Genomic DNA, 60,948 nt, shown 5'->3' with positions numbered 1-60,948 from the left:
GTTTTACCAGAACTGCCAGACTTTAACAAAGCAGCGGCACGATTTTACGGTCCCCACCAACCGTACATAAGGGTTCCAGTTTCTCCACATCCCTACCAACACTTGCTATCATTTGTCTTTTTAATTATAGCCTCCCTACTGGGTGTAAAGTGACATTTCATTATGGTTTTGGTTTGCATAAGGCACGTATTTTTGCTTGCTTGCTTTTCCTTTTTGAAGTTATTTTTAGAAATCCTAAGGAGCTCGGGAACAAAGGAATTGATCTGAGTTTTCCTTCTTTCGTAACTTATTGCCCAGAATTAGCCAGATTGCAAGATTTGAGGTCACAGTCCCCAAGACTTCTGACATCAATTTCAAGTTTGGAGGAGGGGCTCCCAAGCCACCCTCAGGTTTGATAATTTGCTAGAAGGACTCAGAGAGCTCACTGAGAGCTGTTTTACTCATGGTTATGGTTTACGAGTGTCAGCCAAGGGACGAAGTGCACAGGGCAAAGTCTGGAGAGCTCCAGCTGTGAGCCTCCCAGTACTGGGGTGTGGCAGGATCCATGGAGTGGTGCCAACCAGGGCAGCTCACCAGGGCAGCTTCTCTGGCATTCAGAGTTTATACTGGGGCTTCATTATTAGGCATGATTGATTGATTGCCCATGTGGCTAAAGGCAGAGTCCAGGTCAGTTGATAATGCATGACAGGAGACTTCCACCTAAATCACATGACCAGTCTTTCTGGCATGACCACCCTAAAATCCAGTTTGGCCAGCCCTCATCTAAACAAGGACACTTATAGCAGGTCTGAGATGGAATACCTCCAAGAAGCCAACGGCAAAGGCCAGACCTTCTCCTGGGGCAAGGCCATCCATCCAAAGCTCTTCTACCACAAAACAAATATATGCCTAACATTTGAAGGAGGCAGTGTGGAGTAGGAGGTTCTTAATTCAATTTCCCAACAGATTTGACCATCAATATCAGTATTGCAATCTTGCTGCTAAGACGATGCCAGTGTTAGCATCTTATCGAGGTGTGAGTAGTAGACAGAACCTGAAAAATAAGAGTCAAAAGGTAGCAGCACATTTGCTAGAGTTCCACTCAGTCATCAACAACTGGTCAAGCTTAGCCTGTCATTCAACCAAAATGTCTCCCAAAGCAATGCCACTCAGGTTTACAGGTTTCCATTAGACTCTATGCATTTCCCAAAACAGGAGTGATCGTCACCCATCCAGACATCTTCTAATTGAGCTCTCTTCAGAGACTGTATCATCTCCTGCTCTGAGCCTCCTTCAAGGCGTTTACGTAGCATTGGATTTTCCTTGTCACATAATCTGTTTATTCATTCCTTTCCCCCTTGGCTACGATTTCTCCTTCTATTTGTGATTTACTTTTACTCAAACTTCTCCCCATTGGAAAGGATGTTATGCGCAGCCTAGCACTCTGCTGTTCTGGATTGCTGGCACGAACACTAGTCTAGAAAAATCCTCCTCTCAGTCCACTCCTACTCATGATATAGGGCAGGGTGACACAGGCACACAGCTAGTGGGCTTTGCCAACTGCTAGGCAATACAACTGCATTCATGATCAATCCCAACTGTGTCAGGTAGAGTGAAGGCATAATTCACTCATCAACCTCTTAGGAATTCTGGTGTAAAGGTTTAGAAGTATAGTTACAATTTCTTGCTTGGGGCTCATCCCTGATTCCAGCATCTACAGTTGGAGCCCTGGTCCTTGGGACCACTGCATCAGGCACAAAAATAAGAAAGTTGAGGCAATGTGGAGAAAAAAGAGAAAAGTGTAGTCGTACCACCATCTTGTTTCCATGGAAAGAACTGCAGAGGCATAGCAGCATTCTCCCCCACCCCTTCTCCTCTGGAACCCCCAGAAAAGTGGAGAAATCTACCTACTGGGGACCCTTTCTTGGTTTTCCTCGTGGTAAGTGTCAGCACACACTCATGAAGGCATGTAAATCTGCCCCTCCGCCCGCATTTGAGACTACAAACGTTTCAATTGCCTGTTCCAGTTCTCTATTAGACCTTTACTCTGAGGATGGTACGCAGCATGGTACATCCGTCTGATGTGATAGCTCCTTGCCCATCGTTGGACATTATGGGCTTATTTTTACTTTTTTTTCCATTAAAAATTTTTTTTAATTTATTTTATTTTATTGGACACTATGGGTTTAGTATAAAGTGTGTTCTTTGATCTGAAGAAATGTAACTTGGAAGTCCAAATTCATGCAATATCTTCTGGTCCAGTCCTTTTATAGTATTTTGAGCATTTGCATCTACCTCTGGGCATGCAAAGCCCAGTCCAGAGTATGTCTATTCCTGCCAAGACCCATTTGTAGCCTTCCAGGGCTACCAGCATCAGTCCAAACACCAGCTCTGTGTTGAGCCTTCCCCCCTGGGGAATCTGCCCCATGGCCATCTGCGGCCCCTGCCATTCTTGTTGGCAGATAAAAAAAAAAAGTTCTTATTGGGATTTTGTGCCCCAGAGGGTACAAGAGGACAATGTCAGATTCATCCCATCTCTGAGCTGCTGCCCCCCAATACCCACTCATTTCAGGTACCCAGGTGGTCACCTCAAGTGGGCACACCAGGATATCCACTTGCTGGTTCCAATCACCTTCTGATCCTAGAAGGAGGTTCTTCTAATGAACAGTGACATGCTCTACTTTAACGTACCCCTGAAACTCCCACAGTGATTTCCCCAGGGCCATGCCCCCTACAGGCATCTCTTTAATGGGCCAGTTTTCTGTTGCCTTTCTACCCAGCCACATGGATAGGATGTTAGCCGCTGCCTATGAGTTGGTTTCAAAACCCAAATCTAGGGACTCACAGCAGGTAACTCAGCCCACCAAGCTGATGTTTTCATCTTTTTCAATCAGAGTTGTAGCCTTTCCAACGCGATGCTGTCTACTCACCTCGAAACTGCCATCCATAAACCAAACAGCTCCTTTTTGGTCAATAGAGAGCTACTCAGACGGCACTGCCCAGGTAACTACAGGTTCAGCCATTCCTCAAGTGGTTCCAAAGTCAGTCCTAGGGCAAAAGAGTCTACCTGCTTGTGAACACATGTGCACCTCTTTGCATTCCCCTGGTCCGTATGCCTGCAAAACCAGTTCCATTTTCTTATGGAACCCTTCTGGGCACTGCCTTCTCCATTAGAGTGTTTCTTTAACATCACCCAAGACAGCATGTGTATTTCAGGTTTCAAGATTATTTTATGTACTTCTGTCATTGGGGCAGTTTCCATTAATGTCCAATAGCAAGCTAGTAATTGCCCCTTAAATGGCAATTCTCTGGTCTAAAATCTCAGCAGCCATTGAAAGGTGGTGCTCACAGCCTTTTGCCATAAGCCCCAGTCTGAGTAAAGATTCCAGGATTTCTTTCAAATGGTTTTATGGATAAGATCTAGCAATATTTCCAGATGAGGAATATATGCACCTCCAAAATTCAAATAAACCAAGTAGACAGCAGTCTTACAACATGTTTTGTCAACCAGGTATCCCATACTGGTTTTTTTTTTTTTTTTTTTGAGGGGGGGGGGTGCCCCGCGTGGCTTGTAGAATCTTAGTTCCCAGACCAGGGATCGAACCTGGGCCACCAGCAGTAGAAGCATGGAGTCCTAAACACTGGACCGCCAAGGAATTCCTTCCCATACTGTTTAAAATTAACAGCCTGTGTGGGCTCAGGCAATGGTATTGGTTCCCATTTAGCCTGGTCAATCAATATTGAAGGGCAGATTTACCTGCCTTCTGATTTATAGTACGAGGTAGGGGAAGCTTTCCCCAATCAGACACAAAATCCATCCCCATAGTACATTCACGTAAAGGAGACACAACCACTTTACATAGAGTCTGCCCCAACATTCCAATTTTCATCCAACCTTTCACCTTAATTCTGTCAACCTCTGCAGCCCCATCGCCTCTCACCCGAACTGTAGAACTGTAGTCTGTGTTGGGACTTCACCAACAGGTTTTAGAACCACCTAAATGTCCATCAGTGAATGAACGGATAAAGAAAATGTGGTAAATGTATAAAATGGAATATTAGTCAGTCTTAAAAAATAAGGACATCCTGCCAGTTGTGATAACATGAATGAACCTGGAGGACATTACACTAAGTGATATATGAAAAGATTTCACAGAAACTTTGCGACGCAGAAAGACAAATATTACATGGTCTCACGTATACATGGAATCTAAAAGAAAAAAAAAATCCAAACTCAGAGTAACAGAGAGCAAAATGGTGGTTACCAGAGTCTGGATGTGGGGGAAAGGGGAGATGAAAATTTTTAAAAAAAGAAAAAGAAAAGAGAGACAGTAGAATGGTGGTTTCCAGGGGCTGGGGGAGGAGGTCATGGAGAGTCACGGTTTCATGGGTACAGAGTTTCAATTGTGCAAGATTAAAAGAATTCTGGAAATGAAGATGGTGATGGTTGCACAACAATATGAATGTACTTCATACCACCAAACTGTTCACTTAAAAATGATTGGTAGTAAATTTCATGTTATGTGTTTTTTATCACCTTAAAAAAATTTGGAAAAAGTCAGTTCTCCCCAAACTGATGTACTGTCTCAATGTACTTCCTATCAAAATCCCAGCAAGATTTTTTTTTTGTAGCTATAGACAAGATTATTCTAAAATTTATATAAAAAGGCAAAGAAACTGGAATAGCTAAAGCATAAAAAAAAAAAAAGTGGGAGGAATCAGTCTACCTGATTTCAAGACTTATTATTTAGCTACAGTAATAAAGACAGTGTGGTATTGGCAGAGGGAGATGTACATAGGTCAATGGAAGCCAGAAACAGACCCACACTAATACACCCAACTGGTTTTTGACAAAGGTGCAAAAGCAGTTTGATGGAGGAAAGGTAGCCTTTTCAAGAAATAGTGCTGGCAGGGAGATCAGCTCAGTGTTTTGTGACCACCTAGAGGGGTGGGATAGGGAGGGTGGGAGGGAGATGCAAGAGGGAGGGGATATGGGGATATATGTATATGTATAGCTGATTCACTTTGTTATACAGCAGCAACTAACACAACAATGTAAAGCAATTATACTCCAATAAAGATGTTAAAAAAAAAAAAAGGAATGGTGCTGGGAAAATTGGACATCCATCGACAAAGAAAGGAAACTCGACCTCAACTTTACACCTTCTGCAAAAATTAACTCAGGTGGTGTGATGGTTAATTTTATGTGTTGGCTTGATTGGACCACCAGGTGCCCAGATATTTGGTCAAAAGTTATTCTGGGAACTTCTGGGAGAGTGTATTTAATGAGACAAACATTTAAATCAGTAAACTGAGTAAAGCAGATGGCCTTCCCCAATGGGGGTGGGTCTCATCCAATCCGTTGAAGGCCTAGGTAGAACCAAAAGGCTGACCCTCCCCCAAGGAAGAGATCATTAATCCTGTCTGATGACCTTCGAACTGGAACATTGCCTATTTTTCTTGCCTTTGGACTTGAGTTGAAACACTGGCTCTTCTTAGGTCTCCAGCGTGCCAACTCACCCTGAAGATCTTGGGATGTGCCAGCCTCCATAATCACGGGAGCCAACTTCTTATATTTTATATACATGTACATGTATATACATATCTTCTATCTGTTCTGTTTCTCTGGAGAGCCCTAATACAGAAGGGATCATGAACTTAAATGTAGAACTATAGAAAAAAAACATTGGATTTAAAAGAATGAAGACTTTGGTCAATCAGGAAAAAAAAAAAATCAGGTCATTTGTTTAAAAAGGAAATCAGGCTAGTCTCAGATTTCTCCACAGTGACACTGAACATGAGAGAACAATAATACATCTATAAGATCCTCAAGGAAGGAATGTTGAGCCAAGGTTTTCTATCCAGCTAATCTGTATTTCACCCGTTGAACATGTAATAATTAAGGAAATATTTTTCCCATGAGTGCTTCTTGAGAAAAGTGTTAAGGCTATTATCTTAGTCTGTTTGGGCAGCTATAACAGAATACCATAGGCTGGGTGGCTTATAAACAACAGAAATCTATTTCTCACATTTCTAGAGGCTGGCAAGTCCAAGATCAAGGCACTGGCAGATTGAGTGTTTGATAAGAGCTCACTTCCTGGTTCACAGATGTGTCTTTTCACCGTGTCCTCACCTGGAGGAAAGGGGAAGGGAGCTCTCTAGGGTGTCTTCAGTGAGGGCCCTTATCCCGTTCATGAGGCCAAAATCACCTCTCAAAAACCCCACCTTCAAATCCCATCATGTTGGGCCTTAGGATTTAACACATGAGTTTGGGAGACACAAACTTTCAGCTTATAGCAGGAACTTCAACTGGTCAAAAGATGACTGAGAAAAGTATAGTAAAAGGACTGTCTTTTGAGAATTTGGCAAATGAATATGTTTAACTGTAGAACGAAGACTAAAACAAATGTAGGGTCTAGGGTAAAGATGGTATATAAATGTTATACAACTTAACAATGTAGAAATAATAAAAGAAACATGTTTTGGGAGGGGAAGGAGGAAACAAGTGGAAGGTAGGGTGACTTTACTAATTGCCTCATTTATACCTGATGTCCAAATATACTGGTTAAAATTGACAAATCAAGTAATAGAAGTATAAATATTTACCACTATAAAGGTAAACATTAAGAAATATATTATTGACTCAAATCAGGTGAGTTGGGAAGGAAGAAGTATATAAATTTTATCGTTGCTTATGGTGAAGGATTAACAGATCCTATCAAAGGAAGCAGATATGGGGCTAAATAAGGTCTAATTATAGAGGCAAACAACTATACTACAAACTATCCTAATGAGAGGTTATTTAAAAAGGCAGAGGGAAAATAACACTACCACTCTTTACGGATGATGATTACGTTCTCTGCTGCCTTCCACAGCAAGTGCTGTTTCCGAGTCTCGAGAATTCCCCATGTTATGCAGGACCGATTGGCAACCATCAGGCAATACTGCCCTTTTCACTCTTAGTTGAGACCAGTGCTTCTCAAATTGTGTTGAATGTCCAGGTTCCTTTTTTATTTCCTTTCCGTTGCAGACCAGTTAGAAAAATGAAATGAAAACAAACCAAAACAAAGACATGCAAAATATAACCTTTAACGATTTACTATTAAAGTCAACAGACTTAAAAATACATTAAATAAATATTATCTGAACAAACATAGAGAAAAAGAATGACACAACTGTATAGGCTGTTCATAGAAAGTATGCATAGGGACTTTCCCGGGTTGAGAATCCACCTGCCAATGCAGGGGACACGGGTTCAAGCCCTGGTCAAGGAAGACCCCACATGCCGCGGAGCAACAAAGCCCGTGCGCCATGACTACTGAGCCTGGGCTCTAGAGCCCGTGAGCCACAACTACTGAAGCCCGTGTGCCTAGAGTCCATGCTCCCCAACAATGAGAAGCACGCGCACCGCATGGAAGAGTAGCCCCCGCTCGCCACAACTAGAGAAAGCCTGCGAGCAGCAACGAAGACCCAATGCAGCCACAAATAAATAAATAAAAATAAATAAATCTATAAAAATTATTTAAAAAAAGAAAGTATGCATAAAAGTGGTTAATATAGAGAATTATTTTTGCAACAAACTGTATTTTCCAAAGATGGCTGCCATGATATCTCCAATCCGTATGTTCTTTTATAATGTGACCTTGATGCTCATTCCACTGAGTGGTGGGGTCTATGTCCCCTTCCCTTGAACCTGGGTGGCCCTTTGCGACCGCCTTGACCAATGGACTGTGGCAGAGGTGACACTGCGGGCCTTATAATTACAGCTTTGAAAAGGCCATGTAGCTTCTCCCTGGTTTTCTTGGGACAGTCGCCCTTGCTTTTGATCCATTGTCCTTGAGTAAGCTCAAGCAGTCTGTGGATAGGTCCATGTAAACAAGAACTGAGGCCTCCGGCCCACAGTCCAGTTGACTCCCAGCCAGTAGCTGACGCCAACTTGACAGCCATGTGAATAAGCCATTTTCAAAGTGTATCCTCCATCCCCCAGTGACAATGCATGGAACCCTATCCGTATGGCAGATTCATGAGCAAAATAAATGGTTGCGGTTGTTTTGAACCACTGAGTTGTGGAGTTATAACTGGTAACAGAAGTAACAGATAACTGAAACACTATTACACTGGCAGCTTTCTATTATTTTGCTTTCATAACAAAATTGAGTGAAATAGCAGTGACTCATATTACATGCCTATAATCACACTATGTAGCATTTTTATCATGAGAAATGAGCTTTCTTCTTTCTTGTTAACTTATCTAATGTATTATAGGTTGAGTTATCAACAATGCAACTCATAAGGGATAATGTTTACCAAAGCTATTTGAAGGTTTTGTTTTAATACATGCTGCATTAATAAGCTAGATACTAAAGGGCAAATGTTGTAGATTCCATTTATATGAGATACTTAGAATAGGCAAATTCACAGAGAAAGAAAATAGAATAGTGGTTATCAGGGGCTGGAGGGAGGAGAGAATGGGGAGTTATTATTTAATGGGCAGAGAGTCTGGGTGGAAAGTTCTGGAAATAATGTTGGTGGTTCTGCAACATTGTGAATGTACTTAATGCCACTGAATTGTACACCTAAAAATATTAAAAAATGGTAAATTTTATGTTATGTATATTTTACCACAATAAAAAAAACGCTCACTTCATAAAACTTAGAAAATAAGAAAATAAAGAAAAAATGTTTAATTAGTAATTCTACAACTCAGAGAGAGTTGTTCTTAGCTCTAGACTTTCCTCAAGACACCTTCTTGGGATGACCTCACAATATGTGGCAGGGTTATTAAGATAATTTTTTCTATTTTCTCTTCCCTTGTTCGAAGATAGCGGGCTTTCTTTGTATTTTGTAAACAGGCAAAAACATAATCTCCTGTACAATATTTTCCTTTCTTCTGGCTCCCCCTACCAACAAATCCTAATCTCTCATGTCACTAAAGAGATTAAGCTAAATACCTTTGAGAGCAACGGGAGAAAAAGGAGATTTTGCAGGCTACCGGCAGGAATGGGGACAGATTTTTCACCTCACATCTGAGGGTTGGAGTGACTGGCTCCCCCCAGTGGCCAAACTTCAAACAGGGTGGCACTAAGATTTTCAGCTTCAGCGAAGATTATCTCCTGCGTCACTGGTGCGGAAGGGGATGGCAGTGGGACGTCTATGGACTTGAATAATAAAAATGTCAGCAACACTGTTGGACTGGAGATTTATCTCCTGTTCTGAGCACTATGTAAGCCTTTTGGACTTTAGAACAAGCCTTGGAGGAAGAGGTCTAATAAAGACTAACAGTGATTTTCCTGACAGCACAGTAGATTTAGGTTTGATTTAATGATAATGTAGAAATATGATATTTTAGTCTACTGGAGTTTGTGAACGGAAATTTAGACTCGCCATTAGCGAGTTCCCATAATTTCAACATCCCCTAAAGTAACAGGAAAATTTGTCAACGTGTTTTCTCTACTTTGTAGCCAAACGTATAGCAGAAAGAATCTGTGAGAACTAATGTTCTGCCTCTTAGAGGAAAGGGGTGTGTGTGTGTGTGTACTTTTATTTAGATTCTAGACATATCGCCTTGGAGATTAACGGCTGTTGAGAGCAGACAGCCATACTCATTGGCCAGGGCTGTGCCCACAATATACCCGTTGTTAGCCATTTTTATCATCGTCCTTCCCACTTTCATGTGGCTGCTACCAGTTTCTTCCATTTTCAGTTTTAAAGTTTTTATTTCGTAACCTAGAGTTCCTTTGATACTTTGTAATCACTTTTTAATATGGAATGTTTAAAGGCTTCTATAAAATTGTCAGTGGATTCTTAAAGGAATTATTTATGGTCTAAGACATCATGCATTGCAATTAAGTACACGAAAGCCTTTTAATGTTGCAACGTATGATGTCTTAGGCCATAAATAATTCTTTTAAGAATCCACTGACAATTTTATAGAAGTCTTTGGGAAAATAGGATATAAGGCTTAAGAGTTTTGGCAACTTTCCAAGATACATCTATTCCCATATCAAGAATACCTACATTCAAATGCTTTGTCATTTCAGCCAGAATGGTGATCACTTGTATACAATAAGCACGGTTCCATGACCTTGTTCATAGATAATTCGTGGGTCTGTGTTAAGTGCTTGGGAAATATCAAGATCAGTCAGTGATGGATTCTACCATTACATGTTTTTAAAGTTGGCTCTTAAATTTCATCTCCTCCAGAAATGATCTTTAATCCTTCAGTCCTAGTTATTTACTTAGTCACATTTGCTTTTTGTGGGGCTGTGAATGTGTGTATGTGCAATTTCAAAATAAGTTGCAGACATCATGGGACTCTTGTCTCTCATCCCTGTATGTCCGTAATTCAGGACGTATCACCTGAAAATAAGGGCCCCAGAAACACCAGTATAACCACAATACCATTATCACACCCAAGACAATAGCAATTCCATATTGTCTGATATCTAGTTTGTATTCATATTTCTTCAATTATATCCAAATTGTTTTTTTACAGCTGTTTTTTCCTCAAATCAGGATCCAAATCAAGGTTCTCATATTGCATTAAGTTATCGGGTTATGTGTCTTCAGTTTCTTTTAATCCAGGAAAGTCCTTCAACCTTTTATTTATTTTTTGTTTAATGACATTGACTTTTTGGAGAGACAGGCCAGTTGTCTAGCAGATGTTCACATTCTCTTTGGACTGATTGGTCCCTCATATGTTATTTATTTCCCTCTCCCCTGAACTTTCTGTAACCAGCAGTTGTTAGTTCTATGGTTTGATTGGATTCAGATTACATATTTTTGGTAGGAACACTTCCTAAGTGTATTTGGTATTGCATCCCACCAGGCAGTGCAGTCAGGTTGCCCACGCTCAATTTGATTTCTTGGGTAAGATGGTGACAACCATATATCTCCTGGTAAAGATCATGTTCCCCTCTGCAATGAGCAAGTACTCTGGGAGGGACACTTGGAAATGTTGGTAGATTGCCACCACCAACTCCTCCCATTCCTATTTGCAATTCCTCTACCCCCGACAAGAGGTAGAATCTATTTCTCATCCCTTGAAGCTGGATTGGCCTTGTAACTTGGTTTGACCAATATAATGTGATAGAAGAGGTATTTCTTTATTTCTGGTCCTAGGCTTTAAGAGGCCTTGAAGCTTCTTTTTTCCCTCTCGGGATTAAGCCACCAAGTAAAGGAACTCAGGGTAGACTCTGAATGATGAAGGACCACATGAAGGGGAGAGGCCCAGCCAGCCCAGCTGGAGGCACCAGACGTGAGTGGAGCCATCTGGATTCCTCCGCCTTGGTCAAGCCGCCCTCGCCAAACGCCACGTACAGCAGAGGCAAGCCCTCTCCAGGGAGCTCTGCTAAACTGCAGTCATGAGAAATAATAGATGGTGTTTTAAGGCACTGTGATTTTGAATGATTTGTCTTATAGGCAACAGATCTCATGTAAATATTCTTTCATTCAATAGTTTTAGCATCATCAATGATCCTTGCCTGGATCAACTATGTCATTGGGGTTGCCAGAGGATAGTTTAAAATCTGTTATTCTCTCTACATTCATTAGCTGGCTTGTTTTATTGAGAGAGTGAGTGAGCAGGGCGAGAGGGGAGAACACCAGCTTTCTCTCATTGACTAGGTATAAACTAACTGTACTGTGCCTTCTAAAAATGAGGGTAAATGCTTACTCTTTCCCATTAGTTATTAGTTTCAGAATAAAAAGTTGATGTAATATTTACCTCCAAGGATGATAAATCAGGTTCTCTCCAATTCTTTTCCTCTGGTCTTCTTTAGATGTCGCTCCTCCATAGTCACATGGCACCCTATGTACAGCTCTGTCACTGAACTCCAAGTGTTGCACTGTATTCATCTGTCTATCCTGTTAACTGGACTGCAAGTTTCATTTTTTTTCTTTTCTGGCTGCACCATGTGGCATGTGGGATCTTAGTTCCCCGACCGGGGATCGAACCCAGGCCCCCTGAAGTGGAAGCGGGGAGTCCTAACCACTGGACTGCCAGGGAATTCCCTGGACTGTAAATTTCTTGAGGGCAGGAACATTGGAGACTCAGACTCAAATACACACAAAGTTCTCAGTGAAACTAGATTTCTGCCGTACTTCTACTATCAGTTTTTTCTTCATGCATATATCTTGCATAGTTTAGATAATAATTTATAATTTTTTTATCTTGCAACTGTTTTTGTCTTGGTTATCTTGATTTATTGACCTTAGACATGATTCTGTTTCCCATTTGATAGATGAGCCCTTAGCTCACTTACATTAACCCTTCTCTTCTCCCTCCCAATTTTTGATAGTAAATATCACCATTTAGAATTCTTTTATTGGTTACATTTGAAACTTTTAATATTTTAAAACCACTATTTCTTCATCAATTTTTGAAACCTTGCATTACTACCCATTTTTTAAGATTAAGCTTATATAATGTCTGCATCCTTTTTTAAAAAAGGATTTAAGATATGAGGATATATGTATATGTATAGCTGATTCACTTTGTTATAAAGCAGAAACTAATACACCATTGTAAAGCAATTATACTCCAATAAAGATGTTAAAAAGAAAAGGATTTAACTTTTATTTTTTTTAAATATTTTATTGTTATTTTTTTGGCCACCCTGCGCAGCTTGTGGGATCTTAGCTCCTCACCACAGATTGAACCCGGGCCCTCAGCAGTGAAAGTGCGGAGTCCTAACCAGTGGATCACCAGGGAATTCCTGTCTATATCCTTTTTAACACACCTCTTTCAATACTCAACGATCTCAGATGTATCTTAATGAAATATTAGGCAAACAGAAGAACATATAAAATGTAGGCCCCGATACTCTCTAAAACTCACTTTTCTGCACTGTCCATCCTGAGGAGTTAAATGGGTCCCTGGTAGATAACACCACACAGCATCTTCCATGTTCTGAATAATGGCACGAATTGGTGTGATTTCTCCTAGGTTTGTAAATACTGCTTTACTGTTTTTTCAGGAGAGGGGAGTTCCAGGGGCCCTTCTTTTCCTATTAACCTTCACTCCTCGGGCCAGGGAACTGCTGTGGTGACTCTGACCACTGCTGAGGATACTTGTGCAGAGTGCCACTGGGCCTGCTGTGGTGCAGACTCCAGTCAAAGCTCCACCCCACTTATCAGTGGCCTCCCGTAAATGCTCTCTTGAATAGTGGACCACAATGACTTTCTGATTCTCTGGTAAAGAATATTAGCTCAGGGACTTCCCTGGCGGTCCAGTGGTTAAGACTCCGTGCTTCCAATGCAGGGGGCATGGGTTTGATCCCTGGTCGGGGAACTAAGATCCCACATGCCGCATGGCACATCCAAGAAAAAAAAAAAAAAAAAGACCACAAAAAACAAAGAATATTAGTTCAGTGCCAGTGTCCAGTAATGCTGTATTCCCTTTCTTTATTTCACGGTAGCCTTAAGCAGCGTCAGACCCTTTGGGGAAAGCTGAAGGGAAGCTCCCAGCGCACCTGAGATGTTCCTGTAGGATCCTTCCTCAACAATACAGAGTCTCCACTTCTTTCAAGTGGTGTAGAGTCTATGACCAGATTGTGGTCTGGAAATTGAGTGGGGTGCGCCATCATGATGGGCAGACCTCTGCTTACCAGCTTTTTGGTTATACCAACACAGCAGCCCTTAGTGATGATCCTAAGGACCCTGCCACCCTTGAATCACTGGTCAAGATCTCTGCAGGAAAGACCACCCTGATTATCACGCCAGCCCTGCAGCCTAATGTGGTGACCAAGTCCACCTGGCTTGTGCTGGCTAATTGCCACTACTTGGCTTCTGCAACCGAAAGATTGTTTCCAGCTCCAATGAAATCAAGGACCCAAAAAACACTCTGGAATGCATTCCTTTCATCTATCAGTGCCTTGGTTAAGGGGCTGGGTTGTGGGTCTTCTCCAGGAACTTGTGGCTTTGTGAGTGACTCTCATGTGATAAATCCACTCCAGCATTTCTCCTCCTAGATATTGGATTCTTTCTTTCACATCACCTTAACTGGAGTTCAGAGTGGTCGACTGTCAAGTTCAGTTTCTTCAACCAGTAAAGCAAACAATTAAAATCACTCTTGGCTGCTCAAACCAAAATTCTAAATTCAGAATCTGTTGACTGAACCCATACTGATAGATTCAATCATATCTGAAATCAGACTCTTTTCTTGGATGATCACCGACATAATCCATTCCCACACATAGCTCTCGAGATACTGCCTGATACTCAGAATCCTCCAAGCTCTCACAAATATACATATTTCGATAGTATGGATCCTACTCTACTAAATTTCCTTACCTTCACATAAAAAAAAATCTTAGTGAGTCTGTGAATTCCACTGATATAATTTGGCAACCTACAGGATCAAATACTGAGTTTTGCTTTTGATTACTTTAGTACGGTGAATACAACAAATGTTTCTTTTAGCACAGTCATGGCAGACCCCTGGGTTTCCAATTAGCAGTCCTTGAAGTTCTCATGCCTTCATTTTGTTGTACAGCAGCTGCAAAGTAGTTCCCCTATGTCTTGTCCTCACTGGACACTTCATTCCATGAGACCATAGACAATAATGTAATTAGCCGTGTCACCATCCAGTAGATGCTATTGATGCTGCTGCGATCCTGTTTTTAATGTCCTGCCATCTTTGTGGTGCTCAAGATTGAAGGACCTGGGTGGCAGCACCTGATAAACCAAGGACCCACATGACGTCTGCCACCTAATGAAGAAAAGCAGGATCTCCCCACTTTGGTTCCTATAGCAGGAAGCCAGGGCCAGTCCCAAAACCAGGTAGGCGATTTAGATGAACATTCCTCCAAAGAACATTTGTTTGATGAATATCTTTTCTGTTCTTCTTTTTGACAGGAAAATAGGATTTACCGGCGGGCAGGAGTAAGGAGGGGACGGCGCCAAGGCGCTCAGGAGTGCAGGGCCCGCCATGTGTCCAGGGCCACGACTAGGGCTGTGTTCGACCCCACAGTCTTCCGGGGTCATGAGCTGCTTTTCGGCAACCATGTTTTCAAATTCATCCACATTAAACTTAGTATGTGCCCGCTTCCTGGAGATGTGGATCTTCTGGCGGCCGGGGAACTTGAACTTGGCCCTGCGGGGGGCCTCAGTCACATGCTCCTTGCTCTGCAGCTTGGGGCCGATGGACATTATGACTTGGCCAGTGTGGACCCTGGCCCCTGTGCCCTGGGGCTTTCCGAAGGCCCCGTGCATACCTGTCCAGTGCCTAGATTGGGGACAGCGTGTCAGTCATGAATGTCCACTGGAAAGGGCTGTCTTCAAGGTACCTTAGGGTAACCTGTACAGGCAACAGGCTGCTGTTTGCAACTACTGCACACTGGGCCCCCAAGGGGAAAAGAGCACAGCTGGCTGAATTGGCTGCAAATGCTGTCCTTTTTTCTTCTCTCTCTTTTTAAAACCTTTTCTGTTATTTCATAGAGTTCCAGAGGAGACAAATTCCTGTGATCAGCTGTCAAGCTGACTGCAATTCTTACTTAAAAACTTTTACTTTAATTTTTGGAAATTAAAGTATTTAAAGATAAAAACAAAGAAAAAAAATAAGTATCCATATTTCTATCACGCAGATTTAGCCACTGTTAATTGCTTGATGTATTTGTCTTCATTCCTAATTTTCTTCTCTTTTAAAAGAAATAAAAATTGCAGGGTAACAGGGAGAGAGGCAAAAACTATACATGCTCATTGTAAAGTATTCAGACTTAGAAAAAATACAAAGACTCATTCACTCAATACATATTTATTGAGCACCCATCAGGCACCAATACTGTTCCAGACACTGAAGGTACAGGAGACAATAAAACAGACAAGAAAATCCCAGCTTTCATGGAATATACATGTTAGGAGGGAAAATTACAAATAAGAAAAGTAGTAAATTATATAGTATGTTGGATGATGATAAGTGCTACAGAGAAAAATAAAGCAGGGATTGGGGTATAAGGAGAGTCGGGACGAATTGCAATTTTAAATAGGATGCCCAGGGACGGTCTCAGTGGAATCTGAAAATAAACTTAAAGGACCTGAAAGAGGTGAAGAAAGGAAAAAAATCAAGCCAAATCTCACTACCCATAAATAACATAATGAACGTAAGGTGAAAGTAATTCCAGATACCTTTCTATGTATATGTACAGATATCTGGATGAATAGTTATGATGAATGTACAGAAAGATACAGCTGGGAGAAGTATCCTGTTATAAAAAATGAATTCACACTATAAAAGATTTCTTTTCAATCATCAATAATCTGTTTATTAAGCACCTATTTTTGTTTCTGGAGACATACATATATACATACATATATCTCTATCACCCAGATGTGGGTTTGGGATTGCATTAAATCTAGAATCAATTTGGTTAGAAATGATATATGTATTTTAAAATTTATTTATTTATTTATGGCCTGCGGGACCTTAGTTCCCCAACCAGGGACTGAACCCAGGCCCCTGGCAGTGGAAGCACGGAGTCTTAACCACTGGACCACCAGGGAAGTCCCAGAAATGATATTTTTCATAAGAGCCTTCCAACTCATGAATGGGTCCCACCACTCCATTTATTCAGGTCTTCTTTAGTTTCTTGTGGTAATGTTTCATAATTTTCTATGCTGAGGTCTTACACATCTTTCAGATTTATTTGAAGCTATTTGATGCTTTCTGATGTTACTGCAATCAGTACTGTTTTAATTTCAATTTCTAATTGTTGCTAGAATATAGAAATACAATTATTTTTATTTATTAGCCTGTATCCTGTAATCTTCTTATATTCAGATTCTTTCTAAGTTTATTAATTTGGATTTTCTACATACACAATCATGTCACCTGAGAATGACAATTCTGTTTCTTCCTTTTTAACACTGGCTAGAATCTCCTGCACAAAACTGAAAAGGAGTGGTGACAGCAGGCACCTTTGTCTTCTTCCTGATCTCTGGGGAGTTAAAGTTTTCAATAATTCACAACTAAGTATGATGTTTGTTAGAACTTGTTTGTTTCTTTAGTGGATGCTCTTTATTAAATTCAGAAGCTCTCTTCAATTCCTAGTTTGAGTTAAAAAAAGAAAAATCACAAACGGGTGCTGGATTTTATTAAATGCTTTTTATGACTCTATGAAGATAACTTTTTCCCTTTATTCCTGTAAATGTGGTAAATACTAATTTTTCAATGTTAAACTACAGTCCTTGCTTTGCATTGCAGCATGTAAACGGAAACTTGCTGGTTTCTGTGGCATAAATCACTTCCACCATGGCAGGTTTCAAGCTACCAATGAGCTGACTGAACAGGTGGGCAGAAATGTGTAAAAATGGTTCTTGTGAGCCAGTATGAGCCAGCTCTGGCACACCTCTGATTTCAGTTCCCAGTAACGAAAATGTACCGCAACTTCACTAGACCAGCAGGAACAAAGCAACTTCAAATTACCTATTTTATTAAAAGTCTCACAGACAATCTAGGAAGTAGATAAAATACGGATATAACTCCCTTAATTTTTTCAAGCCTTTATTAAGTACCTAATAAACAGTGTCTAGCACTATGCTAATGCAAAGGAAAACATAACTGTTTGAAGAGCTTACAATCTAAACGATCTAAACAAAATTAACAGAGTGTGCCTGACACTTGGAGAAAAATCTTAAGATAGTCGCAAGAACTCGGGGCTAAAGAAATCCAAAGGTTGGATGGGGTAGTTTAGGAATTCTTCCTGGAAGAGCTTCTACGGGTCATGAGCTAGGTCTTAATGGAAATCACGGGATTTGGACCAGCAGAGGAAAGAAGAAAGGAGGCAGGAAAGCAGCCGGTACCCGTGAGAGCTCACAAAGCTGGGCAACATTTCCAGCACTGTGTTGGGGAGGTGTGCCTCCATTTCCTACCTGTGCCGCTGCAAGTGGCTAAATGATACTTCACATTAGTAATCAAATACACTCATTCTGTCTTTCTGCAGGTTGATGACAGTAAACTCAAAAACCAATTTCCTACTGAAATACTTTTATAATTAAGGTCCCTATAGAGTTTTCAGACTGAGACAAAAAAATGTTCTTAAACATCCAGGGAACAGCTAGCTCATAGAGTTGCTCAAGTAGGGTTTACTTGGTGGCTCAGAAAACATCTACCCAAAATCATAATGGCCAAGGTCCAGACAGAGCCTGAACATTGTTTCCTCTTGAGTATTTATCTGCCCATAAAGAACACATGGAAATGACTTATGCTCTACACCACTCTAAAATAAGTCTAAAATTATTAGATTCTAGAAACAGTTTTAAAACCAGAAATGTGGAAAATGGAGCTATGGCTAGAAGTGACATGGATACTGAGGCACGGTTCTCAGAGCACATGTAAGAATTGAGGGATCAAGTATCCACTTATCATCAACACTGGACTTACACACTACTTGGCCAATTTAAGTAAAATACTTCCTCAAAACAAATTTTGGATTCACAAAAAAATCTGGATTTCAGCTATTACGTAGTTATAATAATATAGTTATGTTAATTCTCCTAATGATATGATTAATAGCAATACTGTATGATTCTGAGGTGGATAAAGTGAAATGTCTCGTAAGACATCCGCAAAGACCTCAGCGTTGGTGTGCCAAGTTAATTCCCAACCCGCACACAGAAGTTACTGAAAAATAGAATTTTCATGCATACATCCTTAATTAATAATTTTTAATGATTTCTTTGTATCTAATCAATTTAGATAATATTTTCTCCTATACGGAAGATCCCAAGATAAAGAAGCACACACAGAATATAGCCGATAGTAGGTTGTATCAATTTACTTCACGTAAGAACAGCATATTTCAGGCCTACGACTTCCATTTAATATCAACGAAAACAATCTGTACAGAAAACCCAAAGGCAACCATATAGCACAATATGTAAAATGTGCAAATATACTTTAAAAGGCAAGTTATTCTATAGCATTTTCAAGGCAGAACTTTATAGTAAGTTAAGGAATCAACCTCATTCTAGCTGACTTAATAATCCTTTGCACGTAGAGCCAATGCAAATGTACAAGGCACAACTTAGTGTTGGTGCTCAAGTATATAACACACACCCTCAGATTATTTATTTGAAGATATTAAAATAACACAATATCATGTTTGTATTTTATTATTTAAGGAGACATCAGCTCATTTCTAAAGCTTCATGAAACATTACACTGATAACATACGTGTGGCCAGGACGAGCTGTTCCCTGAACTTAAAAGGTAAAAGACAAGACTCTAGCTAACCTACATTAAAAAAAATTTGTATGTATGTACTCACACACACCCTCCCCACCACACACAAGAAACTTCCCATAATCCAAAGGGAGGCTGTTCCTTTCAGCAAAGGTTCCCATTACAGTATTTCATGGCAGAATTATTTAAAAAGTACACATTTATTAACCACCTGTTTTGGTCAATCTTGCTACAAAAAGACACTGAAATAGACAATTTTCTTCTTCAAGATAGAGACAATGCCTAATTTAGAGAGTCTTTCTCTTGAGATTGCACAGTAAAAGGTATTATTTAGTTAAATATAAAAAAGCTTGCTGCTTTTATAGAAATTATTTAAATCTACATGGAGAAAAAAGCCAACCTATCAAAAAACCAATGAGAGCCTTGGCTAGAACACAATTCAAAATCTTTCAAACCCAATCAGTGCTCTTTGCTGTTTTACTGCCCATCCCTGAGAGTAAATCATTTTTAATTTTTTTAATAAAGTAAATAAATTTTACACTGATGAGAATGATGCTTAAGTTTTTTTTCAAAATATGAAATAAGCCCCATTTCATTTTAGTTAAAAAAAAAAATGAATGCTCTTTGCAAAGACCACTGTTTATAACAATTTAAAATACTTGTATCTCAATCAATTTTAATCTTCTTTTTACTAGGTAATTTCTATGTTTTTGCTATTTATGTCACTCATTTGCTTATAACCCATTATTTTATAATTTTCGTTAACAGGAGGATTTAATCGGTAATGGAGCAAAAGTACATATAAAACTTAAAAGAATGCTGAAGTGAGACCTCTATTTTCCTGCAGTAAGAGAGTTTTACTGGAAATAATCTGACTGCCATCCAAGAAAGGCAAAAATACCTATGAAAGAGAGAACACACATGGTAAACGTCTTCCTTGTTGTCTTTGGTCTAGCCTTCTTGGCCAAAATCTTCTGTAAACTTCTTTAATTTCAACAAGTCGTGTTCATTGACTGTGGGCTTTGTGCTAGATAGCGACCGTAACATATCCGACTGTCAGGAAAAAGAAGGGGGGGAGTATTTGTAATAGATTTAACGGAATAAAAAACATTTCATTATCAACATTCCTAACTTTGGCCTAAGGTTAAATCTGAAAATCTGCATCGTGCCATAAACTACTGACGATAAACTCTCTTGTTTTCCTGAAGGACATCTTTGACTAAGTTATTCCTTTGCTTATAAACTTTCAGTTGCTTGCCTTGTCCCGATCACAACTTTCAAATGCTCCTCAGCACCCTAAGGAAGTACAGTCCTCTTAGCCTGATGATCAAGGCCTCCAGAATTAAGTTCCCGATTGCTTTTCTGGCCGTATCTGTTTATTCTTAAACAAGAGAGCAGTTGTCTAAGTGCAACTCAAAAGAAATACAGTCATTCACTTATACTTATGTGAAACAGAATAATACCATTTAATCAAAATCAACTAATCAAAAATTTTAACTGTTAGTTAAAATTACAATCAAAATGGTAAGAAAATATACAAATATCAAGGATTCATTAAAAAATTAACTTCTAGGCCATGTCTCCTGTAAAACAGTATGGAAAACAGTCAAAAGAACCAAAACTTTAAAAAATAAACCAAGGATTGCAACAAAAAAGGATTTCTGAATAATTTCTCACATAAGCACTGTGGTTGATTAACACATAAATATATCTATGTTTACAGATATATTTCTCTCTATATATGCATATAAACTTATATACATATATGTACATATATGTCTACATATCTAGGTCTACATATCATGTGAAAGTTTCCCCTTTGAAAGTTACTGTTAATTTTGACATATAGATTTGAAAATCTATAACTAAAGCAGCAGATTTTAAAAAATGACTGTTCATCAATAAGAAAACATAAACATAATAAATGTACATTTTCAATCACAGTAAGTTCCCTAAAATTAATATGGCTTACAAAATAATAAAGTCTTATGAATTATTTTATTTCTTCCAATAGAAACTACAGAAATGTAATTTTTATGAATATTTTAATTCCTCTAATATAAACAGAAATATAATTTTTTATAATAAAAATTTTGTTTTCAGAACTTTTTAAAAGAGTAGTGCATTATTTAAACTTTCTATGAGGCTTTGAGAAGTAAAACAGAAAAATGCTATTATGAATACTATGATTCATGCATTAGCGTTTCTGGATATTTTACAAAATCTGAGATTCAGGGAAAAAAATTTTAACCAATCCTACCATTTTGGTGATAATATCCCAGCTATAAGAACTATAATGTCAGAAACCTGTATGTTTTTAAAAATAGCTTATTCACTTAAAATTTCCTCGAAGCCCAAGAAAACATTTTAAAGATAATTATTTTTTATATTTTACATTCAACTAATCTTTAAAACTTTTTAAGTAGTTAGTATTAACTTTTTTGAACTAATTTTACAGAACTGAAAATTTTATCTGACAAATTATAAAATATAATTTTTTTTTGGCTGCACGGTACAGCATGCGGGAGGTTTAGTTCCCCAACCAGGACTCGAACCCATGCCCCCTTCACTGGAAGCATGGAGTCGTAACCACTGGACTGCCAGGGAAGTCCCCATAAAATATAACGTTTTAAAATTTTTCTTAAAAGCAAACAAAATGTCAAACCATGCAAACAACTGGCTCCAAAAGTTTATCCCCAGGAACATCCATCCACGTCATCTCAATGGCACCAGGATCACCTGGAGAACAGGGCGTTAGCAGATCATCTACCATGTTGTTAGGATCAGCTTGTGAAGGTCCGCGAACCTGGAATAAACAGTACAACAACAGAACAAATTAAATAAACATTAAGATTTAGACCATTATCAGGAAATCTGAAAATGTACTATTATTTTATGTTTTGTTAAAATGCTTACTTCTGAAAATAAACAGAAGGGTATACAACAAAAAGTGCAATTAGCTCTGGGTGATGGGATAGATTTTGCTTGATTTTAATTTTTTTCTTGGATGATTTTCTATATTTGAAATTTCCTACAATAAATTACTTAGATGATCATAGGGAGAAAATAAGTTAAAATAAAGTAAAGAAACAATTACCTGTAGCTAAAATTTTCTTTTTTTTTTTTTCCTAATGATTATTAAGTGGTCATAATCCTAGAGACCAAAAACAGACTTACTTAACACACTGCTATATTTAAAATAGATAACCAACAGGGACCTACTGTATAGCACAGGGAACTCCGCTCAATACTCTGTAATAACCTAAATGGGAAAGGAATTCGAAAAAGAATAGATACATGTATAACAATCACTTTGCTGTACGAAACTACCACAGCAATGTTAATCAACTATACTCCAATATAAAAAAAAAAAAAGAAAAAAAAAAGACCTACTTAAAAATTCCTTTAAGTTACTCTGTTTTCCACAGCCGAGAAATTTCTGTGATCTTTGGAAGGTTTATTACTGTGAAATTACTGAATCTTTCTGTCTTTCCCCTCAGAAACTCCTTCTTCAAATATAAGTACAAAATTAAATGCTAAATGTAATTTCAGTGCTACCTTACAATTCATAACTGATTTAAAAGAAAAAGTTTTAATAACATCCAGAAAAAGAACCTTTGTGACATAGAGTCACATATAATATTTAGAAGGCAACATACTTGTATCAAACCAGGGACTGCTTCCATACTTAATACTTGTTTTACAATGATCGATCTTAAATACTGTCTCAGGATTGGGGCAGGGGTAGAGAAATAAATATTTTCACTTTATTACGTGTATTTTATTGTCTGTCTTTGCTCACAACGATTTCAGTGGCAGGGATTTTTGTGTTTTTTAACTATTGTACTCTGACTTACCTCTGGGCCCAGATTAGTACTTACACATTTAATAAATAAAATACACAGGCAAACTTGTTCTTGCTAATTGAAAAATGGAGTAGAAGATGGAGCCACAGAACGATCTACTATAGTTGGTGATACAAAAGGCCTGATGTTAAAAGAGATTTGCCTGGGAATTCCCCAGCGGTCCAGTGGTTAGGACTCGCCGCTTTCACTGCCGGGTTCAATCCCTGGTCTGGGAACTAAGATCCTGCAAGCTGTGCAGCACAGCCAAAAAACAAAAAGAGAAAGAAAGAGAGAAAGAAAAACAAAATTTGGCTGCTTCACCTTTATCCTCCTAACAAGGGCCTGGCTTTAGGGTCATACAAGCCATCCCTAGTAGTTATACAGAGAACTGAACGGAAAGTTCTGAGTATGGAAGGACTGAGTTCCTTCTAAATGGCCAAGAGAATTTAAGAAAAAACACAACGGTTGTGGCATAAACTTGATTCTGAGCTCACCATGTTTCTCTCAGTAATGAAATGGCTGAAGAAGACATGAGTAATATTTACTGGGCTATTCAGGTACCATGACAGCTGTTTTATGAATATTCCTTCATTTCATTTTCATAAGAGTATTTCAAAGTAGTATTATCATCCTTACTTAAGAGATGATAAAAAATGAGACTTAAAAAGGTAATGCAATTTGGTCAAGTAGATAAAACAAGTAAATTGTAGAGTCAGGCTTCAAATTCAGGTTTTAAATCAAGCTCCTCATTTTTTAAAAAAAATTATTTTACTGTGGTATATAACAGACATATATGTGTATCAGAGTCATGACATATTAGTTTGTCATATACCGATGGATTAGGTTTGCTAACAGTGTTTCAGGATTTTCATATCTACGTTCATAAGCATACTGGAGACTGCTGTCCTCAGCAAGAGAGCTGGTCCAAATTACCTAGTCTACTGTTACTTAAGTTGAATATCCCAAGACCATAGTCTTTTCACAAAATTCTCTCTCCAACCATATACACTCAAGTCATTCATGCAGACCAAACAGTGCATGGGAGGAGCAGGAGAGAAGAACGGTTGAGGCTTCTGAAGTACACCTTACCTAGAGAAAAATCACACCTCCAATCCTCTCTAGCTGTACCTTGGCAAACTGTGTTAAAAACATCCACGTCCCAGTTTAATCATGTTAGTCTAGGACTAACCATCAACAGGTGGCTGGCTATATGTACCTTTTGTAGAGCTTCTGTGAGGACCAAATAAAATAGGAAGATGATGGAGCAAACACAGTGCTGGGCACGTGAATATTTAAACAATATTAGCTATTATTATTTTTACTTTATTAATGAGGTGTAAACGTACCAGATTCTGCTCGAGGATATTCTAGTTACATCAGAGACAATCATAGATTTAAGTTTCTATACTTACATCAAAATAATAAATACTTCAAAAATCACTGCATACAAAGTTTTAAAACACTTTGGGAGAACTTATTTTCAATGAAACGGAAACGTAATCTTTTATGTAAATCTACTTATTTATTATACAAAACTGAAATCTTCCTAAAATTCTTCAAAGACAAGTCAATCATGGTCTCAAAACTTGATTTTAAAAATATATGAAAAGATGGATAAGAGTTCCTTACCTTTTTAAAATGAGTAGCTGACTGTACTTTCCTAACTGGCTGCATAAGTGCATCACGTACAATGACACTTATGTCTGCCCCTGAATAGCCTTCAGTTTTCTTCCCAAGTTCCCGGACATCTGCTTCTGTTAGACTGTTCTGAGTGGTCCCCAAGTGCAGTTTAAACATTGCTGCTCGGGCGTGGGACTCAGGCAAAGGAATATAAATTCGTTTCTCAAATCTTAAAATGAAAAGAAAAATTACATCAAGAATATTACTATATAATAATATTTAATTTCTATTAAAAATTAGTTTTTCAAGAAGAAACAAGATATTTAGATATTCTCATTTATACAAAGTTAAGCTGAATAAAATAAATGGGCCCATATCCATCAGAGTTAAACAGATACATATTTAGGTTAATAAAGGGAAAATATCCAGAACACATTAACAAAAAACAAATAAAACCAAAATAGCCAGGGAACCAGTCTGGAGTGCTTTAGTTTTTCTCACATGATTTTTGAATTATTTTGGCCAGAGTGTTTACATGTCTGGAATTCATGACACGACATGTCCTTCAGGATTACAATTTCCTGTAGAAAGACACTCTGAACTCCTGATCAAGGGATTAATATGATTAAAAGTGTGAAATAAGAGATGACAAAAGAATTACCTAAATTCTAAAGAGTAAAATTACTCAAAATCTTATAATTTTGCTTGCCTTCTTAGAATTTCAGCATTTGGAGATAAGGAGGAAGCAATGAGGGACAATTTAAATGGGTCTGTGAAGACATTTTCTTCTCCAGGTAATTATTCTCTGTGGCAATAAGAGGAATTTTAAAAGTTTCCACCATCTCTAGAGATGGGTTTAGAATTAGGCCATTTTTCAAAAATAATCAGCACATTTCCTTTCTTGATACTGGCTGGTAATCTAACATTCTGGCAAACCATCAAGTGAATGGGGTAAAAGCAGCAAAAACTGAAGTGTTCATTTTTACCATGCACAATTAAATCAATGGGATAGGGAATTGTGAAGCAGTGAAAAGTAAGGAGTCTGTATACCTTTCCTGTAGCTCAAGTTTCATATTCAGTTAAAAAATTATAGACAGAACTTTTTAAACTGAAACTATATCTTTCTTAGCATACTTTAACTTGTAGAATTGTCATTTTGCTAAAATTTTATATTTAGCAAAATGGAAAAACCTTCAATGGAAGGTTTTTCCATTGAAATATCAAACTATATATGTAAATTTCTGAAGCATCAGTGCACCTACTAAACTTAATTAGAACTAAAGTAAGCATTAGGTAACATACTTTCCAATGCGAAAGATTCCAGTAGGTGTAAATCTTGGATCTTGAACACAGGAGGCAAACAAACAAATGCCTGCCTCTCTTCCCCAAGGCAGGGGTCAATAGGGTTCGAGCACATTAAAAAACATTCTAAGTTATCAGAATGCCTCCTCAACTAGACAGAATGGGAATTAATATTCACTTATTATATTGTAATTAGAAATAAGATATTTACTGTATCATCATACCTTCGCCTAATGGCAGAATCCAGAACCCAGGGTATGTTTGTAGCTCCCAGAACCAAAATTCCATCATTGTCCACACCAACCCCTGCATCAAAATAGGAAATGTTTTAAATAATTTGTCATTTCAAGTGTTCTTTGAACATCATCTGCATGTTCTTATGAACGTGGTACTTTAATGTTAAAATGCCTCATCTTGAGACTTTCTCTCTGAAAAAAACTGTACTTAACCACATTTCTTATTACTAGAATATGATGCAAATATGCCCTAGACTCTCCTAAACTGTGGGAAAATACTATTAATATTCTTTTCAAAATATTTCTTGAAAGATTTAGTTTGAAGTTTACATATTCCTTTTATTGATATTGTTTCTGGCATGTTATAAGTGAATATATTAATCTCTTCACTATTTATACCAACGAGATGATTACAACTGGGTAAAAATTATGTATGCATATGGATCAGAATGAGACCGGGCATAAGACTTGGCCTATAAGAACGGAGAAATTCTGCTTGAAATTTTTTCCATTACTATCATAATAATGGTTATACAATAAAGAGAAACTATTTTAAAAAATCAGTAACACTACCTTGCATTTGAACTAGGAACTCTGTCTTAATTCTACGTGCAGCTTCACTTTCATTTTCACTTCTTGAACCACACAGAGAATCAATTTCATCAATGAAGATAATGGAAGGTTTATTCTCTCTGGCAAGTTGGAATAAGTACTTAACTTGCCTAAAAATAAATAAAGGTTTCAATTTCTAAAAAAAATAGTCAATGACACATGACAATGAAAAAACTAAAACAAAACAATATACCAATATTACAGGAACTCTATAGATTAAAAAGTATCATCACGTTTTGATCTATAAAATAAGATTACTACATTTGGATAATTCATTTTACGATTTACTAAACCATACACATATCATATATGCTATCTTCTCCCTACGAAATAAATTCCAAACTAGGGACTAATCTAACAGAAATGAATACCACCTGTATTTATAATAGCACTTTTTTTGAATGTCTATTAAGGATATAAGAAACCTATCACTTTATAGACTGAAATAGTGACTACCAGGCAAAGAAAAACTTAAAAAAAAAAAAAGTCAATTTACTACTTACTTTTCACTTTCACCTAGCCACTTAGAAACAAGGTCAGAGGAAGATATTGAGAAAAATGTTGAGTTGTTTGCTTCTGTTGCTACAGCTTTGGCTAAATAGGATTTTCCTGTTCCAGGTGGCCCAAATAACAGGATTCCCCTCCAAGGTGTTCTCTTGCCTAAAATTTGCATTAGAAAAATAACATGAGACTTTCAAGACTGTTAACTTCAGTTACCAGAGACATCATCCACAGTGAAGAATACCGTGAAGAGGTTTCCACTCTAAAGCTAGCCGTAGAATAAAACAAAATTTAAATAAATCAGTCTAAGGTAAGTATGTCCTAAGTGTACTTTGCTTTTTCTAGAGACCACTTTGTCAAAACTGTGTGTATATAGCTATAATCCTTCTAAGAGGAAGTTCATTTGCTTGCTCACTCATTCAACCACTACGTATTGAAACCACGACATGTAGGCAGAGAACTATGAATACAAGGATCTCTGCCTTCCAAGGCCTTCCAGTCTATTGAAGAGAAAAGAATTCAGTTAAAAGGTATTTCCTGATCATCTACTATGTGCACTGCTCAACATCAGAATATTGTAGGAGAAACTATACTCACAGGGGAAGGGCAGCTGGAAATATTTTTTAAAAAATACTTATGACCTTTGGAGGAGTGAAACTAACACAGTTTGGATGACTCGTGAAGTTCTACTCAATTCCTGATTCCACAAGGAAGCACAGGTTATTTCAGGTGGCAGATTCCCATTCCAGTGCTTGGGGAATGATAAACGGACTCTACCTTAAATACTAGTTTTGCCAAAACATAATAGCAAGTGAACAAGTAAATTCTTTGTATCTCAATTCTGCTAATGAGAAATTATAATGCTGCCTTAAATAAACCAGGCTGGGTTACAACTGGCAATAAAATATCAAATACACATTAAAAAAAACTACTAGGTGTAAACTGTGGGTGGACACATGGTGTCTCTAAAAGAATGATATACAGATGACTGATGGCAAAACTAAATATCATGTTTATTGTTATGAAAGCCTCAACTTTTCCTTGAATTCTATTTGCCTATTTTAAATGTCTGCAATTATCAATCAGTGTGCCCTTAAGTGTAGTACATATACCATTGGTGGCAATGAGATGCTTTTAGGTGGTATACAAATACTTTTCAATTAAGTAATTTTTAAAATGCATTCTAAAAAACCACTACTTTTTCCATTTATAGAGATACAAAGAAGTCTTCTAAAATAAAGTTACTAAGTAAAAAAAAGTGAGCAGAACAATTTACGGTATTAGAAGTCAAAAGAGTGATTACCTCTGGGGAGGAAAGAGGCAGAGAGGGATTTCTAGGTTACCAGCAGTACTTTTTTATCTGGGTGATGATTATACAGGTGTACTCTGATAATTTATGAAGCTGAACACTTATAGGTTCCTGCACGTCTTTGTATATTTATGTTACAGTTTAGTAAAAAGTCTGCTCTAAATGTGAGTGATTTAAAGAAAAATATTTAAAAAATAATGGTACACGTACATGGAAAAATTCATGAAGATGATACATATAGGACTCATGTTTGGGAAACACTGGTATAAGTAACACAACATAAAATGAGTTCAACCGTATTTTTGTACCTTTATAGGATTATGATGTCAACTTTTACACTGTTAGTTTCATATTCCTGAAGTGAGGTTGTGAGTCGTACCTCGAAGCTAGGTGGACAATGGGTGGCCCACGGGTTCTTGCTCTTCATCACTGCTCTATACGACATCACTGTCTGGACCTGTTCAGTTTGAGGCCAATGTCACAGATTTGCTCTCTACATAAACCAGCTTGTTTTTAAAAGGAAAAACCTCTGTTTCACTGTTAGACTGTGGGTATAGCCATATCACAAACACAGGCTATCAGTCACAAAAAGGACAATGTGAAGGAACGGTTCAGCACAGACAAACCACCTACTGCTGGAGATGTAACTTCAACTGTACCCAGATGGTGGGTTAGCAATATTCTCCTTGCAGTGATAAAGAGCTACTAGAGGATACGCGCTTCATATGAAACTGTTAAATAATTTTAACTCCTCTGTTCAAGAAATGGAAATATTCTTATAAGACTAGTACATGTCCACTGCAAAAAAATTCAGATGAAAGTCAAAGGAGAAAGTAAAAATCACCCATAATCTCATCTCCTAGACATATATTAACATTTTTATGTCAATCTTTCTACACCTATTTCTCAGCACACACATTTATTTAACAACGTGGAATCATACTATACATAATATGTAACTTGCGTTTTGATCTTTACAATACAGGTGGACATTCTTCTATGTCAATTATAATGTAGGTCTAAATTTCTTAATGTAGATGGTATCCTATATTCTAATGAGTGCACAGTATTCTACTGTATGTCCATGATTTACCCTATGCCCTACTGCTTGACATTTAGGTTTTTTTGCAATAAATATATTACAAATATGTATACGCATATGAAATAAGTATCTGTGTAAAGGTATATCACTGCCTTACAACAGAATTTAAGGTAACAACTCGTGATATAATGACAAGAATTCACAATACTTTACTTCAGTCATCAACACATTTAAAAAAAAAAAATCATCAAAAATAATTATTTAAAAGTCATCTCACCCGTAAAGAGATGAGGAAATTTAATAGGCAATATCACAGCCTCTTTCAGTGCTTCTTTGGCTCCTTCGAGACCGGCAACATCGCTCCATTTCACATTTGGTCGCTCTATAACAATGGCGCCTACAAAAAATTAGGTCATCTTTAAAGAGGACTATTCCATCAAATTTAGAAGACAACATGAAATAATGATGAAATACAGAAATGCATTATAACTTTGTCTGGAAAAGTTCTATGTATTAAAAACATTTCTGAAAGTGTGTGATGAGGCCGAAGTTGTTAGGGAGTAGTGAGAGGGAGTCAGGGCCTGGGGTGGGGAGCCAGATAACCTGGGGTAAAGTCACTTAACTTTTCTATCTCCACTTCCTCATGGTGAAATAAAAACAATACCATCTGCCCAAACTACTTAGACAGGTTAGTATAAAGATCAAATGACGTAATGAATATTAGAGTGCTTGGAAAAGCACCAAACATTACAAAAAGTAGTTGTAATGTTTGAGTACGTTGATTCTGGAATATCTCCTATTTCTCCTTTTAACCAAAAGAAATGGTGATCTAATGCTCTCCTTAACTACAGAAAGAAAATATACTTAACAACTTTAACTGAAGATAGACAGGCAGATGGATGGATGGACAGACACATAGAGGGAGAGAGGAAGGGAGGGGCGAGGAAGGGACAGGGACGATGGAGAGGAGAAGGTGTACTCTTACAGACTTGCAATACTTTCCCAAGATTGGCCAAATTTTCTATTCGGCTTCTAAATAGACCTATTTACAGTTTTTGTACATTAACAAAGTCATTCAAATGATTTAGTTTTTGGACTATATTCAAAAGCCATAGCAAACTGTTGCCGTAAGGAGAAGTAAAAATCAGTAAGAGTCTACAAAAGATTTCTCTTACTATAGCGTGCTGGCAAAACTTTCCAGATCTTTTATCAAAATCTTTCCCAATTTTCAGTATATAGAAATTGCTCAACTACAAACTACAAAGTAGCCTGTTCAAAGGTGATGTGTAATTGTTTTAAGTATAATATCACCACTCACACAATCTACTGATTACCTATGATATTAGTTTTATGGGTATTTTTTCTTGTTTTGAAAGATCATCTGTTATTCTAAGAATGCTATACTCTGCAACTTACTTCCCTAAATTATGAAAATCTTTAACTATACATTAAAATGAAATGAGGGACTTCCCTGGTGGCGCAATGGTTAAGAATCCACCTGCCAATGCAGGGGACATGGGTTCGAGCCCTGGTCCGGAAAGATCCCACATGCCACAGAGCAACTAAGCCTGTGCGCCACAAACTACTGAGCCTGCGCTCTAGAGCCCGCGAGCCACAACTACTGAGCCCGCACACCTAGAGCCCGTGCTCTGGAACAAAAAAAGCCACCGCAATGAGAAGCCCGCGCACAGCCAGGAAGAGTAGCCCCCGCTCGCCACAACTAGAGAAAGCCCGCGCACAGCAACAAAGACCCAATACAGATGAAAATAAATAAGTTTATGAAAAAAAATAATGAAATGAAACCATAAACGCTTTTAGCATTCTAAAAGTTCAGACCAAGTATAAATTAAGAAAAAAGGTCAATTCACTTTTTCTTTTCTATGTCCCATACAGATTAGTAACCCTACATGAGAAAAATATTACGTCATCTGATAGGATTTTGTGTCAGTTAAACAAAAGTAAATTTATATATAAGCATTATCTGGTCAACTAAAATTTTTTATTATGAATTTTCTAAATGTGTCATAATTTATCTTCACATTTAACTAATACTTTTCTCTTTAAAAGTTCAAGTTAGGTGACTTTGGAATGTCAGTGATAAGAGACTATTTAGACAAAAGTAGTATCAATTATTAGACACTGATTAATGATTTTTAAAATTAAAAGAGAGGGATTATTAGAAAATAAAAGCCAAATAATTTGATAATTCCCAATTGTATAAATTTATCCATTTTTTGATTATACTATTTATTATACTAATATGTTATTTAACCTCAAAGTCACTGAATATCAAAATTAACAGAAAATTCAAATCATGAACTTTAATTTTAATAATAAAATATTACACTTAATGTGATAACCTAAAACAGAAGTAAAAAGATTTGGAAAATTGTTTCAGGAAAAATGAGGAAAGATTCAAAAAAGGATATTATATGATGAAATCCATCAGCAACCCATGAAACTAAAAGATGGAGAAAAAGGACTCTCAGATACGAAAGGCTAGGACTCCTACATATTCTATTTCATCCTGAAATTCCAAATAAATTTCCTCATTTAAATGTTTTAAGCATCTGTATTTTTATACATCCCTGGGCCTTATTATCACTCAAAGGAAATGTAAAAAAAAAATTCCTTATTAAAAATTATATCTTTTTCAAAATTAAAGATGCAATCCAATTTTTACTTCAGTGGGGCAGAGCCAGAGAGAGGAGGAACAAAACCAAAAGAACAGATAGGAAAAAGGTTTTTGCCTTACAAGTAAAATAAAGCCACTTGGCATGGACCACTGGGTTGCCCAAAAATACTCACCGAGGATGAAGCATGACCACACTGCTCGAGGCAGTGGAAACTCAGTTACTGCCCTTGGACTACACCCACCATTGAAGCTGGCGTGTAAAAATACCCTCATTAACTATAGTGTTTTCAAAATACTATCCTTATAGTATTACCCTATACATCCCAGAGGGGTCGGTAAGACAGAAATATTACCAAAATGGAGATCAGAATAGCAAGATTAGAGGTCTGGCCAAGCTAGGTAAGTTCACCAATCACTAACTAAGGCTGACCCTATATAATGGGTATCTTTCCCAGATATGTGTTCTATTCAGCAAGATTCAAATGAATAAAATACATGTTACCAATGACTGAGCAAAAATTCAACTTGAAAAATCATTAGATAACATATCAAAGAACAATCAAGTCTCAGTAACTGAAGAAGCCAGCAATTAAATAGATGCCTTTTTAGATACACAGAGCTACTATTTATTGAGTCCCTAGTACTGTCAGATGCAATATTAGGCAGTTTTTACATTGTCATTAACCTTTTAATTGCCCTGAAAGTATTCTTAACTTCCATTTTAGAGTTGGGTCTCAGACTCTGAGAGGTTAGGGAACTTGCCCAAGACTAGACAGATTTAAGCAGCAGATCCCAGAGTGGAATCCAGATGTGAATGGAGCTACAGTCTATGCCCTCTGGATCATGCCACTTCCCTACAATAGAGGAGAAAGGGCTTTTATAGGTGTGGAAGGTAAAAAACTGAAAGCGGAAAGAGGGAAATGTAAATGGGAATGCTGAAATAGGATAAAAAAGCAGATTAGGAAGAGCAGGTAGGAAACATGAAATAAATAGCATCAATGAATAAGCTACAGCAACAGCAATAAAAGCCAAGTGTGAGTCCTAATGCATTCTGTTCCTGACAGGAAATTTCAATACCATCAGATTTTACAGTAAGCTAATAGTATAACTGCTACCCTCTCTAAAAGGGGGCAAATAAGACGAAAGAGAGTAAGCTTTTTAAGGCAGATATAAAATGAAACAATATTTTTACTGCATGGAAAAAACCCAACCCATTAGAGACCCTATAGAGCAAATCTTATAAAAATGGTCTCAACAAAGCCAGCATGTGACCACTGGGAACCAAAGCCAGTTCTTGAACCTCATTTAAATACAGGTGGGAAAAAAACCCAATTCAAATAGACAATTCACTATGAGTTTTTAAAAAATAAAATAGTAAATTTAAAAATGAAATCTAAAGCAACCTTGAAGTTGACTCTGTAGTTTCTTTTTTTCAGGATCATCACATTCTCCTTCCCCATCACTGTCATTCCTAATAAAAAGAATTTAATATATTCAAATGATCACTCATTGCTATCAAACTAAGACAAAAAATAAAGGAAAAGATTAACCTGAAATATCCGTAATTTAAGTGGCAAAATAAGACACTCACATTAAAAGTTAAGCTTATTTTATTACTTTTCAGAATATACTAAACAAAATAGTAAGCAGGCATATTACCCATCAAAATGGAATCATGAACAGGAAATGGACAAAAAGACCAGAATGAAGTCAGGAACTAGCTCCAAATTCCCACGGCATACCTATTTATGTACCGATATTAATTCATAAATGCATGACCCACACCTCATTCCACAAAAGATTTAAGATGAATTACAGGAGTGTTGTAAACAATTAACAATAAAAAAAATCAGGACCAGGCAAACTATATATTAGAACAAGAAGCCATAACTAGGAGGGAAAAAAACCCCCAAAATATCAACTATTTAAGGTACAAAGGTGCATAACCCTTAGCCTGGGGGTTCCAAAGGATGGATGAAGCTTTTGATGAAAATGAACGGACCCCAAAGAACAAGGAGATCAATGCACACGTTTCATATCTAGGGATTTATTCTGAGGAAACAATTTTAAATGAGTTCAAGAATTTGACTACAAGGATAATCATGCCCATATTGTTTGCAATAGGGAAATTAGAAATAATGTATATTCAATTATAAGGATTAGCATGTGACAGAATACACTGCAATCTTCAAAGCAAAAAATATGGCATTACATTATTTTTCACATGTAAGACATAAAGGGGAATAAAAAGATTGACAGGTTTCATCTCAGAACGGGCTTGCTTGGTTATCACAGGATGGTGGGGTTATTTATGGGTAAGGTGGAGACTGCAAACTGATTCACCTTGACATTCACTCCAACCTTCTTCTACTGCGCTTTCTTGTACAGTAAAGACTGTACTTGTTATAAAACTGCCCTTCCCAGGCTCCCCTGCAGCTGAGGCTCCACAGGAGACCCAAGTCCTCCGGGAAGGCAGAAGCCAAGCAACTGAGGTAAGGGCTGCATGCGAGGAGATGCCTGTAGGCGAAAGCACCGCTCTGCGGAGGGTGCTGTGGCAGGGCCCTCTGCCCACTCCCCGGCACCGGAATGCTGGGCAAGGGAGGTGGCTGCAGTGGGACCCCTGCGGGAACTACCCTGGTGGAGGGGGCATTTCTCCTAGCCATACGGAATCCAAACTTGACTCCCTGGCCCTCGAATTCTGTAAGGGACTGCACTACAGGGATCCCTGCTTTCCCAAAGTCTGCTTTATGCCACTTAGCTTTTACAAAAGACCTACATTAGTACCCGTTTTCAGTAACTGAAAGATATCCAAAGACGATTATTGCTTTTATGAAGAAAGGCAAAAAACGAAAATAGCATTTAGCGTTTGTTTTGCAGTGAGCTCTTATGAGGCATCACACACCCTGAGCAGTGAGAGTGGCCCCACCAAGCGCCTTCCGAGAACCACACTCCATCTCAGCACCGAGCTGCCACAGCTTTGAACTGTGTCTGTGAGCATCTGTGCTTTATCTCCATTTACTTTTGTGCATCCATTAGCAAGAGGTAATTGCTTCTTTGCTTTACCCCATTTCAGCTTAAAGTGGGTCCCGCCATCCAACACAGAACTGGCATCCCCCTGCTAGGCAGACATCTTAGGAGGGACACTACACGGTCTCCAAGCAAGACCAGGTGAGGCTCAACTCCCAGGGGAGAGGACGTTTCTGCTGGCCAGGGGGTCTCAGTGAGATCTGGGGGTCCAGGTACTTGAGGTCAACTGATCCTTCCCAACAGTTTTCATTTCATTTTCATTTGGAGTCCCAGTCTTACAATACATGCCCCAACTTTCACATAAGAAACCCAGTGAGGTTCAACTGATTTTGAAATCCAATAAGCTACGAGATCAGCTGGGGTCTAATTTTTGTCATGCCAATGCTAGAGCTGTAAGATAAAATATTCTTAGGGTATCAAAGGAACTCCCTGGTTCCCCGACCATGTGTTGAACAGAGAATACAAAACCTTGAGCTTGTAAGTTTTTTCAAACTCTCCCATGTAGTTTGAAGCAGGCTGTCAACTCTAGTTCTTAAAATGGCCTTTTGTAGTAGCCACAAAGCCCCCAAAGCACTGCCTTCAAGGCACTCCATGCCTGGTGACCACAGGGATTATCTAAGTAACTTGTACCACTGCTTACCATGAACTGTAAGTATTACATCCTATAATGCTAACCAGAATTTCCTGCCTTCATATCCAACGAGGCCAGATAACCCCACCCCAGAGTCTTGTTTTCTCAGAGTATGCTGTCACTTGGAACCACTTCTGGCACCAATTAATAGAATGACCAGAGGATCTGGGTAGAATACGTTCCCACTGCCCAGCACAGAGCCTGACATGCACACATTAGGTGCTGAATATATAAATTCTGCATCTGTAAGTGATGTATCCCCCATCTAGGAAGATATTTCAAAAATGAGTTTTGATGTTTATAAATTATGCTGTGTTGCTTTCTTTACAAGGATAAAGTAAAGCAAATCTGATGCAAATCCACATCAAAAAACTTATATATCCAAAATTTGTTTTACATTACCAGTTGTTTTTCATTTTGTCCATGTGCTTAGTACTAAGTCAATACTACTAGTCAAAGATTCAATTCACAGATTACTCCTACAATTTTAAACTTCATTACATAATGGCCAGAGGGTAAAGAATTGAGTAGCATTCCTACCAAATGTTTTTTCTACTACTACCAGGCCGTCAAGGAGAGCAATTTGAGGTATATCACCCCCGAAGCTTGGTAAACTAGGGGTCCACAAACCTTTTCTGTAAAGGACCAGACAGTAAATATTTTAAATTTTGTAGGCCATACGGTCCCTTGTCACAACTACTCAGCTTTGCTGGTACAGCACAAAAACAGCCACAGACAACAGGTAAGTGAAGGCATGAGGCCGTGTTCCAATAAAACTTTAGTTACGAAAGCAGGCAGCAGGTCAGATTTGGCCCATGAGTCATGGTTTGCCAACACCTAGTTTAAACAAAAGAAATTTACTTCACAAATTAAATTAAATTTTATCCTGTAATTCGATACAGTACAATCTCACTCTAAAATACATACCCCTTCTCATCAGCTGGACTTGGCTGTCCCTCTTTCACTGGCTTCTGTGTTTTTTTCTCCTTCTTCTTCAGGTACTCCTTCAGTTTTTCTGCTCTATCAAGATACTCTGTACACTTTGCCCTGATACTTTGCTTGGCTTTATCACCCTGTGCTTCATCTGTTGAAGGGAAACGAGAGAGATTTTTCCTTTAGTATTCTTTACAGACAGGTATAAACTCCTAGACATACTTTCCCAACAAGGAAAATCTATTTTGGAGGAGAGAGAAAAGATCATCTCTAGCTCGTCATAATCCATGATTATCAATCTTTTCTGCTCCTTCCCCCAGCAGGGTTGGGGGCCAACAGTGAGTGTGAGTCAGAAAGAGTTCTGAGCAAGACACTAGGATATCTTAAGTTAATGTTAAATAATAAGAAGAAATTATTTAATATTCTGTGGGCTTCAAACTCTTCCCTTACATTCTGTGCAGACAGCTGAAAGCTGCTTATCTCATACAAAACCAATTATAAGACAAATATAAGTAAAGCAATATAAACCATTTCCATCAACGTCTACATAAGCTTTATTTCAGAGTATAAAAAGTGACAGAAATCCCATATGAGTACCACCAGTAGAGTAATTTTACTAAAGGCCCCTGTGAGAGCTGTCTGAATAGGAGACTTCAGCAATATACGCAGTGTATGGGATTAGCCCCACCTATCTTATATGTTATGATTCATTCTTAGTTTCACTTTAATGTGACAGAAAAACCTCAAAATTAAATAGGGAAGCTCAAAAGAAAATCCTAAATTATCCAACTGCTAAAATTTTTATTTAAAAAAAAACTAAGTTTGCCAGAAAGACACTTTTTCAATATCTTATTTCACATATGTGCAGCATTAGGTTTAAGATCCATGAAGGCAGGGGTCTTTATCCATTTCCTCCTCACTGCTGTATCCCAGTGCCTAGAACAGTAGCTGGCAGGTGGTAAACACTGAATACATATTTGGAAATACACAAAATGTCTCCCAACCTGTTTTTGTTTGTTTCTGTTTTGGCTGCACCGCACAGCATGTGGGATCTTAGTTTCCCCACCAGGGATCGAACCTGTACCCCCTGCAGTGGAAGTGTGGAGTCTTAACCACTGGACCACCAGGAAAGTCCCCCAACCTATTTTTAAAACATCTATTTTCAAAGAGATGTTTAGAAAATGAGTAGGTCCAGATTACATAATCTGGGTATATAACCAGTAAAATGAAAACTTTTTTCCACTGACTATATGGCATTTTAATATGTTTAGGTGTACAAAGTAATAACTATGACAGCTGTGCACATTTGTTGGCTGAGTACTTAAAAACTACTAAGAAGCTAGTGGGACTTTTTTGCAAATTGATGGTTTATAATTTTCTGGCATTGTACTTCAATTTTTATAAATGAAATAGAATAATCTTTTCTTTTAGTGTTTTTAAATAAAAAAACAAATGATGACCTTACATTTAACTACATGGAGAAAATACTGTACAGCGTGTTGGTAGAGTTGAAGGGCTTCCTCGTAGTTCCCAGCTTTGTCTTCCTGGGCTGCTTTGCTAGCAAGATCTATCGCTTTCTGTTTGAAGGGAGGCAAAACCATACCATCAAAATCAAAGCATAGCGTAAGTTTGAAATAAATAATCACGTTGAACGTTTTCTTTAAAAATGAAAGCAACCTTATAACAAATCTTTTTTTTCTAAATCACAACTGCATTGTATTATAATTTTTTATAAAATGCAAATTACATTTCTTCTACAGGTAAATGCTATCTGAACACCTCTTTATCTAGTACCAATCACTGAGATTCTCACATAATTTTTCACTCAACAAAAGTCAAGCTCAGGGCTAGTAAGGAATAATCAAGGAACATGAAAATTCAAGTTAAAAGCATTTATGGAAATTCTCAAAAATCAAATGTCTAAAGCATATGACAACCGTAAAATTTAAATGGGGTAAAACCCCTTCAGAAGCAATAGGGCAATGAAATACCAAGAGTCTGAAAAATACCGAAATCTTTTAACTCAGTAATTAACTAAAAGGTTCACTGAGCAAAGACAAAACAGAGAGGTCTTTTAAAAAAACAAAAACAAAACTTGAAAACTTAAATTTTAAATAGCAAAAAGATGCCACACAATATAAAAAGTAGAACTGTTAAAATAATATTAAGCAATATTCGTAATAATATGGAAAAATGAATAATGGAAGTTTTTAAAAAGCATTATACAATTTTACATATAGCATGAGATCAAGTATTTGAAACAACGGCAAACAGAAAATAAATAAACTTTTAAAAAGCACAGAAGAAAGATGGGAAGGAAATTTCACAACGCTTATCTTTGATAAGACTCAATTTTTTTCATTTTCTACTTCTTCACATCTTCCAGAAATTCCATAATGAAATGGGCAACTTTTGTAGTATTTTTTTTTTAACTTTTTATTTCACATTGGAGTAGAGTTGATTAGCAATACCGTGTTAGTTTCAGGTGTGCAGCAAAGTGATTCAGTTGTACATATACACGTATCTATTCTTTTTCAAGTTCTTTTCCCATTTAGGTTGTTACATAATATTGAGCAGAGTTCCCTGTGCTATACAGTAGGTCCTGGTTAGTTATCCATTTTATTTTACTTTATTAAAACTTATTTTATTTTTTAAATTTTGGCTGCGTTGGGTCTTTGTTGCTGCGCGCAGGCTTTCTCTAGTTGTGGCGAGCGGGGACTGGTCTGCGTTGCGTTGCGCGGGCTTCTCACTGCGGTGGCTTCTCACTGCGGTGGCTTCTCTTGTTGTGGAGCACGGGCTCTAGGCTTGGGGGCTTCAGTAGTTGTGATGCGTGCGGGCTCAGTAGTTGTGGCTCGCGGGCTCTAGAGTGCAGGCTCAGTAGTTGTGGCGCACGGGCTTAGTTGCTCCGCAGCATGTGGGATCTTCCTGGACCAGGGCTGGAACCCGCGTCCCCTGAACTGGCAGGCGGATTCTTAAGCACTGTGCCACCAGGGAAGCCCAGATCCATTTTAAATAGAGCAGTGTGGACATGTCATCCCAAACTTCCTAACTGTCCCTCCCCCACCCCCGCAACCATAAGTTCGTTCTCTAAGTCTGTTTCTGTTTTGTAAGTTCAAAAGTTGTAAATAACTTAAAAAAAAAAAAACACAACTACCAGAAATAGATCCATACAGCTACGTCCAACTGAATTTTGACAAAGATATAGAAAGGCAAGTTAATGGCAGAAAGATAGGCTTTTAAAGAAATGGTTCCAGAGCAAATGAACATTCATAAGCCAAAAAAAAGAGAGAGGGAGAACATCTCAAACTAAACCTTGTACTCTGTACAAAAATTAACTTGAAATGGATCACGGACTTAAATATAAAATGTAAAACTATAAAATCCTTAGAAAAAACAGAGTATCTTCACCATCTAGGGCTAGGCAAAGAGTTCTTAGACTTGACACCAAAAGCACAATATATAAAAAGAAAAAATAAAAACAGTATATTGGCATAAAAAAAGACACATAGATCAATGGAACAGAAGAAAGAGCCCAGGAATAAACCAACACATATGTTCTCAATTAATTTACCACAAAGGAGCAAAGAACGTATGATGGGGAAAGAACAGTCTTCAATAAATGATGCTGGGAAAACTGGACAGCCAAATGCAAAAGAATGAAAATGAATACTATCTTATACAATACACAAAAATAACTCAAAATGGATTAAAGATTTGAACATAAGACCTGAAACCATAAAACTCCTAGAAGAAAACATAGATGATAAGCTCCTTGACGTTGGTCTTGGTGAGAATTTTTTGGATTTGATGCCACAAAGGCAACAAAAGCAAAAATAAGTGTGACTACATCAAACAAAAAAGCTTCTGCACAGCAAAGGAAATAATCAACAGAATGAAAAGGTAACCTACTGAATGGGAGAAAATACTTGCAAATCATATATATCTGATAAGGGGTTAATATCAAAAAATATAAAATACTCATACAAATCAAGAGCAAAACCCAAAACAATTTGATCAAAAAATGGGCAGTGGATCTGAATAAACATTTTTCCAAAGAAGACACACAGATGGCCAACAGGTACATGAAAAGGTGCTCAACATCATTAATCATCAGGGAAATGCAGATCAAAACAACAATGCGTTATCACCTCACACCCATCAGAATGGCTATTATCAAAGAGATAAGAAATAAAAAGTGTTGGTGAGGATGTAGAGAACAGGGAACTCTAGTGTACTGTTGATGGAAGTATAAATTGGTGCAGTTACTATGGAAAACAGTACGGAGGTTCCTCAAAAAATTAAAAACAGAACTACCATATGATCCAGCAATTCCACTCCTGGGTATTTATCTGAAGAAAATGAAAATATTAACTTGAAAAGATATGTGCACCCCCATGTTCACTGCAGCATTATTTACAACAGCCAAGATATGGAAACAACCTAAGTGTCCACCAATGGATGACTGGATAAAGAAAAAAATATATATATCAAATATTATTCAGCCATAAAAAAGGAAATCTTGCCATTTGCAAAAACATGGATGGAACCTGAGGGCATTATGCTAAGTGAAATAAGTCAGACCGAGAAAGACAAATACCACATGATCTTACTTATATGGGGAATCTAAAAAAAAACCCCAAAAAACAAAAACAAGAAATGAGCTCACAGACAGAGGACAGACTGGTGGTTGCCAGAGGTGGGGGGTGGACGAAACGGGTGAAGGGGGTCCAAAGGTACAAACTTCCAGCATAAAGTAAATCAGTCATGGGGATGTCATGTGTAGCATGGTGACTATAATTAATAATACTCTATTACGTATTTTTGAAAGTTGCCACAAGAAAAAAATTTTGTAACCATGTATGGTGACAGATGTTAACCAGATGTACTGTGGTGATCACCTCACAATATAAACAAATATCGAACCATGTTGCACACCTGAAACTAATATAACGTTATATATCAATTACACCTCAAAGGAAAAAAAATAATGATAAATTGGACCTCATCAAACTTAGAAATTTTGGGTCTGTAAAAGAGCCTGTTAAAAGGATGAAAAGACAAGCCAAAGAGTGGGAGAAATGTTTGCAAACCACATGTTTGGGAAAGGACTAGTACTTAGAATACAGAAAGAACTCTCAAAAATCAAGTTTAAAAACAACTGAAGTAGAAAATAAGCTAAAGACATAAATAGACATTTCACCAAAGAGGATATACAGATGGCAAATAAGCACATGAAAAGATGTTCAACATCACTAGCCGTTAGGGAAATGCTAATTAAAACCACAGTGAGATATCACTAAACACGTACCAGAATGGCTTAAATTAAAAATAGTGACAATGCCAAATAGTGGTGAGGATACAGAGAACTGGATCACTTATACATTGCTGAGATGTAAAATGGTACAGTCACTCTGGGAAACAGGTTTTTTTTTTTACAAATCTAAACATGCAACCACCACATGAATCAGCAACTGCACTCCTGGGCATTTATCTCAGAGAAATAAGACTACGTTCACACAAATACTTGTACTTGAACATTCCAGATGCCCTTCATGGTTAAACCGTGGTACACCCAGACCAGGGAGTACTACTCAGTGACAAAAAAGAATGAACTACTGATATACACAACTTGGATGAATCTTGAGGGAATTAAGCTAGGTGAAAAGAACCAATCCCAAAAGGTTACGTACTGCATGATTCCATTCACATAACCTCAAATGACAAAACCAGAGGTGAAGAATGGTTTAGTATTGTCAGGAGACAGGAATGCGGGGGGAAGAGAAAGGGAAGTAACTGTGGTTATAAAAGGGCAACGAGAGGGATCCTTTTGGAGAGAACTCTTCTGTGTCATGACTACGGCAGGGGATACAGGAATTAACTCGACGGAACTCTGTGTGCACAGACACACACACACACTTAAGACTGGGGAAATCTGAGTAAGACAGTAGAATATATCAATGTCAACATCCGGGTTGTGATACTGTACTACAGTTTTACAAGATGCTGACACTGGGGACAACTGGGTGAAGGGTACACAGGCTCTCTCTGTATTATTTCTCCCAACTGCATGTGAATCTACAATCATCTCAAAATAAAATTTTCATTAAGAAAACTATCTTTAATATATATTTTTTTAATGCTATTCTTGTCTGCTTACATTCTTTTTATGTATGTATGTATGTATGTATGTATGGCTGTGTTGGGTCTTCGTTTCTGTGCGAGGGCTTTCTCTAGTTGTGGCAAGCGGGGGCCACTCTTCATCGCGGTGCAGGGGCCACTCTTCATCGCGGTGCGCAGGCCTCTCACTGTCGCGGCCTCTCTTGTTGCGGAGCACAGGCTCCAGATGCGCAGGCTCAGTAATTGTGGCTCACGGGCCGAGTTGCTCCGCGGCATGTGGGATCTTCCCAGACCAGGGCTCGAACCCGCGTCCCCTGCATTGGCAGGCAGATTCTCAACCACTGCGCCACCAGGGAAGCCCCTCTTTAATATTTTAAAATATGCACACACATACAAATTAAGAACAAGCATGGTTTACTGAAACATTCCACCTGGATTAATTTAGTTAGTAAAACTATTCAACAGAAATAAGAACCAGTAGAAAAAAATAATCATGGTTATGCTATATTAAAAATAAGCATACAATTAAGATAAGAAATTATTCAAATAATCCAAAAACTAATCATATGTTTAAAATATTATATTTTGAAGCAGTTGCTCATGGACTGCATAGAGGTGGGATAAATGGGAGGAACAGGCCTTCCCTCTGCTGTGGCAGGAGGGAAGAAAAATAAACGGTGTGTCTCAGAACTGATAAAATGTAGCAGTACATGTTTCACAGTTCAAATAGCCTGAACTTCCAGCTAAATTTCCAAGTTTGGTAAACTCAGCAGGATATAAAGGGCGGAGTCACAGCACCTGGTCAACTGGTGGTTTGGTGTACCTGGTCTTATAAAAATGCATCCAGAAGGCTCAGAGGCTAAGTCACGTAGCAGAAGTAAGTTCTTCCTTTTTCTGGCTGTAATTTCCTTCTTATGCTATTTTGAATAGCTGTGCCACTCACCTCTTCAGCTACGCATTCCCCTCATTTGCTGTCAGCCCTCTTTTAGGAACCAAAATGACATTTGTTAAAACTCGTACAGTCAGTATTTAATAATCTAGCTCCAAATATGGTACCAATCACTTTAAAGCAGCCTTTTCTCTGATGATGGATGCATCTGTATTTGCACTGTCCAATACGGGAGAATATGGCTTTTGAAACTTTTGGCTAATGTGACTGAAGAGTTTTAAGTTTTATTTAAGTAAAATTTAAATTTAAATTGCCACATGTGGCTACCTTACTGGACAGCACATGTTAAACCTTTAATCAAAGATGATGATTGGAGGATATGCATCTGTTTTTCCCCTGATGAATGCTCCACTTCACCCTTGTTTCTGTTAGCATTTTTCATTTGAAACAAAATTAACTGTGTCTTGCATGGTTTGGGAATGCCAATTATTCTTTCAGAATATAATCCTGACCGTCTCCATCGCTACCACCCTAGCTCAATCCACTATCACATTTGTCAAACCTACCACCTAGCCTCCTCTAAGTGGTCAGTCTGCTTCCACACTTGATACGGAAGTCCACACAGCACCAGTGAAGGGCACCCTGTGATGGCTTCCCACTGCAAACAATAAATCCCAAATGCTGGGTCGTGATCTACCTGGGCCCTGGCTCTGTCTGAAACCTGAAACCCTCTAGTGCCCCTTCACTCAGGCAGCCTGCGGACTAGGACCCCTCTGCCCACAACACTCTTCCCTGCTCTTTCCCCAGATGGATGCACAATGGTCTCGTTTTCAGGCACAGTTCACATGCCAAGTCCTCAGAGAGGCCCTCCCTAATCTCCTATTTCAAAGGCTGCACCCCACCCCTGATCTCAGCTCTCCCCTCACTCTGCACTTTTATCCCATTGCTGTGTTTATCATTATTCTCCTGTATACTCACTTATTGGCCATCTCCTTTAACATACAGGGAAGCTCCACAAGGAAGGGGACTTCCACCACTGGCATGCAAACAGCCCTCCTTTAGCGATCCCTGACACTAAAACCCCCTTCAGCTTGGTTCTGTTTCTCTGCTACCTTCAGAACCCAAATCTCACCAGAGCAGTCTCTACTCTTTCCAGTTCCTTTTTTTCTACTTACCCTTCAGCTGCCAATCTGGGCTTCTGTCCCTTATCTTATCAATAAAACTGCTCATATCAAGGTTCTCTGTGATGCCAGATCCAAAGACCAGCTCTGTGTCCATCCTGATCTCTCGACAATATTCTACAACAGCATCACTTCCCTTCTGGAACACTGCCCTCTGCTGAGCTCCCAGCAACCACTTTCCCCGTTTTCCTCCCACCTCTGACAGCTCCTGCTCAGTTTCCTTTGCTGATTCTTCTTCTTGTACCTGACCCTGAAACATTAGGGTTCCTCAGGGCTTGGGCTTCTTTCTGTTTACTCCCTCCCTATGTGAGCTGTTCTCAATGATTGAAGCTGATTATCTTTAGGCTGATGATTCCCAAATTTATTCAATTTTAAAACACACCACTCTTCTGTTTAAAATCCTTCCAGTGGCGTTTCTGTGCATGTGGGTTTTGTTTTGTTTTGGTCTGTCCTCTCCCACTAGAGTGTAAGCTCCATGAGGACAGGAGTCATGCCTGTTGTACTGGCTTTTTTATATTCTGGAGTCTTGCAAAGAGGCTGGCACAAGATTGACTGAATCTCAGGATCAGCCAGGATCCAGTCATCAATATGGAGGCACAAAGGCTGGGAACACCTGGGACTGTCCTTTTCAGATTAGGAGACCATGATGTGTCCATGCTAGAAAACCCTGGGAAACTGGGTAAATTCCAGACCCACCCATCTCAGGAGGAAACATGTCTCAGCCCCCGTCTTTCAAGGCTGATTCTTTCCCTGGTGCTCTGGAGCCCATTCCTACCTTCCTCCTCAGACATTTAGTCCCCTCAATTATATCAACTCAACTGTTCTCCCCAACCTAACCTTTCCCTTTTTTGGGGAGCATTCCTTAGCATAAAAATGTATGCAAGTCCTATCTTAGACTCATAGCTACAAAACACCAACAGAAACACACCAGCTCTCCCCAATTCTAAGGTTCCCATGTAGCTACCATCTTATTCAATACTTACCTCTTCACCTCCACAGCAAAGTCCCAAAGAGAACCCGAAGTTCATCTCGGTTTCTTGATTCCTCCCACGGCACTGCTTCCTGCTCCCTGACTGCCAGATCTCTCACTTATCTAGTTATGGGTAACTACGTGAGCACTTAGCCCTCGTAAGAGACACCTCACATGGCCTCCTTTGGCCATCAAGGCACCATCCTCTCCAGGTTTTACTCTTGGCTATGTCACAATTCTTTTTCAGGCTCCCTTTTCTCTCTCCTTAAACGCTGATATTCTACTGGGTCTGTACCTTGGTCCTTGTCTTTCCTCATTCTATAAACTTTCCAAGACGGCCACACCTCTGCTACCAACCGTATGCTGCTAACTCCCAAATCCTTATTCCCAGCCTAGCCTAAGTTCTAGACATACGTACCCAGCTGCTCAATGGACAGTTCTACCTGACTGTCCCCACAAGCATTTCAAGCCCCAGAAGTTCAGGACCACCCTGGCCCCAAATATGCCCCCTCTTCTTGTAATGCCCATGTCAACCTGTGCCCTGTACACACACAATGGTTTCATTCTAAAACAAAAACTTGAGCTTACTGCCTTCTCTGACTCCCCATCTACAGCAGGATGGGGACCAATCACCTCTGTGCAGCACACACTGCTCCTTGCCGTGTGGCTTAACTAGGCTCGACCTCTCACCTGGCACACTCCGTTCCCGTCACACCAAACTACAGGGACAACCCGGATGGCTCAGACTTCGTACCTTTGTGTACAGTGTGCTCTCCACCTGGAATACCCTATCCCATTGTCTCCCTGTAAAACTCCAGCTTCTCCAACACTCAGCACAGTCATTGTGGTCCTCCAGCTGCAAAGTCCTCCCCAGCACCCCCAGGAGGCCTAGCCTATGCTTCCTCTAAATTCCCACTGCCTCTTGTACATCCTTCCAAAGGTCACAAAGTATCCTAGTAGTCCCTTTATATGTCTGATGTTTTCACATCAGAATATAAGCCCTTGGAAATCAAGGATGATACATTTCTTTTACGATTCCCCAACATGTAGCAAAATGCATGGCATAGTAGACTCTCAGAAAAGTAAATATTCAGGACTGAGTAAACTTTGAGTTCTATACACAATGAACTTGCAGTTTCTCCCAACCCTCTCCGAGGTTTGTTACACTTCTAGACTGAGGCATATGTTGTTTTTCTCTGCTTGGAATGCATCCCACTTTCTTGTCCAAGAAGGCATGACTTCATAGTGAAAAAGCACAAACTTACAAGCAGAAAGCCCTGGATTCAAAACTAATCCAAGTCTTCAATACTAATTAACTGTATGTCTCTGGGCAAATCATAAACTTAATAAGCTTTGGTTTCTTATACTGTGAAACTAAAGTAATACCTTGAAGAGTTGTTTTGAGGACTAAATGAGATCACATCAAACACCAGGCAGACAATTAGTGTCAGTACCTTTCACTCTTATCTAAGCTCACATCATCTTCTCTGTGGAACATTTCTCATTTATCCTTGAAGAGTTACACAAGCCCTTCCTTTCTGCCCTCCCACACTAACCTTTAATTCTATTAGAGCATTACTGCATTATTTTATTTTGATTTTTAATTATCTGCATTCCTCCATTTGATTATAAGCATCTGGCTATGGGGATTTTGCCTTGTTCAGTGGGAAAGTTATTCGTTAGTTGAATATTCTTCCTCCAAATTTCCTACATTAGAAGGTGGAAAAGCTTGAATGAGAAAGCACACCTGTGACCCAACCACTGATAAAAGTATAACTCATTATCTCTCCCTCTGTTTAACACTATCAATTATGCCTTTAATATGGGTCAATCTCGAGCTGATTCACTGAAGAACATACACAATCCAATTCAAACATGATGCAAAGGATTACAGAAGGAAACTGCAAATGTTGCAAAATTTAAAAATCAGTAAATAGATGAAAATTATATTGTAGAATGCCCAAATCACATGCAAACTCTTGACAAATGAAAAGCTGGTGTACTATGCATAAAACAGATGAGCAACAAGGATATACTGTACAGAACAGGAAATTACAGCCATTATCTTGTATTAACTTTTAATGGAGTATAATCTGTAGAAATACTGAATCACTATGCTGTACACCTGAAACTAATATAATACTGTAAATCAATAAAACTTCAATAAAAACGTTTTTAAAAGATGGTGGAATAAAACTATGCAGTTAACTGACAAACCAACAAGGATGAAGACAAGATAGGCACTTCAAAAGAAATCACCTTTGATCCTCAAAGGAACAACAGTTTTATCAAATGACCAATACTTTTTCCAAGTACATTTACCAAAAAGACCCCTTCTGAATGGGGCTACAAAAACACTAATGTTAAGTGAAGATTGTTGCATCTTAGTTTTATGAAATCTTGTTGGAAAAAATACACATAAATCAACACATGACTTATTCTTTATTCTAAGAAATAAGTCACGTTGCAATTATATTTTGTGAAAGACATAAAACATTTATTTCCATAATCTTTTGGGTCGATTTTCACGATAAAAGTCCCAAGCAAGTGCCCCACCTCCTTTTTGGTGAAAATTTGATCTCGATTTGAATCAGTCTACTTTCAGTGATTTTTCTTCAGGATCAATTATCCTGGGCTAAGTAGATCCTCTATTAATTATCCCAGGTGCCTGTACCAGGCACTCAACAAAAGCCTTTTCAACTGCAAGATCAAGACAAAGATTCAATATAGGGATTCACGCTACTCTTTTGTCCCAAACTTGACTAGTGCACTGGAGCTCTCGAGGTTAAGTCACATTCTAAACTCCACTGAAGCCCCAGGTCCATTCTAGGGATGGGAGCCACTGTTTCAAACATTTCTCATCTCAATGAATTCCATTCCACAGAGGTCTAACAATTAAGTCTAAAGTATCAGGATTACATGCTTTATGAACAAAACACTGAACTCACTGCGGTAGGGGTGGGAAAGTGAAGTCACAAAGGAGTTTAAGAAAACTCCATGATCTTATTTATATACTATATTTTGGGAGCCATTAGCGTGCACCTGAACGTATAGCTCAATGAATTCACGGATTCCTCAGATTCTGAGACTGTGCTCACGTTTCTATTCACCTGACAGCTCGAAAAGAAAGGCTTTGCTACACCAGCTTGAGGAACTAGGAGAGAACTCGAACCACCCTATTTTCAACTGGTCCAGAGTAATGCACTGGATACACCATGTTCCTTCCTCTCTCCCTTACACTGACTGCAGCGTTCGTGCCTCTGTTCAAAGCTCTGCCCAGCTCGGTTCAAACTCGGCTGGTATGAAAAGGAAAAAACAAAAACAAAAGCCTCAACAAAAGTCAAAAGTCCCACAAAGCCAGTGGGCTTGGGAAACCCCGGAAGCAGGCGGAATGCGTCCGACTCTCCCACCTGCCTCTGGGCCGGCGCGCCGCCGCTTCCTCCCTCTTCCCCGCCCCCCACTTCCCACCCCACGCCCAGCGCCTCCCCTTGGCTTGGGCTCTCCAGGGGGCGGGAGGATGGCGATACCTGGAGGTTGGTCGAGGTGGATGCCATGGCGGAGATACGAGGCGGTTCCTCGAGGAGGAACGGGGGCAGAGGAAACCTACAGTGGCAACGTCGAGCCGAGCCCGGAGCTGCCCCAAACGTGCGCAGGCCGGTGGCTCTTGGACCTCAAGCGGCGGCCTCCTCTCCGGAACTTGTTCCAAAACAACACTGCGCTCCAACAGCCGGCGGACCCCCCCCCCCCCCCTTCACAAAACTTCCGCAACCCCGAGCCCCTCCGGGCTCTCGTCCGGCCTCCAGCCACAGTACTTCCGCTTTCGTCATCACCATGCGCGCCACCCAGTCCCGAACTAAACCCGCCGAGGCCTGGCGGAAGTCAGGCTGCGCGCAGGCGCACTGCGGCTCCGGCCTGGGGGCAGGGGGACCGCACGGGGTCGAGAACCGTTCCCTTTTCTTCCTTTTACGGATGTCTTAGCCTTTGAGATGAGTTATTGGTTCTGGCTTCTTTCACTTGACGGAGCATGGAGAGTGCTCTGTCAATCTATGGGTTTTGTGTGAAAAAAGTTATCCCGTCTCCAAGACCCACTGGTTGGGGACTTTGGGTCCGTTACCATTTACTCCTGTGTAAAGTGGAGGTAATTAAAGTACCTACCTCAGGGTTGTGGAGAATGCTAGTGATGGGCGGTTAGGCGCATTGCGCAGTGATAAGCGAACAGGAAGGTCTCAGTACGCCTTAGCGCTTGTACGCCTTAGCGCAATAACAAGCTCTACACTTGTACACTTCATCCCGCAAGCATTTTCCAATGGTTATTGTCATGGCTCTAGGAAGCCCCGAGAATTTCAATAAAAGTTATGTATGGCGCTGCCCTCAAGGAGCTTACGGCAGTCTGGTGGGGATGCAGGCTTCTGAACACAAGTCTTGTGAAACTGTTAGATGAGATATTATTTATTCCAGTTAACGTTACAGGGAAGGTTAATGGCTTGAGCAGGTGAGTGCTTTATGCGGGACCACAGATGTCAGGGATTACTGGCAGAACTAAAATAAGACCTTTTTCCAGCATTCTGTTGTTTGCGGGCACAGCCCTCTTTTTTTTCTTCCTTTCATTTAGTTTAGCTTCTCAAAGGAAAGCGAAATAGATGTTTAATCACTCCAACGTTTTATTTCCCACTCATTCCCTAATTCTTTCCAAACATCTGGTGTCTCCTAAATAAAGAACTTCCCTCCCTCGCTTCTTACTTAGTATCGTCAACTACCCAGTTCTTGCGATCTCTTCCGGATAGTGTCCTAATGTCCTTTCTCTATCCTCTTCACTTTCTCCCCTTCTTACTTTTAAGGGCAGAATTTCCTCAAGAGTCTGACGTCCTCTTCTTTCTCACTACTCAAGCTCTGCTCATCTTATCCCCTTCCTGGGCTCCAGGTAGCAATAGAATAGAAATGGCTTCAAATTTAAATCTCTAGGCCTGCCCTGTCCTCTGCCCAGCATTTATAGCTACCTCCCAGAGAGCTCCAAAAAACCATAGGGTTTTCCCACAAGAAAAATTCAACACGTTAAAAGCCAAATTAATTATCTTATACCCCAAACTTCCTTCTCTGATCTCTCCTCAGAATAATATATCACCAAATCTCCATCATGCCGGCTCAAAGCTAAAGCCCTCTCTCTGCCTGCATCTATCAGTTCTCCTTCCTACCCCCCTGTCCCCTTCCAGTTACTGATAAAATACTATAGGGACTCCAGCCCTTAGAATATCAGCACATAATAGACATTTAATGAATATTAAACTATTTAACTGAGCTGCTTAAAATAAGTCGCTGGTTCCTTAATGACTTTCAAGCTTGATTTTGCCTGAAGATACAACCAGATTCCAATTTACCTTTCAATTCAATCCCTAAATGTTTACTGAACACCCACTGAAGACAAGTCTACTGGGCATTAGGAACCTACAAAGACAAATAAGGTGTGGTCTTTGCCATTTAGGATTTTACAATTTAGTGGAAGGCAAGACATGTAATAGTGAAAAGAGAATTCATTTGAATACCACAGTTGAGTACTACCATATGCCAGGCTGTTTTAGGTGCTGGATATGAACCAAACAGTCAAAAATTCCTCTTTTATCACCAATACAGTAATAAGTCCTGTTGATACCATGTGCTCCCTGATATGCAATGAGGAGAGTGTCACCTGCGGTATTTTAAAAAACCTATAACCTCAGTCTCGTCATGAGAAAGTACCATACAAATACAAATTGAGGTTTTTTTTTTTAACTTCTACAAAATACCTAACTAGTGCACTTCAAAAATGTCAAAGTCATGAAAAAACAAGGAAAGACTGAGAAACGTGTCACAGATTGCAGGAGACTGACAACTAAATGCAATATGGGATTCTGGACTGGATCCTGGAACAGAACAAGACAGTGGAAAAACTGATAAAATCTGAATAAAGTCTGTATTTTAGCTAATAGTATTATACCGGTGCTAATTTCTTAGTTTTGATAAGTATACCATGGTTATTTAAGATGTTAACAGTAGGGGATGTTGGGTGAAGCATATATGGGAATCCTCTATATCTTTGCAACTCTTTTGTAAATATTATTTTAAAATAAAATGCTTCCTTAAAAAGTCCTGTTCTTTGGGAGCTTACCTTCTAATGGAACAGAAACTTTTCACCTTTTACATGTGTGAGAGAAATAGAAAATATATATTGGTCTCTGCCCCTGGTTCCTGGCACAGAGCTCCTGAACCCTTGGAATTTCCTGGGTGATTGAAATGTCTTTTGTTCCAATGAGGTGACCCTGGGTGGGTTCCTGGATGAGGACTTAGCACCACAAAGTCCAAGCCATGATTAGAAACTTGGAATTTTCAGCACCCCCCCCCCATCCTCTTGAGAAGGCAGAAGGGCTGAAAATGGAGTTAATGATTGATCATGCCTATATGATGTGATGAATTCTCCATAAAAACCCCCTAAGTATGAGGTTCAGGGAGCTTCTGGGTTGGTGAACGTAGAGGTGCTGGGAGAGTGATGGGCTCTGAGAGGGCATGAAAGCTCCTCGCCACTTCCCAAATACCTTGCCCTATGCGTCTCTTCTATCTGGATGTTCAACTGTATCCTTTATCATAACCTTTTATAATAAACCGGTAAGAGCAAGTAAAATGTTTTTCTGAGTTCTGTGAGCTGCTCTAGCAAATTAATTGAACCTGAGGAGGAGGTCATCGTAACCTCCGATCTATAGCCAGTCGGTCAGAAGCACAGGTAGCATCCCTGTCTTGTGGCTGGCATCCGAGGAGAGTGTGTGTGTGTGTGTGTGTGTGTGTGTGTGTGTGTGTGTGGCAGTCTTGTGGGACTGAGCCCTTAACTTGTGGGATCTGACACTATCTCCAGGTAGTGTCAGAATTGAATCAAATTGCAAAACACCCAGCTGGTGTCGCAGAGAATTGCTTGGTGTGAGGAAAAGCCTTCGAGTATTTGGTGACCAGAAGTATCAGAAGTGAAGTACGGCATGTGTAGGTAAAAAAGACAGGCAGGGAAGAAAGACCTAGCAGGGAAGAACTGAGTTTTTCCAGTGCAACATGTTTAAATATGTAAATGTAAAAATGGTATATTCTCTATGGTTTACAAAGTATTTTCACATATATTTTCTTACTTCCTAGTTCTGTGAAGTAGATCTTAAGTATCTCATTTTTACAGATGTGGAAACCAAGCCTGAGAGAGAGAGAAGTTCCCCAATCCATGCAGCTCTTAAGTGGCAGAGCTGGAGTTTGAACCCAGGGAACCTGCCTTCGGGTCCAGTATCAGAAGACGGACGGTGACGAGTGCTGGAACGGAGGCAGGTCACACCGCGGCGCCACACAAGGGAGAATGCGGGCTCTGGAAGGAGTGCTTAGGAATTTCTTAGGGAAGGTATCAGTTAAGCTGAATCTTCAGATCTTAAAACTGATTTTGACAGAGGCTAGGCCGTTTCAGGCAGAGGAAAAGCATGAATAAAGGCATGGAAGGGTGGAGTATATGACGTGTTTGAGGGATGGCTGGAATGTAGGGAGCCAGGGAAGCTGCGGGGAAGGAGTGGCCGAAGAGGAAGCTAAAAAGACACCCGTGGGCACTGCCAGGTGTTCAAGGCTTTGGAGATAAGGAGTCTGGACTTTGTAGGGAGTAAGGATTCATTGAAAAGTCCCCCGCCCTTTGTCCCTCCTTCCCTCCCTGCCTAACTTTGTTCCTTTTAGAAGAAAGTAGCTAGTAGAGTCCTGACTTGGTCAGATAACAAGTTTCCCCTGCTCTCCGAAAGAGTATTCCTATGAAAGCTTCATAAGCCGACACGGCGTGAAGCAAAGAAACCATCACCTTAGGGCACATCTTGCTAACAGACGCACAGGATAGCTCGAGATAAAGCACAGGGGCTCACAGACACAGTTCAAAGCGATGGCGGTTCGATGCTGATACGCCGAGTGTAGTTCCGGGGAAGGAGTTTGGCGGGGCCACTCTCCGTGGTGGTAACTCTGTAACTCACTGCGAAACAAACTCTGAACTATATTTCTTCCTGATTTTTCCGTAAAAGCAAAAATCCTCTTCAGATTTCTTTCAGTTAGCAAAAACAGGTACTAACTCAGGTCTTTCGTAAAAGCGAAGTGACACAAAGCAAATTTTCAAAAAGCGGGGGAGACCTGTATTGGTTTTAGGAAGATGAATCTCGCGGTTGTTTTTGTAGGAGGGACCAGGGAGAGAGAGGAGGCAGGAAGGTCAAGCAGGAGGCTACTGCGGCAGTCTTACCTTTTAGAAAACAGAGTCTGCAGAGCCAAACAGCATATTCCCCATTCCTGAAGCACAGCTGCAGTTTGGACTTCAATTAATACATCCTCCTTCCCTCAATTGCTTTCACCAATTCAACCTATTAAAATCATACCTATTCTTCTAGTGCCTGTTCCAATGTCACTTGCTCAAGACACCTTCAAAACCTCTCTGAACTCATAGCACTTTGGGACCTTGAATTGTCCTGAGATAATGCAGGCTAAGTGCCTAATACGGTGCCTGGAGCGTAACAGATACTCAGAAATTGTTAGCCTCGCCTGCATAGTGTTCCTTCTTTCTAGGCTGTAAGGTCACCAAGGCCTAAGACTTCATCTTATTCATTTTTATAACCCCCTCCCCCCACCCCATGCCTTCACTCCCCACATATACACACAGAGTATGTGCTTAAGGAGCCAAGGTGTGCTAAACAAAATGAAGTCTCCTCGTGAATGATCATTGGCTGGTAGGTGGCATCTGTGGATTCATCTTTCCACAGGGTCTCACATCCAGCCCATTCAGGACCAAATCCATCTCAGACCATCTTAAAGGAAATGCTGATTTCCTTTAAGGAATATTGAAGGCCTCACAGCATGAGTGAGCAACTGCTCATGTCCACTCAGGAGTCAGGTCTCTGCTGTTGTGTCACCAGCTCCCTCCCTGACCTGGGACATAGAAGTAAGGAAGGCAAAGCACTGACAGGGCTGATCACGTGAAGGAAGTGACTCATTGGGGAGCTCAGGCAGAAAACCTGTTCTCCACATCAGGCAGCATACCTTTCTGAATGTGCTGGTCACCTGGAGGCCCAGCCCTTTCCCACTTGTTGCTGTTCCTTTTATTCATATGAAGCTACAGAGAGTCCCGGATTGATAGGTGGGTGTGGGAACCGACCCATCAACATCAGTCAGCCCTGTGAGGATGGGCGTGTGGACTGAGGCATCCATTCTTCATCGTGGATTATCTAAGGTGAATATGCTCTAAGGCGTCAGCTCAGAAGAAAAGGTGAGGTGCCTGCCCTCTAGAAGTTTGCAAGCTAAGCCATCATCCCCCAGACTGTGGGTCCTTAGACCACAGATAATGTACATATATACCAAGAGTGGATTTCAAACACTTACCCCACTCCTGCTCAACCCAAGTCTCTTCCTGAACATTTTCTCCAAGAATGTCTCCTTTGCTCTTGTGCTGGATTCAGTATTCAAGTGATTTTGGCTGATAGTGTTCTACTTGTTGAAGGAAGGTGGAAAATATTTGATCTCTTCTCAAAACTCCCTTTTCCCTCTCAGAGTATGAGCTATATTTTTTTCAGCTTTCTCCCTCTCTCAAATTCCAATTAATTGATCTTTACCAATAGAATAAGAAACAGCATTTTATAGCCTTACATATACTCTCTGATATATTTACAGATAAAATGACTTGCTTCGTAAAAATGCAGTGTAGCGGTGGGTAGGTTGAGAGGGGGGGGGAGGGAGAGTGTGTGTGTGTGTGTTATGAGTGAAACAAGAGATGGTTTGTTGACCGTTGTAGCTGTGAATAAGTGCAGAGTGTGAGGGGGTGTTCACTGGACCAATTTCTCTGCTTTTCTGTATATTTAAAATTCTCCACAACAAGAGATTTTTTAAAAATTGCATTTCACATTTGTGTCGAACTCCTATTTAAATTCTTTGTCCAATTTTCTACTGTAGTGTGCATCTTTTCATCTTTCTCTTACTGATTTATTAGTCTTTTGTATATTAAGGAATTTCCTCTTTTGTGATATGTGTTGCAAATATTTTCCCATTTTATTCTTTCAGTTATTACCTGTTTTTGGTATGAGAATGTAAGCTTCAATATAGTCACATTTATCATTCTTTTTCTTTTTGCTATGTTTAGAAAAACCTTACTCATTACTAAGTTATCTGAAACCACAGTACAACTGTGTGTTCTTCACGTACTTTCAAGGTTTCATTGTTTCATTTAAATCTTTGACCTCTCTGGAATTTATTTTGGTGTAACAATTAAGCTCAGGGTCTAGTTTTGTTGTTTTACTTTTATTTATTCCAAATGGGTGGTCAGTTCCCCCAGTGTTATTTACTGAACATCCTTCTTTTCTCTACTCATTTGAATGGCTACCTTTATCATATACCAATTTCTCACAAGGATTTGTTTGTCTGAAATCTTGATTTTTTAAAATATTCCTTTTCACCGCCTATTCTTATGCCAGCAAAACTGTTTTTATGACAGTAGCTTTGTAATACAGTATCTTGTGGAGCTGCCTGCCTGATTCACTCTAAGCAGAATGGAAAACTAGCCAAGGGCTCAGGCTCTGATGCTAGAAGGCTTGGTTCAAATCTTGGCTCCAGCAAGTGTCAGGCAATTACTTAATCTCTCTAAGCTGCTATTTTTGCATCTATAAAATGTGGAAATAATACTACCTGTCTAATGGGGGAGTTAAACGAAACTAGCATATGGCAGAACTGGGCTTGGAACATGGTTAACACCCACTAAATGTTAGCTATCAATAATTTTCTAGATAGTTAAGATTTTCTCATATTTACTTTTCCAGGTTAACTTTAGTATCATTTTGTCAAGGTCCACCTAAAAAGCTTATTGATTTTGTAACTGAATTGATAGATTAGTTTAAGGCAGATGGGGATCTTTAAAATATTGACTTTCCTTCAGGTTTCAAAAACATGTGATGTCTTTTTTGTCTTCTTGTATGCTTCTTAGTAGAGTTTCATTTTTTTTCTTCAGATAGTTTCTGAACATTTCTTTTAGGCTTATTTCTAGGTATTTTATTGTGCTATTGTTGTCATCATAAGTAGTATATTTTCTTCTCATATTTTCTAGCTGGTTATGGTTTATAAGTAGGAAACCATGGGATTATATGTAGGTTAAATTGCCAGACATGTTGTTTCTAATAGATTATCAATATATTCTCTTGGAGTTTCTAGGTAAACGATGACAACATCTGCAAATAGCCATATCTTTGCCTCTTTCCCATACAATGTTGAAAGTGTCAAGAGTAGTCATCCTTGACTTTTTCCTAACTTTAAAGGAAATGCTAGTAGTGCTTCATAAATAATCATTTTAAATGTTATTGTGTAAGTTTTCTATTGCTGTGTAACAAATTATCACAAACTCAGCAGCTTAAAACAACACATTTTTATTATGTCACACTTTCTGTAGGTTAGAAGTCCAGGAATGTCCTAGCTGGGCTTTTGCTCTGGGTCTCACAAGGCTGAAATTGAGATGTAACCTGGGCTGTGTTCTCATCTGGAAGCTCAGCTAGGGAAGGATCTACTACTTTGAAGCTCCCTGAAGTTGTTGGCAGAATTCATGATAGCTCACTTCATCAAATCCAGGAACACACACACACACACACACACACACACACACGAGTCTCGGCTGCTTCAAGTCTCTGACTCCAGGGAAGGCTCAGACCCTCTTTTAGAAATTTTTTGTTTTGGCCTGCGAGGCTCTTCGATGCGGCACGCAGGCTTCTCTAGTTGTGGTGCCCAGGCTTAATTGCCCCCAGGCATGTGGGATCTTAGTTTGGGATCTTAGTTCCCCCACCAGGGATCAAACCCTTGTCCCCTGCATTGGAAGGCGGATTCTTAACCCCTGCGCCACCTGGGAAGTCCCTCAGACCCTTTTTTAAAGGGCTTTCCTGATTAAGTCAGAACCACCCAGGATAACCTTCCTTTTGATTAACTCCAAGTCAACTTAGTAGGACCTTCATTACATCTGCAAGATCCCTTCACCTTTGCCATATTCTGTTGGTTTGAAGGAAGTCACAGTTTCTGTCTGTACTCAAGGGGAGGGGATTATACAAGGGTATGACTCATTGGGTGTCCCTTAGAGTATGTCCACCACAGTAATATTTTACAAGACATCTCTATAAGGGAGATAGGAAAAATTAATATTTTAACATAAGAGAAATATGTAAGATTTCATATTACAAATACTATATAGAATTTTTGTTGGTTCTCTATCTATCTAATTTATGTTTTACAGGACTTTGATAAGTATTACATTCATTAAAATAGGCAATTAGAAAAATGGAGTGACTGACAGAAAGAAAAATACTGTATTTTATCACATATATGGAATCTAAAAAATAGAACAAATGAATGAATATAATAAAACAGAAGCAGACTCATAGATATAGAGAACAAACTAGTAGTTATTAGTGGGAAGAGGGAAGGGGGAGGGGCAAGGTGGGGAAGGGGATTAAGAGGTACAAATTACTACATATAAAATAAATAAACTACCAGGATACATTGTACAGCACAGGGAATATGGTCAATATTTTATAATAACTTTAAATAGAGTGTAATCTATAAAATTTTTTTTTTTTTTTTAATAAATAAATTAATTAATTTATTTATTTTTGGCTGTGTTGGGTCTTCGTTTCTGTGCACGGGCTTTCTCCAGTTGTGGCGAGCGGGGGCCACTCTTCATCGCGGTGCGCGGGCCTCTCACTGTCGCGGCCTCTCTTGTTGCGGAGCACAGGCTCCAGACGCGCAGGCTCAGTAGTTGTGGCTCACGGGCCCAGCCGCTCCGCGGCATGTGGGAACCTCCCGGACCGGGGTACGAACCCGTGTCCCCTGCATTGGCAGGCGGACTCCCAACCACTGCGCCACCAGGGAAGCCCTATAAAATTTTTGAGTCACTATGTTGTACATCTGAAACTAATATAATACTGTAAATCAACTATATCTCAACTAAAAAGAAAAAAAGTGGAGTGACTAAAGACAGAAGCATATAAATAAAGGTTTCGTGAAATATCGCTGGCTTGGAAAATTGTACGGAGTAGAGCATTTGGTTTAGAAAGAGGAATCACCTCTTCGTACCTTAGAGAGATGCTGACCAATACATATTCTAACAGTAAAATTGGTTTAGCTATAGAAGCTCTTACTGTCCACTGAGAGCTCCTTCTCCAGAATGACTCGTTCCTGTTGTCTTTTGAGCAGGCAAAATCTCCCAAGATTGCTACCACCAAATCAACAGAGATCTGGGGTGAGATTGTGGGGATGGAATCATTTTTAGTTCAAAAATAAACCTCCATGTACTTCTCATGGACTAGTTTTAGGAGAAGGATTTAGGAGAGTTCAGGTTCCATTTCTAATAACACCCAGCATGGGATAGCACGATTTCCCAAATAACAACATTAACAACATCAGTAATGACTGTCTAGATTAGCAAAGGAATTTTGCCTATTGTTATCTAAGCCAACATTTTCCCAAGAATTACAGTCTAATTTAGTTGTTCATTGTCCCATTTGATTGCTAAATTAAGTCAACTCTACAACAAGATTAAGCAGAAAGAAAATGAATACACTATAAGAGTAGCAACTATGTGTTTTACAGGAGAGGGCTCAAATATGATGTCTGTTTAGTAGTGTTTTTTTTCTTCTTCTGAAAATAGTGTAATGCTCTCTTCACTCCTTTATAAACTCATTATTATCAACTTTAAGCAAATCTGTTGAGACCTTAAGCTTTGTTTCCATCTTCCTTTTCAAAGTGTGTAGACTTACATCTGCAGACATTTTCAAAGAGATATCATTGTGTCAGAAGAAAAGAATTGGTTGTGGTTTTGTGTACGTGTCATGATTTAATTACTAGCTAAACAGTAAGTGGCACTATGGTAAATTTCTGAGTAATGATGAGAGTAATACTCTGGGTGGAGGGGGGTGTTGAGGCAGGATTGGGGACCCCTGAGTAAAAGGTCAACCTGACCACTGTAAGACAAAATAAGCTGGCAACTTTCTTCTTCGTGATTTACCTGTAATTAAAAACAGGTTTGAAAAGGATACATTTCAATGGTGAAATGAAAAACCAAGAATCACCAAACCTAAAAATGTTTTATTGGCAGCTTCTGTTTCAATGCACCTTGAGGTCAATATTTTAACTAGATAAGACATTTAATACTCCTGTTTCTATTCTATTTGTAATTGTGTTGGTCTTTGGAATTAAAGCACGTGGGATGGAATTCTTATTTATATGTGTAAATAAATGTAAACCCTGGGACTTTAAGAGGAAACAATAGAATTGGTGACGTACCTATGCTTGAACCAATAGTACTTTTCAATCACTCAACCAACTGGTACTGATTGAGCTCCTATTAGGTAGTCAGACCTGAATCTGATGTTTCAATGAATCCAAATGAGAAGTCAAACATGACCCTTTCTCCCCGAAACTTCTAATATAGTTGGAAAATCAGAGCAGTTACAATCAGAAAGCCGTCTTCACGGGGCAAAATGAATACTAAATACAATGTAGACCTTATGAGTGAAAAAAAAGTGGTGAGAAATGTTGACTGCTGTGATCATAGAAAAGGTTGAGTCTGAACTGTGCCTAGAGAGGGCACTTTAGAAGCAACGAAGGAATTTACATTTGTTCATAAAAAACACTCTGTGCTACTGAGGAGGGTTGTCCTTTCTCATTATTCAAATTATAATTACAAAATGGAAGTCTTGAAAGCTCAAGTGTTTATTCATAATCTTGGCCAAATTCCACCTTGGAAGAGTAAGCATAGGTTAAAAACCACAGCCAATTCAATTATTTAATTTCACTGTATTAAAGCTCAAGGTTGCCAAATGATCTCATTACCAAATTATATCCTAAGGTCATGCTGGGAAAATAAGCTATTCTATGCCAGACAAACTACTCCCAAGGGCAAC

General features: G+C 39.1%; 1 protein-coding gene and 2 pseudogenes across 1 annotated transcript; all 3 read right to left on the bottom strand.

Annotated features, from left to right (window-relative positions):
* Positions 1 to 14,888: 14,888 nt before the first annotated feature.
* Positions 14,889 to 17,840, bottom strand: LOC133075095 (large ribosomal subunit protein uL16-like; annotated as a pseudogene).
* On the bottom strand, positions 15,250 to 15,363 carry LOC133076070 (small nucleolar RNA SNORA70; annotated as a pseudogene).
* A 982-nt stretch (positions 17,841 to 18,822) lies between the features above and the next one.
* VPS4B (vacuolar protein sorting 4 homolog B) lies at positions 18,823 to 49,748 on the bottom strand. Its single transcript, XM_061169078.1, has 11 exons — positions 49,537 to 49,748; positions 38,318 to 38,429; positions 36,847 to 37,003; positions 33,665 to 33,732; positions 29,904 to 30,023; positions 27,278 to 27,434; positions 26,736 to 26,884; positions 26,151 to 26,232; positions 24,634 to 24,853; positions 21,825 to 21,965; positions 18,823 to 20,212 (listed from the first exon to the last, which is right to left on the bottom strand). Exons 1-11 carry the CDS (start codon positions 49,561 to 49,563, stop codon positions 20,111 to 20,113), a joined length of 1,335 nt encoding a protein of 444 aa, XP_061025061.1. The 5' UTR covers positions 49,564 to 49,748; the 3' UTR covers positions 18,823 to 20,110.
* Between the last annotated feature and the right edge of the window lie 11,200 nt (positions 49,749 to 60,948).

The sequence above is a fragment of the Eubalaena glacialis genome, chromosome 15 (genome assembly GCF_028564815.1).
Source record: "Eubalaena glacialis isolate mEubGla1 chromosome 15, mEubGla1.1.hap2.+ XY, whole genome shotgun sequence".
Taxonomy (NCBI): domain Eukaryota; kingdom Metazoa; phylum Chordata; class Mammalia; order Artiodactyla; family Balaenidae; genus Eubalaena; species Eubalaena glacialis.
This window is presented reverse-complemented; position numbering and strand designations above follow the sequence as displayed.

What these genes read in the sequence shown, in the direction of transcription:
- VPS4B (XM_061169078.1), bottom strand. Translation starts at nt 49,563, where the DNA reads ATGGCATCCACCTCGACCAACCTCCAG. An exon ending in CCACCTCGACCAACCTCCAG is followed by an intron (nt 38,430 to 49,536) that starts GTATCGCCATCC and finishes CCCTTCAAACAG; the next exon opens with AAAGCGATAGATCTTGCTAG. An exon ending in ACTACAGAGTCAACTTCAAG is followed by an intron (nt 30,024 to 33,664) that starts GTTGCTTTAGAT and finishes AATTTTTTGTAG; the next exon opens with GCGCCATTGTTATAGAGCGA.